The sequence below is a fragment of the Semicossyphus pulcher genome, unplaced genomic scaffold (genome assembly GCF_022749685.1).
Source record: "Semicossyphus pulcher isolate SPU_LCO1_2020_fin unplaced genomic scaffold, fSemPul1.0.p SCAF_16, whole genome shotgun sequence".
Taxonomy (NCBI): domain Eukaryota; kingdom Metazoa; phylum Chordata; class Actinopteri; order Labriformes; family Labridae; genus Semicossyphus; species Semicossyphus pulcher.
In genome coordinates this window covers 10,853,095-10,914,042 of record NW_027211670.1, presented here as the reverse complement: position 1 = coordinate 10,914,042, position 60,948 = coordinate 10,853,095, and the positions used below count along the sequence as shown (strand labels likewise).

At 42.1% G+C, this 60,948-nt stretch overlaps 2 protein-coding genes across 3 annotated transcripts; both read left to right on the top strand.

The window, feature by feature from the left end:
* Positions 1-2,946: 2,946 nt before the first annotated feature.
* Positions 2,947-5,539, top strand: LOC138593301 (peptide Y). The gene is made up of 4 exons (XM_069664245.1): positions 2,947-2,976; positions 3,202-3,389; positions 4,643-4,723; positions 5,291-5,539. The coding sequence occupies exons 2-4, from the start codon at positions 3,202-3,204 to the stop codon at positions 5,313-5,315; spliced, it is 294 nt and encodes a 97-aa protein (XP_069520346.1). The 5' UTR covers positions 2,947-2,976; the 3' UTR covers positions 5,316-5,539.
* Positions 5,540-5,818: 279 nt separating this feature from the next.
* mpp2b (MAGUK p55 scaffold protein 2b) lies at positions 5,819-57,740 on the top strand. Of its 2 annotated transcripts, XM_069664216.1 has the most exons (13): positions 5,819-6,098; positions 19,453-19,532; positions 39,602-39,702; positions 46,622-46,774; positions 47,028-47,183; positions 49,011-49,238; positions 52,753-52,884; positions 52,986-53,088; positions 54,084-54,152; positions 54,234-54,395; positions 54,491-54,693; positions 55,123-55,251; positions 56,280-57,740. In XM_069664216.1, exons 2-13 carry the CDS (start codon positions 19,502-19,504, stop codon positions 56,454-56,456), a joined length of 1,644 nt encoding a protein of 547 aa, XP_069520317.1. In that variant the 5' UTR covers positions 5,819-6,098; positions 19,453-19,501; the 3' UTR covers positions 56,457-57,740. The 2 variants fall into 2 exon arrangements, with proteins under 2 accessions (XP_069520317.1, XP_069520316.1); XM_069664215.1 differs by lacking the exons at positions 5,819-6,098; positions 19,453-19,532 and adding an exon at positions 22,664-22,754.
* Positions 57,741-60,948: the final 3,208 nt, after the last annotated feature.

The window sequence follows — 60,948 nt, the reverse complement described above, 5'->3', positions numbered from 1 at the left end:
TCACATCGGCGTATTTAACAGCAGAACAGCTTCTTGTGTTGGTCTGGAGCAGACGTTCACAGATATGGAAACTTCAATATCTGTAGTGATTGTTTTAGTTGCGTCTCCTCTCGCCGTTCCTCCTCCACTCTGCTAATCCAGATCGGCTGCAGGAGCCGTATTTGTCAACAGAGCTGTCAATCATCATTTTGACAGCGTCAAATAAATATTCAAACTCAAAACAGAAAAATGAACACTTGGACATAAATCAGCATGATAAGAACTAACTAGAATGACAGAAACCATGTTTGAAACATTTATTTGACGTGTATTTTGATTTTATAGTTTGACTCATGTCCCATCTGTTAACATGGAGGAGGCGGGCTTTCTGACCTATACTGCAGCCAGTCAGCAGGGGGCGATAACGAGGTTTAGGCTTCACTTTTAGGTAGCTGTGCATCTTTTTATACAGTCTGTGGTTTAAACAGTAATAAAATGCACCTAAAGCACATCTGATGCTCCCTAAGTACATCATTTTATCATGTTTGTTTAAAATGTACAAAAACAGAAGCACAGAAAATTCTTTTTTTATGGTTCTATAGGCCGGACTGTTTCTTGGCTCCTGGACTAAATGAAGATACTCCTCCAGCCAAGAAATAGTCTGGCACTTCTGTGATCTTTGGAGGTGCTTGTGCAGATTTTGTTTACTTTGGTTGGAGGCACTTTAGCTGTTTTTAATATTTTTGCTAAGCTATGCTAACCGGCTACGGGCTGTAGTCTGACATTTTGCAAACAGGCATGTAAGCGGTATCAATGTGCTCATTAAATTCTCTACTATAACACAAGCAACCTAGTTTCCAAAATGTTCAATTATTCCTTTTATTGGAAAATTGAAAAGCAGCTTCAGGACCACACAATATCAGCGCTGCCATTGGTAATGAGATACACGGCCTTTAACTGATGAATGAATGAATCCAGAATTTCAATAAGATGTGCGAAGAAAACAAAAATGTTTTTTTGTTTCACTTTTACATCTGTCATAAAAACAGCTCCATCTCCTCCATCCAACATACTGCACATACAGGGGCTAAAACCCCTCAGCATGTGCACCCACACACACACACAGACACACTAAAAGGAGATCAGTGCACCTGAACTGTTGGATAAGAGACGACTTCAAGCTTCATGAGCTGAACAGCAGACCGTGAAGATCCAAGATAAACAGCAGCCACTGCACCCGGTCATAAATGTGACCGATCACGTTAAACTCAGCTTCTGCACTTGAGAACGGAAAGCTGTTTACCTCTGTGCGTGTGTGTGTGTCATGTCAACCCATCGTCACACACACACACACACCCTCAGAGTCTCGGTGGTGATATGAATTTAGTAATAAAAGTGATATTTGGTGCTGCAACGCCTCCAGGAATCACTGAATTCAATGGTGGGAGAATTACTGCAGTGTGTGGGTCACAATGGCGTTATTGATCCGTGGATGCTGCAGCCGGTGACCTCCACCTCCAGATCATATTAATGGTTTTATCACCGTCTGAATAATACATGCAGGAGTGATGAGAGCATACAGGGCCAGAGGTGAAGGGGCTAATGGTCAGACAAGCTAGGCTGCATCATTCACGGGCATGATGGACTTTATATTAGTGAAATTACACTTTTATATGAGATAATTACTTTATTATTAGAGGAAACGTGTGTCTATATTTTGAAGGGTATAGCTGCACGAACTGATATCCACTCCATCATGATGTGTTCATTAAGCAACAGTGCACAGAGTAGACTGGAGTCAATACAATAATTGGATGATGCTGATTAAAACCTTCTCTGTGCACTAATTAAAACACAACCTAACAAGTTCATTTACTGGCTCTTTGCATTTTTATATTTGTGTTCAATTTGAAAATTTCTTATTTAAACTTTGGACTCATATGTGTGCGAAAGGGCTGCATGGCATCAAGTTATTCCCGGAAAGATCAAACTAATATTGTATTTCCAAAATATCCTCCTCAAAGTTGGACTTTTTAATAAAAAATTCCAAACTTCTTTCAATCTCTTCTGATGGTTAACATAGAAGGCAAGTTATTCTCAAAGTAGACATTGGGCCATGTTTAATATTCTCAACACGATGTGAAAGCCATGGAGGGATAGAGTACAGCTGCAGGCTGTGATATGCATGAGCAGATCATTCTGAGCAGGTCTCTATCTGTTATGAAGTGTTTCATGCGTGTTATTTTCTAATTGATGGCATGTTGTGGGTCCATTCTATAAGCTGAGTACAGGTTTGTTACAATACATTCTTCCCTACATACTGTGAGCTTTCCAGATCTCCTGCAGTCACTTCCTTTAAACACCCCAAAAAAGTCGGCTACATCAAATGAAAAGGTACCGACCACAACCAGGCATTAAAAGCATGATCCAGTAAAGCTTAAGATTTACAGGTGCAGACATGGTGCTTACAGCTTCTGCCGCCTTTAACCTGTGTGGGTTTGAACTCGTAAAACACAGCGGGGGACTATTTTATGGGCTGCTGCCGCTGTCCGTGGTGCTGAAAAGGCAGCCAAGACAACAGACTTCTGTTTAACATACAATAGTTTATTGAAGGTGTGCTGCAAAAAATGCACAATATAAGAGAGGGAAATGCATAATAAGTTACTTTTAGTTGTAAAGTAACATCATTTACAGCAGGAAAACATATTAACCACACTAGGTCCGTTAAATCCGCGTCTTTTCCGTGTGTATTTGCACGGAAATAAACTTCATAAATCAGCCGAAGTCAAATAGCGAAGCTAAAGTAGTTTCAATTGAGTTTTTATTTATTTTGCAGAGATAAGTTCCCCCTCCGCGCGCTCCTATTGGAGTAAGGGGTGTGGTTAACTGTTGCTCAGCGCGCATCAGGTATCCGTGCCACACTATATAACCGCGTGACACCAGAGGACCGCAGAGAGACAAGCCGGGGTGACTACATCACGAGACAACTGTCAGAAAGTAAGTCAACTTACTTTTCGGTTACTTGAATGCAGCCTGCTTTATTTAATACCGCATTCTGGAAAGATTTTTGCGCGTAATTTATCATCACATTCAAATCAATTCATGTGAAAGCATTTTTTCTGTGAAGGTATTTGTGTTCAAACTGTAATATTTAGGCTTCAACAAAAGTTTTTCCAGAGACTTCTAGGTTAGTCGTCCCCTGGTCTGTGTCTTTGTCCTCAGATGGCCAACATGCTGAGATCGTGGATGATGTTCGCAGCGCTCGTGCTCTGCCTGCTGGTGTGTCTGAGCAGCTTCGCGGACGCGTATCCTCCCAAACCGGAGAGTCCGGGCAACAACGCGTCTCCGGAGGACTGGGCCAAATACCACGCTGCTGTCAGGCACTACGTCAACCTCATCACCAGACAGAGGTGAGCCACGGGTACCAAACCTCACTCAAAAAAGCTCCTTGTAAGAGAGTTTGTAGAGTTTCCAAGTTTTGGACACTTCAGAAAAGTTTACTTTTTATTCAACATATAAGTAATCAATCTGAAAAAACTGAGAAATGGACAAATAAATAGTGAAACCTTGCAGTCTGGTTGGTCAGACAGGATGTCCTCCTCCCTTCATATGAGGGATTAAGTCTGTATCAAGGACAAGTCAGAAAGGAGAGCCACATGGGGGTCCAGCCCTCACCTTGTTGCATGATGTCACTCTCATAAGGCTAATTTCTATCTTATATCAAGACTTGAATGTTGTCGGTCAACAGTTTGGCCCCTTTGGACTCTTGCTTAATTTATTCCTACAATTCATTGTGGTAGAAGAAATAAAGGAGACCGGTTAGAAGCCTGAAATGTCTCTCTGCAACTCAGGACTTCCTCATTACTTCCTTTTGTTTCTTACCAAGTGGAAATTGAGACAGGATCATAAAATATTGTGTAACACTTAAATGGGATTAGGTTTACAACACCTTTGGGACTTAAGCATGCAGTTTAAATGATTTCTTGTGATGTTTTTATTGTCTTCTTATCGGTCAAACCTCAAATATAACAAATGGGTTATGTTTGAAACAGAAAAGTCCTTAATGTTACCACATACACAGTTTCTGCTGTGCGGCACCTGTCCTGCTAAAACCATCGATAGTAATTATTTATGGTTCTCCAGGTGGAGAAACTAATGCGTGTCCAGTTTTCTTAGAAGCAGGGCTTCATTGGCGCTCTTGTCTGGTAATTAAACAGTCTGGATCTCTGATTGCACTCAAACGCCTCGCAGTGTCACCCCTCAGACAAAGACACATTCACTCTTCAGTGGCCAGGCATCGATTTTTAGTAAGGACGCTTCAAAAGACAAAGCTGGAGGAGCTTGTTGAGTTTGCCTGGCCGGACCTCGGGGCTGCGAACTTGAAACTGCTCCTTTTCTCTCAGATAATTACTCTGCTGATCTGTGATGGGAGTGCACAGACTGATGAGAGGGGCAGCGCTGATAAGAACTCAACAGGGCGTGTGAAGCGATCTCACCTGTTTCATAGTTTGATGACCCTTGAAAAAGAACGATGTCGGATAGTTGAAATTCATTGCGAGGCTGATGCGGTCATGCCGCAGAGTGACGGCCTGTGGAAAGCAGAGAAGGTTTGACCATGAATAGAAATCTCAAACAAGTATTAAGTTGAAGTGTTTTTCTGCAGGTATGGGAAGAGGTCGACCCCCGAGCAGGCGATGGCGTGGCTGCTGTTTGGAGGTGATTCAAACCAGGACACTGAACCAAGGTAAGAACATGCATGTCTTGTTTAGACTTCTAAAGGTTGATACTTATGATGATGTGGGCCAAGAGTTTGAGACCATTTTACAGGTGGAAAGCCCCAGAAATAACTGAGCAACAAATACATTAAGTGTGCCAAAAATAGACAGATATTGCAGGATTTAAAAGCTGTGTTTATGTGTACAGCATGTCTCACTGGTGTCCATTATTATATAATATCCCCATTACCCAAGTCCGACCCCCCAAGTCATTTAAAATATCCACTACAGACTCCTGCCAATAATGGTTCCATATGTTGTAAAAGTGTCTTACTACTTTAAGCATGACTGCAGAGGGATTATATTGCTTTTTATGATGCTGTTCTCGATATCTTAATAGATATAATTTTCCTCTTCAAGCAAGTATTGATTAGCATTTTATGTTGCTGTGGATTCAAACAGGTTATTGATTATGTCATCATCACAATGTCACAACCCAATGGTCGATATGTGCTCTGTCACAGCTAGCACCAGCCACATATACATTATGTATGATGCAAGTTTGAATCAATCAGTTTTCTTCTGTCTTCCTACAGCTCAGACTATGGCGATCAGTGGTAAATGAGCCCAGTGTTATCCCTCACCCAAACGACTCCCTCCGAGATCCTAAGATTCGCCAACATTCAAAAAAAACACACTGAGATTCTGGAAATAACCTGCACTGGATCCTGTGACTCTCCATGTTTGATTATTAATGTGCATGCAAATCTCTCTCTGTCTGTTTGTCTTCCTCTCTCCGTAAATCTGTTTGTTCTTTGGCCAAAAATGTAAATAATTTATATCAAAATCAGTCACTTTACAATTAAGAATTTAAATGGAATAAAAGTATTAAATAGACAACCTTGCTTTGGTATTTGTTCATTTATTTAGGCATAAATTCAGCTGTAACTCCTCCTCTGGCCACTAGGTGTCACTATATCCCCGTTAAACGTGCATTTGTGAGTTAGTGTATCTTATTGCTGCTCTTGCTGGGGTTCATATCGACGGCAGCGGACACGCTTCAACTTCACACCGGGGTACCACGTCGAAAGGCGCATTTGTCATCACAAAAACCTCCCCGTAAATCCTCCGGGAGACGGGAGAAGAGCTTACAGAACCGCCAATTGGCTTTTAATCGATGGAGCTATTTGTAAGAGCACGCGAGCCGTTTAAGGTGAGGTCTCGTTAAAGATAGCAGTTTGTGTGGGTAGCCGCTGGCTTCGGTTTGTAGTGAAAGTGACTGCACAGATTAGACCAGAGCTGCCGTGCTTCAACTACAGCGAGTGGACCGGTGGAGATTTCTCAAACATCTTTCTGCATCTCAGCCCGAAGAGGTGGCGTATCCGGACAAAGGTGACCGCACAGGTGAGAGCGTCGACCTTTTTGCTGTTTTTCACCGCGTGAACGTGTTGTTCAGTGTAGTTTGTAGGATAAAATTAACGCTGTTTCCAAGCAAAGCCTTACCAGAGGTGTAGTCCACCTTCACCACTCGCCAGGTGGATGTTAGCACACAGAGTAACATGTTGTTCCTCGTGTCCTGTGAAAGTAACGGCTAACTAAAAGATTTAATCTTATAACATTTACAAAAGACGTTAAAAACCCCTCTTGTTAAACCTTATCTTCCTATGAAAAAGACCTTATGCAAATAAAGCACGAGGCGCATTACCTCAACCACGGGCTCGTGCTCCTTAACGTCTTATTCGCCTCAATCAGAAGCCACATGCAATTTTTATTAAGCTAGCCTAATTAACCTCAAGCTGTTTGCACCTGTACGACGTCCACACGTAAAAAAAAACTGTCTACGGTCTAACACATGAATAATGAACACAATAATGTATATTTAAGGTTGGATATGAATTAAAAAAATACCGTGTTGATAACAAGGACTGGACAGACGTCATGTACCTGTTCATTGCCTTTGCGCATGCCCACACGTGCATAGACGTTGAGCGGGTGTGCACCAATAGAAGTGCAGGTGCAGATGTGTGTCTGACGTGAAGGATGGAGGAACATAAATAAGGGTAAGCTATACCCTACTCATTCAACAATAAAGGATAGTGGTGGTAATTTGTTTGGAAAGCAATAGGACACTAATTAATCCTCTAAATAATAAAATAAAAGCCACAGAGGGAGGTTTGGTTTCAATTATTATAATCCAAAATGCTGATGATTCCTGCAATGGGTTTTCCACCTTAAAATGAACCTGTTATAATACTAACAGCTTTTTTTCTGTACAAGCATTTTTAATAATCCCAGGCTTAGTTACCTTCCTCCACGTATCTTTGAGCACAAAATAGGCAGCAGTGTATGGTGTCCCACTTCCCTCAATTTCTCATTAAATCTCCTGTTACGTTTACAATATAATAATTACATTTAACTAGAGGGGAAAATGTCAACATATTCCATCGCTGCATAAGCAAAAATGAGAAACACCTTTCATCCCTTTGAAGGTATTCACTTACATTTTATCTACGCATTACCCAGCTATTCAGGTACGATTCCCAACATCGTAGTATCTTAATTAATGGTTAAAGTGGTTTCTAGATTTCTACACAAACACTTACCTCTATTTCTTACCCACTCACAAAAGTTTGACAGAAATGATCACCTTGAAAATGTCTCAAGGTAAGACTTTGTTGGCTCTTGCTGAGATCAAAGCTGAAAGATCAGGTGAATGTTTTACCCTGATGAAGATTGTGAAGTTAATGATGTATTTGTCGTCCTGAACCATCCTGGAAGGGAACCATGGAGGGCCGTTAGAGTTAAATGACTTTAGTTTACATGCAAATTGATTGAATAATTTAAAGCATTGCTGTAGACCTCATTAAAAAGCTACTGCAAGGTTGGAAAGTCGAGGCCAATTTTGTGTAATTGGGAAGATATTTTTTCAGTTAAAGATCCCCTCCAGTGAAAATCAAGTGTTTAACCTTGTAAACATCTCCATGTGGTGTTCTTCATGTGCTACAAGACATATCAGGCACAACATCAGCAGTCATCTCCATGGCTGGGCCTGTCTGCTTTTAAACTGCAGTGTACCAAGGAAAGGCTGAACAACACGTTTTCAGATTGGCAGGTTTGAGACGTCACAAACCTAAGGAGCCAATCCCGTTAATGGACGGGGTAACGCTATGCATATCATTATGTGCAACCTATGGCAACCACTTTTGCAGACTCACTACTGACTACTAACGTTAACGTAGCTACTACTAATTACTACATTTCAAGCTAGTGAAGTTTCAACAAGTTGCCACTAAACGTTGGCAGAGACGTGTTTTGTTTTCGCAGGGGAGGGGGCGGTTGTACATTTGCATAGTGGGCGGGGCCTATGCAGATTCAGGAATTTTTAATGAGGGAGAAGGAGGAGATGCCTCAGGAGGATTTTTACAAGGTAATTAAACATATTTTGCAGAGAAAACATATCAGACAATTCATTATTTCAAGCAGAGCATTTTATGTGTCTTTAAACATGAGTGGAGCTGCTCTTTAAATTAGGACTTGATACATTTTGAGTGAGACTGTAGCAAGAATATTAAAAATATGTACTTTTTTATGAGTACAGACAGGGCAAAGCTCTTATCATGATCAGCATTTAGCACAGTGCTCCATTATTTATGGTGTTGTATACCAAAAAGAAATCCTGCTGCTGGATTAAATATCAAACCAGTGTGATTAGGTCTGATGTCGAGCGGGATCAAAGAAACTTTAACCTTCTTATCTGTTTGCTTTTGACAGTGAGAGTTTTACCATTAATGTCCCTGCTTTTGAAAGTTGTAGTGATTGTAAGATCAGCAGGTTAACGATCTAAGAGTTCACATTGAAGTCGGTCTCTGTAGATTTGAAAATGTGTCCTTCGCTCTAAATTCAATTTACAAAACACATTTTGTAAAAGATATTAAATCGGATCAAATCAGAAATGCCTGCAGTGTGACTGTGAAATGAGCTACAGAGTAATGTGTACTTGACATTGAATTAATACAAATCCTTTAACATTGGTCAAACATTCAGATAATACAGAGGAGCTCTCCCTGTGTGACCTTTGACCCTCGCCCAGATCTTATCATATGGAAGACCTCAGAGGGCACCCTGACTATTTGACATCACATACAGAATACTCTTAATAAGAGCACGTGAACATGACACCCTGCACTCTTACTGCTTTAAGTTATTAATTACTGCAGCAACAGGAAGTCTTATTAACTATGTGTTTGATTAATCTGCAGAAGTTCACGTCGCCTCAGCATCTTTTCTCCAACCTCTGTGGTGTCATTCATAAAAATGATCTGCTCATTTACTCTCACCTGCCACCTTATCCCCTCGGACACAGATCTCCATCTATAGAGGCCGTGGCATTTAAATGTGTCGACTTTATCCTCCCCTTTTTTATCATCGTGCTATATAGAATAGGCAAATATGATATATTCAGCCATGCTATCAGTGCGGCTTTAGGGATGGCAGCCGGACTGGTCTTTATCTATCAGATGGATTGCCATGAAATGAATAGACGTTCATGCTCCCAACAGGATGGATTGTCATCACTTTGTTTAAACGAGCGAGTGCCACCATCAGGCCAACGTATCAGTTTATTTAAACGCCTGAAAACAAAGTATCATCTATAGCTATATCGCTAATTTATTGCTAATTAGCATCATTAACAGATTAAGAAGCTAAACTTAGAGGTTGAATAAGGTAAACACTACCTGTTAAACAAATGCTAGCATCACTATTGTGAGCATGCTAGCATTAGCGTTAAGATTAAAAGCACTATTTAGAGATTCACAGAGTGTGGCTGTAGACTTTTTGAGGAGAACAAGAAAGGACCTTTCATTTATTTTGGTTGTTCCTTTGCAATATTTATTATACAGAGAATGCATAAGGGTCTGTGTCCACTAATGGTGTTTTTTGTGCTGGCAGCACCCACGACCGTTATTTCAGAGCGCTTGTCACCGGCACTTACTGTTGCTAGGTTACGAAAGTTCTTCTGCTTTCCTCGGTAGTGACAGTCTGTTTTAAATCGCTCTGCATGCTTAATAATTGCTTTTATTCAAGGAACTTTTACAAAGAACACGTAAAAATAACGTAAAGGACTCGTGTCCTGGCGTTAGCAGCAGCTCTACACCTGGAAATTGTAGCCTCGAAAAAATGAGTCTGGGTGCATGAGATAAATGTCAGTGACCACAAGGATTAGTTTCTCCTCCGCCATTGTTGTTGATAAAGTTGATATCGGAAGTCCCACCCCTTTTTAGTTATGATTGGTCGGTGAGGGAGAGGTGACATTGATGAGCGCTGCGGTGATCCAAAAGTTTGCGCTGAGGACGCTGAGCGCTGAGAACGTCGAACTTCATTGGTTTTGTATAGAAAACAGATGCTGCCAGCACACACACAAAAACGCTGTTAGTGGACACAGGCCCTTAAATAGTGACCTCGAAAAAGACTTTCATATGCACCATGGGGCATCTGCGCATGTTTTAGCTACTTTACCATTAACTAACAGTTGATTAACTTGTGTTTTGCCTCAAATGTGCAGGAAGGCCAGAGTCCCATATTTTGCACAAAATATTAGAATTTGGTCAAATGAAACATTTTCTCCATGAACAGCAGCGATCACAGAGAGCAGACTGGACTTACAACTGTCATAGGACTTGTTGTTATTTAGACTTGTACACTTGGCCTGCTGTCTCTTTCACAACAATCAAATAAGAGCTGATTTCAAGTAGTTGGAGATTTTCTTCTCTGATGTCTTATCATGTTCAGTTGTGATAAAGTTTACGCTGAACAGCACACTTCCACCTGTACAGGGAGAGGATACAGCTCTCCTCCTTCAGGCCTTTGTCTTTTCAAACTTCAAGATTATTTTAGGAAACTTTGCGATTGATTCCTTTTGTACTGTCATGGTTTTTATTTATATCAGGGTATATGGCTGTATGTGCTGAATTGAATTCCAGTGCACCTTGTTATGATGCAATTCAGGCATTATGCAAGTAATTTATTACATTCAAATGTTGATCTCATAAAGGCAACAATATAATGTAACATATTTGTTTACAGTAGTTTGAATCTGGAGTGGGGCAACATTTGCAGGGTGGCTGTGCCTACCTACTACTCCTACCTAGTTATGGCAGCTGTTCATGTCACTGTGCAGAAAAGAAAGATCTGTTTTACTGGTGTAACAGTGAGCTGTTTGGAGCAGCTGTCCGGAGAAACAATCTTCAAAATGCCATGGATTTGCTCTCTAAAGCCGCTTTCCCACTGGTCAAAAAACCTGCTAACACCCGAAAGGTTACAATTGGCATTCAGGCCCGGGTCAAACTTCTGCGTCTCCTCGTCATCTCAGCTGCAAATTCCGCCCGTCTCCGTCCGAGCAGCGCTCGAACATCATTCCAAATTTGTCTGCACCAAGTTTGATAAACAGACTAAATGAGTGATAGATACAATAAAGACCTAACCACCGTAACATCTTCATTGTTTACTAACCGTGTTTGTGGCACGTTTGTGACGTCAGACGGTGACACAGCAGAAAAGAGACCGACAGGAGTATACTTCACTGGCAATGAGAAAAGTGACAATCTACATTTATTAGGTCTTCCCGGGTCTGAAAAGCCCGCGTCAACATGCTAATTTCAGTGGGGAAGGGGTGTAAGATTCTCGGCGTAACCTCCAGAGTTTCTCTCAAGAGTGAGATCAGTGACCTTGAAACAGGGACGTTAGCTTTGCTGGTTCCTTCATGGACGCTTCTTCAGAAAAGTAGAGAAATCCCAGCAGGGGGGTGATTGTAAAAGACCCCCCGGGTGGCTCAGCACTCGCCCGAATGAAAGTCCTTTAGCCTCTCAGCGGTATGTACGTGACATTTAATTCTAATAAGACTAATTACAGACAGGATCAGCTGAGGGAGAAGAGCTTTAAGTTTCACTAGATGTCATCAAGTGGTTTCTGTGGCATATGGGAAGTCTTGTTTTTATCATGCTGTTTGAGAGGAATTGGTTATTAGTGCTTTTATAATAATAGTAATAGTCTAGTTAATCATTCATGATCAGATTTTCTCAAGGCACTCAGTTTGTGCACTGGAAAACGACAGCACGCGTCCTTTTCCACACTGTTTCCCTGCTGTAGTAGCAGCACATTTGTGTGTATTAAAATGCATGCTGGCAGTTTGACACACCTCTTATTTTGAGATCATTCAACCGTGCAGCTCACGGCTCCGAACTGCGCTCGAATTTATCGTCTCCTTCAGAAGACCTCCGCGCTTTGTTGTGATTAGTTCAGGCGTTCGTAGTGACTTTGGTGCTTATTTGAGCCCCGGAAGGAAAGACTGAGCGAGCTGCTTTTAACGTGCTGTGTTTAGGAAGAGTTCAGTTTGACTTTCATAAACACGCCGATGCTTTTAACAGGATACTCGAGGGCAGACGCTCGGAATGAGCTTTTATGGGACTTTCCATTCAGTGAAACTTCCCAGTATTTGTTTCAGAATAAAATAAACTCTGACAGGATTGTGTTCTGCATCCACACAGTCTTTAAATGTTATTTTTCAATGGTTTAAGCAGCTAAAATTGTATTAAAGTGGCAGCAAAGATTTCTAAATCAGCATATAAAGCTAAAAATATCTGTGTGATTACCTCCATCAGAGCTAAAGCGAGGAAATGTTGTCTCTGTGATATGTTTAAATTTAACTTAAGGGCTTTTACTTTGAAGGATCCCATCTATTTGCTCCTTTGATGTTTAAACAAACAGAGCAAATGAGTTAAATTTAGATGAATTGTGACCTCTCTCCCGATAAAGAGTGGCTCTGTATTGACGTGCAGCTCAGACCTTTTAATAGACCCAGTTTTAGCTCCAACTTATTATTATTTTACGCATTTTCCCTTGTTGCCATGGCGAAGCGCCGGGGAAAAAGGCGAAGAGCTGCTCACGGTTGTCTTGGATACGACAGTTTTCCCTTGTCAAGTAATGAGAGGAGCTGAACCTGTGGGAGCGCAGGGTTATTTTTAGGCCTGACGCCAGCCTGCGCGTGTGGATTAAGACTTGTTTGGTCGCTGGTGCATGCATGTGTGAGTGCATGTGTGTGTGTGTGTGCAGAGGTGTGTGTGTGCATGTTTACAGGCTTTAATGCAGCCTCACTGTGGGAGCAGCTCCGGGCGTTTCACACTCTGCACACAAACACCTGGGTCACTGCTCGTGTCATTGCTCCGGCCAAAATGTGCTGGATGATAAAAGTTAAAAATAAAATCACATCGTCAGTCACAGCTTTTATTTGCACTTGTTTTATGTGTATTTATGTGTATCTGTATTACTTTGAAAAAGGAAATAGATACATCCCTCAACTACTGCTGGGGATCCTTACGACAGTGACGCTAAAAGCGTGCAGATCTTGCAGAAAAGAATCATTTAAAAGCAAATTAAGTTGCATTACTAAACAAAAAGCAGACATATAGTAGAAGAAGATGCTCTAAACTCTTTCCAAACATAGTTTAAATTGGCTGCTGCATGTATTTTCTTGATTATAGGGACATATTATGAAGGCACCAGACAGACTTGACCTTTGCCCTTGTTAGCGGATGTGTTGCACTCGGCTGATGCAGGGATTTAAACTTAGTCTGCTGTTATGTTGTCAAAGGGTTATTTGGTAAAGAGCATTTAAAAGGTCAGGAAATGTATGATTATAGAAGTGTGTGCACGAGTGAAAACCACACACACACACACACACAGAGAGAGAGAGAGAGAGCACACACCCAGCTGGCCTCTTGTTTTAATAGATCAACATTGAAGAGATGATAGCGGGCCTGCAAATGTGATATCATGGCAGCTGTGCTGTTGAGCTGCTCTCTTCCTGCAACACGCAGATCGAGAGGTGTGTGTTTATATTTGTGTGTGTTCATGCGTGTGTGTGTGTGTGTGTTGACAAATAGAGAGAGGGATGGAGCATCACTCAGAGAGCAGAGGCAGTTTACACACACGGGATTTGACTGTAGCGACGCTGCAGGGTATTTTCCACCTGCAGCAAAAAGATGGTGTGAAAACACTTACATTTGACTCAATGAAACATCACCTATTAACACATTTTCAACTTCAGCATCCGTCCTTGTAGTATTATTAGGAATCTGATTTAGTCCTTGATTGCAGCGGTTGATTACTGGTTGCAGGAACTCGAGGCTGCTGCAAGAAAATGCCACCAATTACCTACAAATGCCACCAGTGGTGACGACCGCACCATCATTACATCTCGGCCAATTACTCCCCATCAGCTGCATTAAAAAAAAAAAGCAGGGAGAATGGCAGAGTGCACGACCCATCCCGCCCCCCTCCTCACCACCCCCAGTGTGTCAGCCCCGCTCGAGCACGGCTGAGCTCTGCAGCAATCGGCTTTGACTTCTTAGCGGCCGTGTGGTCACTGAACACTTTTAACAAGCTCTGTCATTTCGCTGTGGAAACACGGGATCGCACAGATAAGCCGAGGGGGGGGGGGAGCGGTATGTGGCATTAGGGACCTGATCCGCATAGATCTGAGGTTTACGACAGCGCGTGACCCCTCGGCATCGAGGAATATGTTTCAGTGTCACACCAGTCGAGGCAATTATAGCTCATAATCGCAAAAACCTGTTGTCACTTAGAGACCTTCAATACTCACTCATAGAAACCAGAAAAAGATGATTAAACATTTCACCTAAAAATTAAGTCATCAATAATCTTTAAAATAAAACGAAGTCACCCACACTCCACCATAATTAGTATAAATAAAGAAAGGCACTTAAAAAAGGTGACAGCTTTCATGTATGAGTCAGTAACAATGAGTTCAGGTGGTATTATTCCAAATATAACCTGACATGTCCGTGGGTTAGGAGAAATAGATCGATTACATAAGGCCAAGAGAGTGGGTTAAATATAGAAGAGCAAAAATCAAGGACAGGATCCAAACATACGGACGAATAAACCAGGTTGTAAGAAAGATTAATGGATGATTTATGGAAAAATATGTTTAATCTATTCTGTCGTTAGCGTAACAAAGCGTGGGAAATATATCTTCAAATGGACCACCACAGTACAATCCTTACATTTTATATTATCCTCCATCCCAGCCTTTTTGTGCACATCCAAAGGGGAAAAAAAAAACCTTCAAAGACCACACAGGGTCTGTTACCAGTGGCCTGCAGCTGCACTTTTGGGGACACCGTGTTCACTGCAGGAGACGGGAGATAAAGGAGAAACAACAGCAACATCTTCAAAATCCTCCTGCCTCCCTGAAGTCACCGGTGTGGCAACATTTTGTCCTCCCTGTGAGACTCCGTAGTCGAGCGGTAATGTTACAATGACTCTGTTTATGTACACAACATATTCCAGTTTTGGCCCTTACACTGAAAAAAGCAGTAAGCTGTTCATTAGGCTGCTCTCTGATATTCCCATTTACAAGCAGCTGTGCCAATTAACCCCAGCCTAGCTGTAAACAGGAAAGAGGCATTATGTCACAAACGGCTCTAAAAGATGCCTAATAGAGACACGTGTATATGTGCTCTATATGCATGCGAAGGATGTTCTTAAAACCTGAATAATGTTGGTGTTTCCCAAACGTCTTAATCAGAAGATGCTACATTTAAAGGGTCTAATAGACTGTTGACATGCTCTGCGTCACAGCTGTCCATGTCTCTGTCCTGCTCACTGCAACACATTGATGCAACATTTATAGTACCCTGGGCATTTTGGCATATAGTAATGTTTATACTAAGCTTAGAATATGTGTGTATTGATAATGTTGGCGTGTAATTAAATCTATGAACTGGCATTGACGTTGGTGTTTAGAAACCAAAAGTTACACAGCTGTTATCGGGCGAGAGGCGGGGTTACACCCTGGACTGATCGCCTGTCAATCACAGGGCGGACACACAGAGACAGACAGCCTTTCACGCTCACACTCACACCTACGGGCAATTTTAGTGAGCATGTCTTTGGACTGTGGGAGGAAGCTGGAGTACCCGGAGGGAACCCACGCATACACGGGGGAGAACATGCAAACTCCACACAGAAAGGCCCCCTGCATCCAAACCCGCGATTCCAACCAGGAACCTTCTAGCTGTGAGGCGACAGCGCGAACCACTGCACCACCAAGCACCACTCCATCGAATGGACTTTAATTTGGAAGGCAAATTGTTTCATGGATGTGGTGAATCATGTCAGCCCTAACAATTACGACGTGCCCTTCTCCGGGTTATAAGAGGAAACTGGTGACACTGGAGGCCGAGACATAATGTAACAATCCTCCAGTCAGCCATTTAAAATATTACTTTAATGTGACGTTCATTCAGTTTCTCCCACGGATAACATTAGGACATAAAGCATTTAGAAAGAAGCTGTTACTGATGGCGCCCCCTGTGGTCAGTCAGTGTAGTTCCTCAGCTGGAACAGTCTTATTAATCTGATCAATGAGGCTAAAAAAAAGGATTTTTACACACACAATAACACACACACTGACCCTGTGATGACATCACATCCACAGAGCTGCTTCCACTATGGATAGCTATCGCCATGGCAACCAGTAATTAGCATCCTTGGTACCAGTGTCTCTCCCTCATCAGCTGCTCTGTTTTCTTCCACACCATTGTTCCTGCTTGATCTCTCCCCTCCTCTCTCTCTCTCTCTCTCTCTCTCTCTCTCTCTCTCTCTCTCTCTCTCTCTCTCTCTCTCTCTCTCTCTCTCTCTCTCTCTCTCTGACCCCCCGCCTCGTGTTTCCTCACAGTCAGAGTCACCCTGCCTGACAGTTCTCTCCTCCCCCCTCTCCTGTCTCCTCCTTTGTGTTTCTCTGTTGATTGCTTCTCCCGGGCCCAGTTGTTCAAAAGTTATCTGATCGGAGGACGGCTATAGGATTTGTTGAAATCTTGAAAACGGGTTGTTGAAAGGACAAAATGGATTCTGAAATCTGATTAGATCAGTTCATCCAGTTTTGTTTTTTATTGCGATAAAACCTCCAGTTTGTGTTGTTCAAAAGTTTTGAGTAGGATTGGGATAACTCAAAAAGTCTTATTCTTGGATTATTCTTAGATCAGCTTGGATCTGAGTTTTTCTGATGCAGGCAGAGGGTTGGATTGGATTCAGGCTGGATTAAATTAAAAAGAAATGTAATAAAACTGGACAAACAAAAGAACATTTTTACATTTTTTTACTCCAACCCTGCTCCTGGAGAGCTTCTTCCCTGCATGTTTTCAGTTTCTCCGTACTCTAACACACATCATTCGAATGTTTTGCTCGTTATCAACCAACTGAGGTGTCTCAGGGGATTTATAACGAGCAGATAATTCGAATCAGGTGTGTTAGAGTGCGGAGAAACCGAAAACATGCAGGAAGGTAGCTCTCCAGGAGCATCTCTCACTCTCTTCTCCCATTATTTCCTGTCTCTTCAGCTGTCCTATAATTAAAGGCAAAAATGCCCCAAAAAATAATAAAAAAAGAATAGATCAGCATTTGGAAATCCCATTCTTTGCAGAGTAGCCAAACCATCTGACCTTTGTCCTGGATTTTCAAAGTAAAACTGGATTGGATCAACCTGATCCAGGTGCAGACCTTTCAAGATGACCAAATGTGGATTACCAGCGCTCTAATCTCTATTTACAGAGAGTCCCTGTAGGCAGGGACGTGGATATCCGGGATGGCAGGTGTTCTGGTTTCCGTTTAAACTACGCTTGTAGTCCGAGTAATATTGACCAATCACATATCAGCAGGCTGCGGCATGTGCAAGAAAAACAGTCCATGTGGAGAGCAAAAGCAGGCAGAACATAATCCGCCGTAATGACATCCCGGCTCCCCTCAGCGTCATCTGACGACGATTTAGCATCTTATTAATCTCTATAAACAGACATCTGCATGCTAACAGCTAACAATCTGTTCTAGATCTAAAATTTTACTTGAGATGAATTCCCTTGACGCTGTGTCACGAAAGCCGTTCAGCGTTCAGATTTCCAGACTTCCTCGAATGCATCAGATCAATTCAACCTCCGTTCAACAAACAAGCATTTTAAAAGTTTTCTTGTTCTCTTGAGGACAGACCTGACAAAGCTTACATTTTTACTTCTTACTAATCTGCATCATGAAGTTGAAATTTCTGCAAAGATAAGACCCGTTAATAACAAGTAAATCACAAGAAAACAGTTTCTCTTCCTGTAACGATGCAGCACACGGAAAAGGAAGTCTTGACAGGAAGTCGTTTATCGATTACCACCCGGCACGTTCACAGTTGTCCTCAGAGGCTGTATCCTCTCCACAGGGGTTCCTCAAGTTCCTCACAGTTGCTTTAAATTAAATATTTCATGTTTAATATCCTATTTTTTTTACAACCATAATGTCTGCTTAGTCACTGTAGTGATACAGCAATTCAAGTGCAAAATGTAAATAATATGTTTACAGTATAAAAATTTCACCAATTTAAAACTGAATAACATTTCCTTCATTGCCTGAATCCGACCCTCTGCTTTGGTCAGAATAATCCAGATTTTTTTCGATAAAAGTTATACCAATCCTACTCAGGAGTTTTGAACAGCACATACTCGAGGATTTAATCCGATCTGATAGCCATATCCCAATCCAATTACTTTTGAACAACTGGGCCCAGAAGCAACTTGGTTCGTTCCCTGACTGCTGCAGCCTACATGTCGAGGTGTCCTCGGGCAAGACGCTGAACCCAAAATTGCTATGCTATGCCGCCGGTGTATGAATGTAGTTAGCTCCTGATTGGATGTTGGCTTTGCATAGTAGCCTTTGCCATCTGTGTGTGAATGTGTGAATGAAAGGTTCAATGTATGTCAGAAGACTAGGAAAGCGTCATATATGTACAGTCCATTTAACATTTACCATAACGTATTTAAAGCAGCTGTGAGGAACTTTTATTTTGTGTGGATTTTGGCGCCCCCTGTGGACAAAGCATGTAGTACGTAGCCCCATTTAGAGCGCAGGTTATCCTGACAAGTCTGCATCTAGATCAGGTTAATTTAATCCAGTTTTACTTCCATCCAGAACAAAAGGGAGATGGATTATCTGATTATTCTGATCCAGATTAAATGTTTTGAACAACTGAGCCCTGCTTATCTTTACTCTGATCTCTGCTCACTGTTTGTATCTCTCTACATCACCTGAGCGGCCAGGTTTAAGTCTCAGAACGACAGATACGCTCCCGGCTGTGATGCTTGTTGCTGTTTTTAAACGGATCAATTAGAAGCTACAGAGATCCTCTCTAAGCTAATGTTAGCCGGCCTGCCCACTCACTCACCCCGCTCGCTCAATCTTTCCAACTGTTGCTAATAGTATTTCCCCTCGGATGTGGCGGCTGAAGCTGTTTGGCTGCTGCCGGAGCAACAGGCTGTTCTATTTATAGCAGAGTTAGAAAGCAGTGGTTGTGTGTGGGAGCCTGTTTGGACAAATTAGTCGCGCTCGGACGTAAATCCACTGACAGGAAAAATGATTTGTTTGTTTGTACGGCCGGATTTAGACTTCCACTGATGCCTGTGTGTTGAACTTAAAAGGCCTCAACCTGACAACACAGAGCAGAGCAATCTAATATACAAAAACAAGTCATGAAATATGCAGAACTCTCCTGAAATATTGCCTTTTAATAGAGCTGCTTTAAGAGCTCCTACTCTCTTGTTAACCTTAATCATGCCTCAGCGGTCTGAAGATATCTTGCTTTCATTTTCACAATCAATACTTCATTAGTGTTTTCAGCGCGTCTCTTGTTTCTCTTTCATTGCAGTTGACCTAACAAGTTTTCTGGAGGATTCTGGGAGGAACCGAATTTCAAAATGCCCGTGGCAACATCCAGCTCTGATTCGGGTAAGTGGTTCGGCCCTCTTTGACTCGGCCATTTTTCCTTGTGTGTATGTGTGTGTGTAAGCGAGAGAGATATGGAGACAGAGAGGAGGGAGGAGATAGTGAGCGGCCCGTGGTTATTCCAGCGCTCGGGCCATGTATCTCATCTCCAGAGTTCTAATGTGACTTAATGAGCTGGCTAATGGAGCGCTGAAACTCCAGCCTCAGATCAGTCATGCCTCCTAGGATTAGCTGTTGTGATATACGCGGAGCTCTGCTCATCGCGCATGCACGCCAGATCTGCACTAGTGGACGGTTTTACACATGCACGCACACATACGTTTCTATATGGAGGTATTACTGAGTGTCTTGTTATGGACTTATGACTGATGTGATTTACAGTCACCTTTTGTGCATTTTGCATGAGTTGTAGCTCGTTTTTGTTCTACAGTTCAACTTTTTTAACATATATGCCAGTTTATTTGAAGAAGACTGATTGTCCATCCATTATCTATACGGCTCACCGTCCCGGGTTACAGGTGGCTCAAGCCAATTCCAGCTGTTATTGAGCGATAAGCGGGGTCACAGTTTACGCTACACTTTGTGTTTGATGGCCTATTCGGCCGTTAATATTCCAGAATTCCGGCCATTTGGAAAATTACTGGACATACGATGTCCATGATTTACTACATTACACATCCTAAATGTGGGTCTTTGCATTCATTTATATGGGAGCCCTTAGCGAAGATGCATCCTTACATTTACTCTTTACTCGTTTGCATGCCTGTCCGCTAAGGGCTTCTGTACATTTACGGTGAATAAAATAACTCTTTAAAATAAGCTACATGAAGAAGCCAATAAAAAAAAAAGCTTATTAAATACTGCTTTTGCAAAGTTGAAGCCACCCAACTTGCTTGTTTTTATCCGGTTCTGGAGCGAGAATCCGCGCTCTGCAGCCACGCTCGACGACTTTGCCCAGTTGGAGTAGATTTCCCTGAAATCCTGAATGATAGTTTCACAGGCCGTGTGTTTTATTTATAAGTTTATATTTCAGTCCTCTTGGCAACCCTGCACAGAGTACACCCTGGACTGGTCCTTAGTCAGTAACAGGGCTGACACTTATACCCCTTTCCCACCTAAAGTTAACGTGTTGATGCAGGTTTTTCAGACCTGGGGAAGACCCGCTAATAAATGCTATTTGTGTCTTTTCCCATTGCCAGTAAAGTATACTCCTGTCAGTCTCTTTTCTGCTTCCTCACCGTCTGACATCACAAAAGCGCCCGAGACAGGGTTAGTAAACAGTGAAGATGTTACGGTGGTTAGGTCTCCATTGTATCTTTTACTCATTCAGTCTGTTTAAACTCAGCGCCAACAAATTTTGAAAGCTGTTCAAGCGCTGCTCAGACGGAGATGGGTGGAAGTTGTAGCTGAGATGACGAGGAGGCGCAGAAGTTACAGACGGAGCATAGCATCGCGCGGGAAAGAGGGCGGAGATTACCGGGTCGACCCTGGTTTTGTGTTCCCATCATTGCTGATCAGAGCCGAGGCGATAATTACCCGAATGCTGATTGTAGCCTTTCCCACTAAGCAAAAAAGCCTGGTGTTAGCGGGTGTTAGTGGGTTTTTTGACCAGTGGGAAAGCAGCTATAGAGATAGACGCGCACGCTTTCACACCTACGGCCAACCTAAAGTCACTAATGAACCTAACGAGCATGTCTTTGGACTGTGGGAGGAAGCCCAAATATAGATGGTTTTCTATTAAATGGATAAAAATTTGATTGCATATTTGAAGTATATGAAAGTTTGGTTCTTCTCCAAAGCTGCAAATATGAAACAAGAGAACTGCAGTGCAATAACTCAAAATATGGCAACAGCTCCAAACATCACGTCTGCAACTTGAGCCCGGGCCAAAACGATACTCCCAGAAGAAGAAAAGTATGCGACTATTTCCCCCTAAAATAACCAAAAATGTTTAGTACCCCTGTGCACAAGTTTCCACATTATTTCTGGACTCCAAGTCCACTGACTGTCTCTTTGCTGGCTTTGTCTCACACTGAGTCTTTAGATGTATAACTTGGCTCTCGTAGCAAAGTTGGAAATGTAGCTGTGTGACAGCCGTTGAATTATATTTCCTCGTTCAAGCGCCAAAAAAAAGGTGCCAGCATTAAACTCTAAACTGGCTCGCAGCCATGTTTCGGTGCATTTCCTCCTCCTCCTCCTCGCTGCTGAAGGCTCTAAATCCAGACGCATAAAAGATTGAGAAGCCACGGCCAGATGTCTGGGAAATTAAGAGCCTCGCTGTATTTGTTAATAGATGACCGGTGGTGGTATTTTATCGTCTTGTCTTGATTTCATCAGTCAGCTGCAGGATAGAGAGAGGAAGAGCAGATCCTGGGAGAGTTAAAATGTGTGTGGAGTTTCTCTTTGGTAATGGGCTGTCAGTCAGGCTGGATTTGTACACTAGCCGAGGGCACGAGTGTGGATGACTGGCAGTTTTAGTAACACACAGTAAATTGTTTCTCCAAACTCATTCATGTCCTGCTTTAAAATTTATAAAGCAGCATTTTCAGGGAGGTTATTTTTGCGCAGGCTTTGAGTCGGGTTAGAAAAGGGTCATGTTTGATTTTAAACATGAAATGTTTCTACTGCTTCTGGTGGAGCACAAATCTCCACTTCCATAGCAGGGTGTGTGTCCGTACCTACGTCTGTGATGTCACTAATGTAAGGTCACCGCTCATATATGTGTCAGCTCCTCCTCGACCCATCCTCCTTCCTACGAGCCAACCTTCTGCTGCTCCTTCCCCCAGTGAACCCCCGCAGGGAAAGCCTGGAGGGAGAATCATCCTGCCTCCTTTTCCTCCTCCCTCCAAGTGAGTGCATCATACTTCCCTCCCTCCCCACCCCCCCTCCCCCCTCCTCTTTCTTTTTCCTCAAGCACACAACCCTCTCTCTCGTCTCCATTCATTCATGCGCGAGGAGGAGCCGCTCAGCCGGGCAGAGCTTATACACATTCACGTCAAGAGCAGGTGAAGAGGGAGGAGAGAGCGAGGAGCTGTTTTGGCAGCAAGAGGAGGGAGAGAGAGCAGAAGAGAGGGAGATCTCTCAGGCTTCTGATACAGTAAAGGGTGTGTTACTGTAGTGAGGTGTTATTCACCATGGCTGGCACGGTGTTTGGAAGACTCTCCTTGGAGGAGGGCGACTCGGCCAACTCCCTGGAGGGCCTGGAAATCAAGCTGGGGGGAGAAGGTAAGAGCACAAGTCCCTACCTGCTGGGCGTGTGAGGGATGCAGCACGGTCAGTCAATCAGATGAGCTCTCTTTTTTTATCAGAAGTTAAGGTGGAATTGTTGTTGAAATGCAGTGTTCGGGCTATTTGGCGTTGTGAATTCGCATTGCACCTGCTCCTGACGCGCCGGTTCAAACCTCCAGAGTGTGATGAAGATGAGCGGAGACAGATTAGGACCCCGGGCGGCGAGACTCTGAAGCAGCAGACTGCAAAGTGAGGAGGAGACGGCGAGGTGTCGTGAAAACACGCCACGTTTATCCTACTTTATTTACATCAAGTAGCTTCATCTTAAAGTGAGAGGAAGACACTTTTAGATAAGCAACAAGATGAGCTAATATTACTTGTTTGAGTAGCGTGGACCGGGACGCACCATACATCCCATCCATAATTCATTGACTTCATTAATATCACATGTGCTCGCATATGAGTTTGAGTCTATTTACGTACGGCTGCTCCACACTCGCGTACGTCTATTTGATGTTGTCTTGTTTAATAAGCCGGCGTCAGAAGCATCATTACATCATTGAGAGTCGCCTGCATGTCACACAGGCGCAGCATGTTGCAAGATATCTGCTGCTGTGTAACGTAGCCCGACAAGACACGGGTGACAGCCGTGATGAATCACATTTTCTGTCAAAGCGCTCACACCCCGTCTATCAGCGCGCGCGTGTGTGTGTGTGTGTGAGGCAGACATAGAGAGAGAAAGAGAGAGGGAGAGCTCCTGTGCATTGTGCATTCATGAAGAGTAGGTAGGGGGTCATTCATATGCAACAGTGTTCAGATCAGAGACAGCACGCCTGGAAGTGTCAGACTCCCAACCTTCAAATAACTCTCTCACTCTCACCTCCCCGCTCTCTCTCCCCACACTACCTCCCTATCAGAGGAGTGTTCTGTGTGCCTGCTGGACTAATGAAGCAGTGTTCAAACACAGATGATGGATCATTGAGTGGAGCGTGTTGGTAGGATTAGGCTGTCAGAGATAATCGCCGGGTTTCCAGAGAATGGGACAATTTAATTCAGTTCTGGCTGAGGGTTTCGGATAATGTGGTGACACCGGCAATTATTTCATCCCTATCGCGCCCCGACGATGCGTGTTTGCTCTTTCATTAACGGCTGCAGGGGAAAATAAATGTACAGTCGAAGTCAAAATGTTTGGGCCCCCGAGACGACAACCGCAAGGCTTGTTAGTTTCCAAAAACTTCACTTGGATTTCTCCCTCGCCCGCTCTCTCTCTCGCGGCCACGTGAGGTGCAATGGGAGATGCTGTCCATTTGCAAAATGTCAACAAATATCACAAGTGTAGTCTCCAGTGGTGACCTTCAGCCTGCTAATAAGGCGATCCAGCACGCGCCCATATCATGCCAGATTGGACCGAGCATCATCATGTTGATGTGGCGGTTTAAATGGCAGCTTTAAAGTCTCAATGATTGGCGACCAAAGGGGAAGAGGTCACGGTTACAGTGGTTTCTATGGAAATGTTGCCTTTAATGACACCATCTCGGACTTTGTTGCAGCTGTAACACTTTGGCAAAGTAAAGCTGGATGTCATTGATTTTGTTTTGGTACAGTTCTTACAAAATCACAATCAATACTAACTAATTTTCTTACAGTTTTGTGGGCTATGCTGCCAATTTACAAGGAAAACTAATAACCGTGACCTATGTTTTGCTTTTGCTCAAAATATCCAGGAAAATTACCAACATGGTCCTTCTGTGTCTTGTATTATTGAAAACCTTAAAAAAAGGCCCATTAATGTGGACAATTAAGAATGGTAAGACTTTAAGAACATTACAGAATCAGGGTGTGCCAGCAAGGGATGGTTATCCAGAACCGGTATTTGTTGGTACTGATGATTGGTCAGTACCGAAAGTACCGATAAGCTCATGGACAAGCGGTGCTTCCATCTGTATTTAACTTTAACGTTTCATCTTATTTAATGTCGTTTTCATTCAATCGTTTCATCCTAACGTTCCTGGCAACCGTCCCCTAGTGATGACGATGCTGCCGGTGTCAGGCAGTGACGTTGCATTGTTGTGGTCTCATGCTGGAGAAAGTCTAGGTCTTTATGGTGGACAAATCAAAGCATTTGAGGTTTGGACTCAATTTACCAAATAAAACTCTGGTGCATCTTCCTGCAATTTATGTAAAAAGGCACTTGCGTCTTAAGGAAGTAACACCAGCAACCTCACGAAACACTTGCAAGTTTAACAGTCTATCTGAAGCAGTGCAGCACGTTTGACTGCTGTAGCAAAGCGGCTAATGCTAACGGCTTTGCTAGCGTTACTGCTAGTACCTCCTCACTGCAGCCTCCGAGTCCCGGTAGCTTCGATGGCAATACCGCAGAAGGGATTAGCCAAACTAAAAAGGCAGTTTAAGACGCATGGTTCTTATAAATAGGCTTGTAGTTATTCAGCCAGTGTTGTTAGCTAGCTTCAGTTATTAGCACTTCTAAGTTATCTTCCTCTTTAATCCATAGACAGCATCAGTCAAACAGCCCAGCTTCTTCTGCCGTGGGTGATGTTAGCAGAAATCAGACACCCAAGTTAAACCCGTTCTCTATCGCTCAACGAGGGACAGTGACGCAGGAGCAAACTGCAGAATGTCTCAGAGCTGTCGCCATGGTTACTGTAAAAGATTTACTTTACTACAGTGGAGTCCAGTCGGATTAGATACGCTAGTAACTTATAGCTAGCCTAAATGTGAATTTTGTGTTGCCATGACAGCCAGAAAACTATTTTTCTATTTCTTATGATTGTAGCTGTTTCTACATTTACTGTTAATGTTGTTACTGTAGGAAGATGACCACAGCCCTTAACCCCACTTACAACCCCCCTTTCAGAGGAACATTATCAGACACCCCAATAAAGACATGTCAACCCCAGTGCAGCCACATCTGCTATGGGGGTGATTTAAATTATTGTGGTTGGTCAGATGTCTCTGAGGGCTGTGTAGGCGTGTACACGCTGTAGTTGATTGGCTCCCACTCGCACACTCCTGTCAGCTTTATTGAATCTATTAGGCCGGGCTCAGACGACAGGAGTTTTAAAATCCTAACCCATTTAAAAATCGTGTTTCATCAGGCACATGAGGAATAACTAATCTCAAACATGCACACACTCCAAAATCTGAAAATAATTGCGCATCACTTTCTACAAAATACAATATCTTGTGTAGCAGAGTGAGCAATGTTCCACTTTACCTGATCTAATGTGATCTAACTTGATCTCATGGGGAAGGAGGTGTAAACAAAACAGAGACGGACTGCAACCTGCTGCAGGGATGCTTTCAAAAGAGAGACAACGACAGGAGGATGGGTAACAAGCCTGAATGAAAACATGGTTGGGAAGACACGGTCACCGCAGGTTGTCTCTTCTTCAGAGAGAACTGGAGGTGAGATTGCACCTGTTTTCTGTCAACAGTAGCATGCTAGCTAATGTTAGCCTCTGGGAGTGTTTACCATTGCTTGGAAACAGTATCAGCATCGTCTCCTTGAAGACTTCTCTCTCATTAGCTGTTGTGGTTACGCTCTGAGAGTACTGAAACCAGAGATTTTAAATCCTACATATCAAACATGTTTAATCTGTGAGCTGCTCAGGAGGTTTAAGACTGGACCCGTAAAGCCCTGTTATTACAAGAAAATCTGAGTCACTGTGGTACCAGCAAAGGTCCCAATCCAAATTCCTGCTCCATTTATCAGGAGGGCTGAATCAGGTACGAATCAGCCCGAAACTCCTGTAGTCTGAACCCGGCCTTTGGGACGAAAATTATTCTAATTATTCCTCTGTTAAGTACACAAAGTACTTCCTGTTGTAATTACTGTACTATCAATAAAGACATAAAGGCCCAAAAATGTATGTAGAAAAAAACACATCCTTCGAAGGACGCGGACTACAAAGGATGAGTCATTCTGGTGAGCCTGTGTAGAGCGCTAACGCCGAACTGAGATGAGACGGTCTCGTCTACAGAGGATTTCCTGTTTGCGTCACCAGCTGTTCCCGCCCTTAACCTTGCGTCGTCACACGCAGCTCCTGCCACCTAGCAACAGGTAGCTAGTGAGCTAACTAGCTATCATAACTAACTTATTTTAAAGAAAATTTGTTTCAAGGCCCCTTTTGGTTTTTTTAAGATTTGTATTCCTAGCTATTTGATTGAGTCGAGACCAAAAACGTTTACATTTTAAAGTATTTTCCTCTGCCGTTTAAGAGTCCACCGTCTCGTTTGAATTGAATCTGGAATTCTCGAAAAAGGCTGCATCTGAAGGAGCCTTCGAAATGGGACAGGCTCTGACGCACTGCGGTGACCCAAGGGCGGCTGTGGCTCAGTGGCAGAGTCGGTCGTCTCTCAATCAGAGGGTTGGTGGTTCGATTCCTGACTGCTACAGTCATATGTGGAAGTGTCCTTGGGCAAGACACTGAACCCCGAATTGCTCCCTCAAAAGCATGGCCATCGGTATGAATGTTTATAGATCCTGATTGGAGATTGGCACTTAGGCCTTCGCCATCAGTGTGTGAATGTGAGTGTGAAAGTGCTTTCAGTGGTCGGAAAACGAGAAAAGTGCTTTATAAGTACAGTCCGTTCAGCCATGGAAGGATACATCCCCTGAATTGGGGGATAAACAACTATAGTTTAATTGTACTTTTAAGGACAAAAAGTTTGCCGACCTCACGTCATTCCCCTCAAACTGAGCGGCAGACTAACGAGCCTCGAGTGAAAACACCTGTGGAGGTGTGCAGGACCCTTACATTTAATTAAAGTCCCCCCTCAGTAACTGTGTCGTCTGCACTTTAATTTGTCCTATAGATGATTCAAACAATGCAATTTCCTGCTGTCTGTAATTATGCTAACCAGATGAGGTGGGCTATTTGATTGAAGGCAAGCCTGCTCAAGTTACGCACACACACACACACACACACACACACACACACACACACACACACACACACACACTCACAGATTGACCACACAAGTGCATTGCAGAGTGGATGTGCCCACACAGGCTTCACACAGCGTTCACTTAACTCGTCAGGATGAGCTGCTTGTTATTTCAGTGACGTTTCTGCACACACACACACACACACACACACACACACACACACACAGGCTTCAGTATTTCTGTTATAGTTTTCTGTTTGTCGTATCACTGATTACACTCTGCGATGACGCCAAGATGGAAAGAATCAACTACACACCATAAAGAAAACTTAATCATAGACTTCAGTTCTAAATGATTTTTCAGGTCTAGCATACACAAGGGACTTTACTTCAATCCAATATAATTCTGCAGCTCTGTCTCAGACGTTCGTCTTCCTCTACCTGAGGGATTGATAGTAATTATATTTTGCTGGAGAGCGGGGAGCCGAATCAAATCTAACAGCAACCTTAAAGTATTTAATAAAGTCTGTCGAGGCCTGAGCGTATTTTATCACACAGAGGTGACTTTGGCTCTCTGAAATAGTTTCGTGACATCCACAACTTGCTCCTTCCTGTCATTTTAATAGAGTGACAGAGGAACAAGGCTGCGGTAACTTCCAGCAGCGTGTCCACCGAACAGTGAGAATACCAATGAGTGTTTGATGAGAGCGCTGCTCGGAAATCTGTTTTCACCGGTCAAAGCAGGTGTTAGAGCTGCAGAGTCACCGTGCACTCTGCAAAGCTTAACATTGACCTTAAACATTGAACGCACTCTGATTAATCACCTGCAGGTCTTTGTTGCAGCTGACTCTCAATGTCACCTGCAGTGTTTTTCTGGCTATGCAGGGAATTTAAAGTCCATTTTTCCAGACTGAAATATGTTTGTAGTAGAAACATAAAAACACAGATTAGGTTCTGATTGTATCACTGCTTGTGGTTTGTCGAGAAGATAGCTCTCTGTATAGATAACTCTGTGTATCTGCTCTGACGCAGGTTCATATAAGAGCTTGGCCTGTATAAAAGCACTCCCTACTGACCAATCAGTTCTCTTGATCACAAGCTCAGTGCACAGAATATGAAGGGGACAAAGGAGTGTTTAAAGGCATGCAAAACTGTTGTGCTTCTTCCCAATATCATCTGACAACACCTCTAACTGAACTCTAAAGCCTTGTACTTGTACTTATATGAAAGTAAGCCGACATACTGCTTTGTTTGAAACATTCATTTTTAATCCCAAGTGTGTTTGGACCTGTTTGGCGGTGGCTGAAACAATATGGCTGTCAAGCATGTGATAAGAGTACATCTAAACAACAAGATGTAGTAATGGAAGTAGCAAAGTTGCGTTCCCACAAATTCACGCTAATTCAACCAATTGCCGCAACTTATTCTTGACCGTGCAATTGTGGCAAATTGCTGCAACTTTTGTTTAAATTTGACCAATCATGTTACCCTGTCATTTACATCACCAAACTCACTTCTGTGGTATTCAAAATATAAATGTAGTCGATATAGTCATTGTACAGTGAGATAGTAATCCCCCTGTTTGTTTAATAGTGCTGCAGCAGCCAAAATAACAAGAAAAACAGCATAAATGAAATAAATAATGTGTAGATTCTCCTTGACTTCAGTGTCGTTCAGTTTTAACACATTTAATTTAAAGTCCTGAAACTCAAATCGACCAGCAGTGATGTTTTAAAACAAACAGCTCACTCAGTACATAGATGGCTTTATTGGTGTGTTTGTCCCAGTCGCTCACAGTGGATGTGTTAAACAGGAAAAAATGCCATGAAACATTTTAACTTTTATTGCAACTTCCAGCATGTTTGTCTGCAACAATCACCAGAATGTCTATGAAATCCTGGAGGGACAGAATAGTTAAGTTTTATTTTATTATAAGACTTTTATAACCGTTTTTATAACCGTCCGTCCTTCTTGCATTTGCAGCTGTGTTAGTTAGTCTAGGTTATTTAACTTCATCGTATATGTCTAATATTATAGTTTGCTCTTTGTAAGACATTCCTCTCTGCTGTCAGTAGACTTGTTGTAGTTGCCTATATGCTGTAACGCAGTCCGTGGTTAGATTTGATTAAACCTGGGTTCACTAACCATGTTGATAACCAGCGCCATTCGACCTTTTAGAGCGATCGTAGTTATTTGCTTGAAGGAGTGGTTCAGGTTTTTTGAAGTGGGGTTGTATGAGGTACTTATCAATGGTAAGTGTAGATAACAGTCAGCACGGCCCCTGAACTATCCCTTTTAATAAAGCAAGTTGACCTTAAAATATTTCTCAAAAATAAAGTATTTCTCAAAATGCAGCTTTTTCTCAGAGTTTTGGCCTTTCGTCCGCACAAATGCCGTTTTAGGTCAAAACGGATCTTTTGAAAAACTCCGGCCATGGTGAATACTTTTAGAAACTCCGTTTCAGCGGAGACGTGTAGATGGGGTTGTCAGTACCCGATCCGCCCCGGCTGCCTGATCTGTTCTGCGCATGTGCATACTTATGCCTGCCTGATTTATACCAGACGTGAACATTTGACGGCAGCAAGTCTTTTTTTTTAATAACTTTATTAACAACACAATATTAGACAAATACACTACACTGCAATACAAGTAACAGTACGTGGCCGTTATTAGCCAACATAAAAGCACAGAAAGGTTAGATAACTGCTTGTTTTATTAACATTTATTGTGAAAAGATGTTTTACTAAATTCACGTGGTGATCAATACAGACACGCATGCGTGGAACAAATCGGGCAGTGTCGTAACACAGGTTCAATTCTGCGAACAAAAGAGGCAAAAACTTGCTTTCAATAATACCCGTACGTGTAGACATGGCCTAAGTTAACCGTGCTTTGTGGAGTCAAAATACAGAAAATAAGAGATGGGCTTCTTTGTCTGATTTAACTGATTAAATGTCTTCGCTGTCTTGTTCTTTTGCATATTTACATCTCGTCTCTTTCATTAAAGATGTGTGAGTATTTTTCTGCTCTTTCAGTAAATCAGGCTTTCAGGATTGGTAGACGTATGTGTACACAAACACACTTACTGGCTAATGAGAGATAACTCTCGTCATAAAGAAATGCATTCTCACAGTAACAGTACACATCCACAAACAAGGTGTTAGATGTAAAAATAGCATTAATCAAAGTGTCCACACTGTGTCTGCATGTTATTGTCTAATGTGTCAGATCTTTATTAAAGCACGGGACAAGCTGAGCTCGATGTGCCAAAGGGGGATAAGAAGAAGCAGAAGATTTTATTATAAGCCGAATTGAATATTAGATTTTAGTCTTAACAAGCGCACGAAAGACGAGCTGCAAACAAAGTGACAGTGTGAGAGACGGAGCTCGTAGTGATGAACCTGCAGAGAATGATCACCTGAATCTGCTGCTCCTCTCTCCTCTTCCAGCTTTACAGTGAGATTCAGCTTATTTTTAGCCGCCTGGCACACAACTTCACTGTTTTGGTTCAGTTTCGCTGCATTCAATGTGTCATTTTTAGTCACAGTGGGCTGCCGCTTTCTGTGAAAGACTTAGCACTTAATGGCAGACAGACACAGTTAGCAGCAGCCGGGCTATTTCCCGAAAACAAACAACAAATACTGCGACTGTCTGGTACCTGTTGATATGTATTTCCTTCACTTACTATGATTCTTCAGGGTAAAGCGTTTACTGTAATATAAATCATTTGTTCATCTCGAGAAATTGACTCGACTGTTTTTGTAGGCAAAACAGGATGTAGAAAGACTCGGCTGCACATGTCCTCCCCTGTGTTACAGACCCAGTGAGCGTACTCCCTCATCTCTTCCTCCGTGCTCCACCCTCCCTCGGCTCCCGTCTCTGTGTCCCTAATCGCCCCTTCGTAGCAACACAACGACCAGCCGGCTAAGAGGTTCACGTCCCCCCTGCTGCGATCTGACCACAGACAATAGCAGCCCAGATTGCTTGTCTGCCTCTGTGACATTGAGTTTAATTGTGACTCTCCTTGGAGGGGAAGTCGCCCTCATATGACAAAAGCACCTTTTAATTTGAGCTCTATGTGATTACATGTCCTTGTTCACCACGGAGAAGAAGCTGTTGCCCTTTGGTGAGAGGTGATGCGGGAGGCCAAAATAGTGTTTAATTATTGTTCATTTGTATAAGCTAAATGACACAATGCTGATAAAGTAGCATTTACCTGAAGGTTTGGTATCCTTAAAGACCGGGTAAAGCAAAAATAGATTACTGTTTTTTAGTTTGTCAGGCCGACAGCTGGCGTTTATGGAAATCCCTGCTCTTTCTAACAGTGCTCCACGTAGATGGCAACCAAACGAATCATCGAAATTGGTGGAGAAATATAAACATTATAGTGCTTTCCTTCCACACGCGCTGTTTATTGGTAAGAGTTACTTGTGACGGTCACTTGGTTGCTACAGCAACCGGTCGAGTCTATCATTTCAGCATCTATGTACACTACCAGTCAAAAGTTTGGACACACTTTCCCATTCACTTGTATGAGAAAATGTGTCCAAACTTTTGACTGGTAGTGTTTGTTAGTAGGTTTTTTCTACCCGCTGCACTTTGTGACATCACAAAATGCAGCCTCAGTTGGCTTCAGAAAGCTGGCCAATCAGAAGAAAGTGGGCTTTAAGGGGTCGGGTTTCTTAAAGGGACAGAGCTGACTGAGTCTGTATGACGGCCTGCACAGAGCACCAGTGTGAGACACATGAGGAGTTTTTTTAACTGTAAATAATGAGAGTGAAACATGAAGCTTTAAATTAGCATAATACCCCCCATTTAAGGAGAGCCTTGTTTCCAATAAGAAGACAGCATAATGTCTAACTCCACAATTCAGTAATAAATAGTTTTTAAATGTGTTTGACAACTATTTTGTAACATATTTAATATATTAAACAAATCTCTAAGAAGCGAAGTCTTTAAATGTCAGTTGTCTTCTGTAAGTGTTAACTCTTGTACACATCTTCTCACGTCTCCTGGGAACTTTTGAGTTTGTTTTAGTTATTCATCTCCTCCACTGGGATCTCTCGCTTTTCATTCTTAAATCCACCCAGCAGTGAAAAGAGCTTCAAAATTACAACATTTCCCTGGAACAGTAGGTCGCATAGATCACATGCCGAACATGTAGCTGCTTCAGTCTTTCTGCGTCCCTTTTTGTGCTCTTAAGCCCTCATCTGCTAAATGGAGTCCTCTAATGGTATCAAGTTACGGCGTGTAGCAAAGGGGATTCAGAGTCAGTGAGGCGGAAAATGACTTTCGCCTGAGTCCTCACCTGTAAAGGCTTAGAGGAGGAAAAAAAAGGCTGTATTATTACGCAAATCGTTTCATGCAACTTTGAATCTGATATGAGACACGAGCAGAAATACAATCAGTGCTGTTATTGATAAGAAAAATGTAGTTTGGTCACAGTTTTATTTTAAGTTTATCTTGGTGTAAGCAAGGGAGGAGGATGTCTTCTGCCTGACAGAGAAAGATTTTTTTAAAATAAAGCTACAGAAATAAATTCAGTATGTTAGTCTGACCTTTAGGCCTTGTCCTGTGTGACCTTTTGCCCTTTGATTCCTACAAGTGAAAACACAGGAAGCAACCCTATTTATCTGTAAATGTTGAGAGAAAAAGGGCAGTGAGACCCGTGAAGGAGGACGGGTTGGATTTTTAATAATCCCTATGAATAATAGAAGAACCCCAGGCACACAGCGCTGGAAAAAATGGCTCTTATACACCGGCTCCTTTCACACCTCCGTGATCCCTCTGTGACTTCCAGGCAACGACGACATCAGTAAATATCTGAACGTGAGTCAAGGCCTGGGCTTCAAGAGGAGTTTATCAAAGGGGGGAACTGACATGTGATATTTAGTATATAAGTATATTGATACAGCTTAGGCAGAGACTCCTCGTCCCTTATGTGTGTGTTTATTTTACCTTTGCTGCATTGGGTTTGTTTATCTTTCAGTTCACATCCAAGATTCAGATCCACAGTTAGTTTCACTTTCATTCATTCAGTTGCAGGTTTAAACATTAGATTTGTTCTTTGTCCATACTCATGTTTGTGTCGTCCCTTGTTCAGACCCACCATGCAGACCCCTGTACTACGAAGGTTATCTGGCTTCAGTTACCCTAATGAAGGAGATCACGCAGCTAAAGTGGTCACTTGACGCTGGTTATCAACTCAGGGTTTCTTTGAGCGTGTTGTCTGCCGTCAGCTGATTGGCATATTTTGCAAACTCAGAGCAAACTATGGTATTAGAAAGATATGAAGAAGTTACACTAAACAAGACTAAAATCCACTCAGCTGCTGAATGGAGGAAGGGCAATCGTAGACTGTGTGAATGCAGATTAACTCATCATATCGCTGCTCCAGGGCTGCACGGTGGTGCTGTGGTTAGCGCTGCAAAAAGGTTCCTGGTTCGAGTCTGCATGTGGAGTTTGCATGTTCTCCCCGTGCATTCGTGGGTTCCCTCCGGGTTCCCCGGCTACCTCCCACAGTCCAAACACATGCTCGTTAGGTTCATTGGTGCCCGTAGGTGTGAGGGTGAAAGGTTGTCTGTCTCTGTGTGTCCGCCCTGTGATTGACTGGCGACCAGTCCAGGGTGTAACCCCGCCTCTCGTCCATTGACAGCTGGGATAGGCTCCAGCCCCCCGCGACCCTGGGCAGGATAAGCGGTAAAGATGATGGATAGATGGATATCACTGCTCCATTAGTGCACGATATAATGACTGTAATAACACCTGTGTAATACATTAAACTCATACGTTGTGCAGATGTATTTTTGTGGCGTTGATAACGTTTTTAGACATCGTCTTTCGGCCACAGACGTATCACACAGACTTCTGTAAATTGTATTATTTGTAATTGCTCCATAAGTCTTATTTCTGTGTCTTATAACTGCAACAAGTAGACCTCTGTTGTAGATGAATATCAGTAAAGCACAATACATATCTTTCATGAATATATTTCAAATCAAAATTGATATGATAAAGTGGAAGTGTTTTACCGATCTCTCTCTCCCTCCTCCCTCTCACCATCTGCTCACAGAGCTCCCGAATCAAGAGACCTGATTGGCAGTGTTACCTACAGGGGGATCTCTTATCCTGAACATAACCTGCTCCAGTGCAGGTTATGTTCAGGATAAGTTACCACTGGGATCTACCCCAGTACAAAATGACCCACGTTCATGGCACTGAAAAGTTAGATGATGTCATTGCTGGCATCACTGGGTCAAACCAAGGTTAGGTTAGGTTAGGATAGCCATGGATGTTATTGGCTGCAGCAGGTTAGGTGTTAACTAAACGTCCTATAGGAGCAGTCGGGGGTTTTCTCTGAGCCAGACTATACCACACCCATAAAACACAACAGAGTGAAGTAATGAACCAAGGACACAAAAAGAAATTTAAGCACATGTCCGGGCAAAGCAGAGAGAGGATAACTTTGGGAAAAGTGCCGATGTGGCAACAACACCGGTGTACAGTTGCAGTGATTAAAGAGAATTATGCAGGACCTGTAAGCCGAGCCTGCTGCTCTGATATTCTCTGCCAGGCGCAAATCTGGCAACTCTCCTGCTGGAGCCGAGCTGCTGTTCAAGGGAAAATAGAAGACAAACAAGACTTCACTGCGGAGGATTTGTGTAATTATTTATTTTATTAACTTATCAAATCATTCAGAGGGCGGGCGGGTGGTTCGTGTAATCATCAAGGTCGTCTTCCCCCGGCCTTCTTCATTGTATGGCTTTTAATCTTTTCTCCTGATTGAAAGTAAAGAGGTTTGATTCTTGTCTCCATGATATACAAATAATTCCATAACACGACAGAAGAGGCCCCAAAATAGTTTTCAGCTCAGTCTGAAAATATCTATTACCTCATTACTCCTCTTTAAGCACCGCAACAGACAAAACTCCCACTGCGCTCTGCCGAGGGAGAGACACATAAATCATCTGCCAGCGTCCTGACAGACCTGAAACACACCTTGTGTCGCGTGTTAGCGACTTCTGCTGAAACACACAGTTATTATGCAGCATCAATGGAGACTCTTTTTATCAGCATCCTTACCTGTGTTTTTACTTCTATCTAAAGGATATCAACGCGAAGCAGTGAGTTAGGTGATAAAAGGGATAATGGTGAGGGGAGAGAAAACATTGTCTGTTGGAGCCGATAGTGTTCTGTCAGTTCAATCATGGTCCTCTGAGGATGAATCCTATTGCCTTGGCGATTGCCATGGCAACTGTTGGATTGATTGCCTCAATTTTGGATTAGACATTCATGCTGAGGATGAATTGTAATTACATTGGTGACCTTTTGTTTTCCCCAACAGCTTCATTTAAGTACTTACAAATATGAAAACTCTCCCATCCCACTCAACATAAGCATGTTAGCATTGTAATTAGGGATGGAACTAAATAATGATACGTGCGATGTGCAGTATATCGTCGTCCTGACTCGTGCAATACAATTATCAATAGGCTGGCGCCAAATATCAATACGCTGAAGAAGAAGTTGACAGCAGGATGAGAGAAGAAGAAAGCGGGACAGTGTCGGACAGCGGTGAAAAGAAGTTAAGAGAAGCGGCAGCCACTTTCAAATCCAGTGTCCTAAATTGTTTTAATTTACGGACTGAAAACACGTACATTGTTTCATCTCAGTTTGTGTCGAAGTTGCAGTGAATAAATACATGAATCCTGCACTTTAGCAGGGGCATTTTGTTTTCTTCAGTTAATCAGATATCAAGATGTATCATCGGATTATCTTGCAATATATCACAGAATCGCTGTATCGGGATATTATCGTTAACGAGGGCCACATATCGCGTATCGCATCCTAACGTGACTTATGCGATTCTCACCCTCATTGTGGTCATATTGCCATGCTAATGTTAGCATTTAGCTCAAGCAATGCTGTGCTTAAGAATAGCCTCACAGAGCCACTGACATCGATTTAGAATCTTCTTATGTATTGCCGTTTGTGCCATTGTTCACTGTAATGCATGGCTATCTGTATCACTATGCTTGGACCAACCTCCTGCACATGGGGCTAATTTTTTTTAACATGCTAGCTTACTACGCTCCTACAGCAAAGCTCAGCTGAATAGGAAGAACACAGAGAGGCATTTCATAATGAAACATTTCATAACTGTGTTAGTGAAATGTTGCTTCATGTGGGGTAGTCGTTGTAGTGTATGTATGTCTCAGGTGGAAGAAGCCATTACAGTTTTGTGGTGGATTGCATGTGACACTATTATCTATTTAAATACACGGCATCATAAGTGTAATTCATCCTATCGTTCTCCTCCTGATGTTTAAAGCATGGTTAGAATTATTCCATCAGAAGTAACTGGCACCCAGTCTTCCTTCACAAAACTAATTATCAGCCCTCTAATTGGACCAATCACCTCCTAATGCTCTGTTATGCCCTTATTAGGAAATGAGACCTGTGACGTGTGCTGTGCAGGACGGATCCTTGATGGACCACCAGTCTGCCAGTAGAAATTAAAAGCCAGTGTGGTATTTTTAGCTCGAGCAACAAAGGCCTGTTGAGTGAATTACAGCAGACAAATGTTCTCTGTGAATAAATATGCCCACTCTTCTGACAGGCACGTCTGCTGCTGTGATTTATCCCTGCCGGTCGGTGATGTCAGTGTGTTTGGTACTTTAATGCGTCATAATTAACGTCAGAGGAGATGCTTTGAAGGTAAACTGAACCTTTCCCGACCTTCGTCGTATTTTTTATGTCACCATGTGTCTGCTGATTGATTTGTTGTCCTATTGAGAGGGGCTTGGGATTTAGCATTTGGATGTTACCTGATTGAGATAAGGTGCATGCATGTATTTCCTTGGGTACCTCATGAACTAGAGATGTTCTGACACCATTTTTGCTTCCTACAGATTCTGATACCTAGATTTATTAGCCGATACTGAGTACCCCTTCAATATAAGTGGGATTAAATATAAACATATTATAATAATTATATTTATATATCACATCAAGTAATATATATCACATACAATGACAATTGTTGTGGGCTTCCCTCAGTAAACTGACTAACCTAAAAAACAAATTAAGCTAACATTAGCAGCAGCTCCCTGAGTCCTCAGTCCACCAAAGAGAGTTTGAAATAGCTTTTTTTGTGTTTCGCCGTGTTTAATTATCTTACCTTTAAGTTAAAAAATACAGCCTTACAATGTACTTTGGGAAAACAGGAATTTCTGACTTGCTAGCTAACATTTAGTTTGACTTACGTAACACCTTCGGCTAGAAGCGCTATGTTTTTGTTTGCTATGGTCACGTTACAATTTATAGTTTATAGTTCTTTTTTGACGCTCTAAAACAGTAGTTACTTATGGCAGCCTTTATACAGTATATATTATATCACTTCAGACAGACGGACAGTCAGATACTTTATTGATCCAGAGGGAAATTTAAATATAATTTCATATTTCTGACGTACATATATGACAATTGTTGTAGGCCCTCCCTCAGTAAACTGAAAGATTACTAATCTAAAAAACAAGCTGCCATTAGCAGCAGCTCCCTGAGTCCTGTGTCCGCCAAAGAGCATTTAGAGAAAATAGCTTTTCGCGGTCTTAAAATAAAAATAAAAATAAAAATGAATGTGCAGTATGGAGAGCTTTGTGTCAGTCTCAGTAGTTTTGGCCCGTGCATGGCTCGAGCAGGAATCTCCCTGAGGCGAAGCAGGTGTGTGTGGAGGCAGCGGTGAGCTTGTCCACGTCTTCCTGCACTTCTCAGCAGATCGGTAACAAAGCGAAAGCAGTTTCATGATTTAAGGAGACGAGGGAAACGAAAGCTTTGCAGTCTGTCCCTCAAACAACGTTTTTTCACTGCAAACACACTGCTTTGTCCTTATTAGTAGAAGTGTGCTGTGTGTCCCTGTGTGACTCGTGCTGTGAACTCTCCGATGTATGTCCATAATGCGCCCTCTAAATAGCAAAGACAGACTGCGCCATAGACTTTAGACCAGGTTTTTGTTGGTCTATGGTGCAGTCGCTTTCTGCATCCTCAAGATAGCAAAGTGCGACCCGTTTGCCTGACCACAAAAAATATGACCTTTAACTAAAAAAATACAGCCTTACGAAGTACGTTGGGAAGACACTAATTCCTGACTTGCTAGCTAACATTTAGTTTCACTAACGTTACACCTTCAGCTAGTACCGCTATGTTTTTGTTTGCTATGGTCACATTAAGTTCTCCCTCTAAAAAAGAAGTTGCTTGTAGCAGCCTAATTTAGATTATGTCTCAGTGGAATACTGTTTTGGAGAAAGAGAAACAAGTTAATCTTTTAGGGGCTAACAATTTACGCTGTCAGATGTAGCATTAACTAGCGTACTAGCAGATACCCAGATAAATATCTAGATAAACCAGACAAAACAGTTTAAAAATGCACCATTGACCTTTCAGTATGTAAATGTATCTTATCCATACAGTATGTAAATGTAGTGGTATCCAACCTTTAGAACTATCGACTGTATTTTAATGCAGGCAAAGAAACTGGTAAACATGTATGTAGGCCAACTGTTGTTTTAAAGCTGCTGTGTGTTTCTGTGGGTGAATGAACATGTGCGTAGGAGGGAGAGGGAGGAAGTTGGGAGTTGTGGGAGAAAGATACTGTCGCTCCTGACGGACTTCAGAGGGGGGGTGACTGACAGAGGTGGAATTGCCGGGGAAGGAGATGCGAGCCAGCTCCCTCCCCCTCACTTTTCCTCCAGCCTCCTCTCATTCAGCCATGTGGTGCCAAATAGCCTACTGTAAATGTGCTCTTTCCCTCCACCTCGCTCTCTCGCTCTCTCTTTCTTTGAGGTGATCTATTCAGTCTGTTTCCCCTGGGTAACTGGAGCATATGGATGGGAGTGGAGTGATATATACTCTCTTCTTTCTGTGTGTGTGTTTTGTAGCCATGCATCAGGCCCTGGACACACTGAGTGACAGCACAAGCTCCACAACTGCCAATGACCTGGACCTCATCTTCCTCAAAGGCATCATGGAGAGCCCAGTGGTGAGAACGACCTTTTTCTATACCCTATTATATGTATAAGGAAGGATGTGTGTGTGTGGCATCCAATAAACACATATATTATCTTTAGTGCATCAAGGTTATTTATGCATTCAAATTTACACTTGTGTCTTTACATTCAGAGCAGCATCTCAGACATTTGCGTTAACTTAAAAATGTGATGTTAATGTCATCATTTGCATGTGCCATTTCCTGCCGTAACAATGATATGTAATGCATAACAAATGATTCAGAGATTTGCATGCATTATGATACAACATATTAAAATGATGTGGCAAATTGAAACTTAACATTCACAGATAGTATTACATTTGAAAGTTAAATTTAAGCTTGCGATAATTATCCTCATAGATTCATAGAGCGCAATCACATTACCATGTTAGTGCTGTTGTTATGTTGTTTTCTGTAAGTTGATCAAGTTGAAGAGATCTCTCTGTGTGTTGTATATGTGCAGACGTAAACCCTCTCTGTGCTGCTGATCACTGCCATGATATCAGCCTTGCAGTGCTGATTTCAAAAGCTTTTATTTTGAAGTTCAAACTTACAGCGACCTCGACATTAGATAAGTATGTACATATTTTTAATGAGAGGCACAGCAGAGAGAGCTACTCATGTTGTTAGTGATGCAAACTTTGAAACTTAATGCTCCTCTTGTCCAAATAACAGCTTGTTGACCATGAAAGCACGGGCTGGATTAATGGCATATTAAGTATGCTCTTGTCTCGCGCTAATGTCATGAAAACATAGGACAGGGTTTTCACTTTGATACAGATATACCAGGAAATGTGTTTTCCCCATGCATTTGGCATTTATAACTTCTTCAGCTGAACTTTGCAGGAAAGACATGTTTCTTATTGAGGGTATGTAAACGTTTCACAGCTGTCACTCACTTTAACAAGGCAACACAACATTTCTATTGCCAATCAGAAAAAGATTGAAAGTGCTGTTAGCGAGCAGCACAGCGCCCTTGACATTTTTTGACAAGTTGACAAGTGCAGGTGTAGCAGCAGCAGCATGCCTGATCAATGGAGAATCCAGGAATAAATGACAGCCATTAGTTTTACATTCATTCACACCTGTTTGAATGTTCAAGTGGGGAGTTGATATAAATGTAACAGTTTTCATCCCTATTATATCATCCTGTGGAGACCATATAGAACAAGCTTATACTGCCTAGACGTACTTGACATACATGCATTGTCCTTGTAGTCGACAGTCTGTTTATCTGAAAGACTGAACTAGATACGTTCTCAGAACCATGTACAGATTTCTGTTGGGCAGTTGCCCAGACTTTGGATTAAAGCTTCTCCTGGATGGAAGAAAATCAGTGAAGTTATTTCAAGGCTTCTTTTCCTTTTATCCAAGAAAGCTCAGACATGGCTGGTTAATGTTTGGTAACTGTTATTTTAGGGGGAAAGTTTAATGGAACCAGTCGAACAAACACGTAAACATCAGACTTAGAGTAGATTTAAGAATATATTCAACACTGTTACCACTAGTGTGACCACTGCTGAGTCATTCCTGGGCAAAAAATCGCACCTTTAGCTGCAATTTCCTTCAATCTATTTGATTTATAACATTTATTTTACTTTCTTTTTTTTTATAGATTCAGTTTGTCAAAGCTGGAAATATCCATTCAGACCATTTTTACCATAACAAGGCGTTCCACAAGGCTTAGTTCTGGGTCCTGTCTCATTTACAATTTATATCAATAAAACCATCTCTTCAATAACTATCTATCTATGACTATAGATATGATATCTATCTTTATGCGGACGGTACTCTTCAGTACCACTATATTTAATTATTTTGGATGCCTAAAATAATGAGGCCCAAACATGCTCCTTTTTTGGCTAACGGCGGGATCAGCCCAACACATGGGTCTGTATGTGAGTGAGTGAGTGACGGTTTCAGAGCCGTAGAGAGAGATGCATCATTGCAATGGCGGATCATGGACCATATTGGACCTCCACTGATGTGACTCTCTGTCTACATGGCTCTGGATACTTTGTTCGGGGAGTAGGCGGGGCTGCTCCTCTGCTGCTGCTTTTAAACACGTTGTCATCGGCCTCATAAGGATGGTCCTTGTAACACGTTGCCCACAAAAGCGCCACCTACTAGGTTTATCACCAAGTCTTGTTTTTCTTGATGAAACTAGCTGATTCCCAGAAATGTCACAAAAGTACACTTCCTGCATTAGAAGCAGGTTTGTACATCAAATTCTTTAGTTCTTCTTGTGCGAAGTCGATCGTATGAAGCAAATCCCACTAGTTATCCATGCTCACATGGAGGATACTGATTTTTTCCGGTATGGAGTGAAGCTTTTTGAAGTGAAGGAAGACGAGTGAAAGAGCTCAGGAGTGACAGCCAGTCTTTTCAGAGTTTCATCCCTCGTGTTCCTTTTTCTGTTGCCGAAGTCTTCCACTTCTACTTCTTCTTGCCAAGAGCAATATTTCAGAAACCTTTTAAAAGTATGCAAGGGAAGGAAAAAGTATTCTGCTGCGAACTGCAAAAAATATGCAAGGACTACAGTGTAGACTCATATACAGAGATTCATTCATTTCCTTTTTGCTGTCAACAGTCATTAGCACGGATTACCACCTTTTTCTCCAACATTCGCTCTGAGCTGAGTTACACCACGGTGTGTGATGTTGCTTGTCCAGGGAGATGCATTAGTCTGCAGGCAGCTTCTCGGACTCAGGCGGAGCCGGAGGTAAAAAGCTGTGCAGACTTGTTCAGTAATTCAGAGGCTGTTCTGTTCAGGAAATCTGGAGATGGACTATCCACAGGGAGCGGGAGGGAGTGCTGCATCAAAAGCCTCCAATATTTCTGAACTAGAAGCCTCTTTTGCTGCCTTCTAGCCCCATTTCTCACTCTGTGCTTGGTTTCTTTTCGCTAAAGACAGATTGATTTCCCACGTAGTTATTTGTATGCATGTCTGAGAGAGCTCGTGGTGGTTCCAGTGTATCGATGAGTGTTCTCATAACGGACCTGCTGATGTAAGCATAGAGTAAAGACGGCTCCCTGAAGGACGTGCAGGATGATAGCCTCTCTTGACCCCATGATGGATCTATAAGCACTGAAGAAGCTACGAGTGGAAAGATCACTCTAACAGAGAGACAGAGCAAGGGTCCACATGTGTGCGAACATGGCGTGTTGACCTCAGTGAATCACTATGTAATGATCAGCAAAATCTGATTGAGGCCAGAATGGAGCAGATATTGACAACATGAGCGATCATCATGCAAAAGAGCATCCGCAGCACTCCATTATTATCAGCTATGACTGCAGCACTGACTCAATGTTTGGCTCTTTGTCTAACAGAGCTATCGAGGCATTTAGGAGTGCTAAATGAGCCGATATGTTCTTCGCTTTCCAACCTTCTAAGCCCTCACCTTTCCTCTTTTTAAACTGTAAATTAGACTCTTCAGGTCTTTGTGAAATAGACCTTTTACAAGGCCTGCAGAACAATGAATGAATGCATTCTGGCGTGGTACAAAACAGCTCCTGCACAACAATTTAGTTATTATGTGATAATCAGTCAAATCCTGACAGTAATCATAATTTCCTACCAGCTATTGACATTTAGCTGAAAGTGTGGAAGCAGAAACCCAGAATGAAAGCTTGTCTTCACATGCTATAGTAGAGCTCATCTAATGTAGTATTTATAACAGAATCCTCTTGTAATAATTAATATATGTACTGTATGTTGTTTTATATCAGAGCTGTCGCACTGGATTAAGCTACACTGAAAGCAAACTAAAGAAAAGTCACTAAATAAAAGATCTTAGTGAAAGCCAATGTGAGAAACTGAGTTTTACTTTTACATAAAGATGCATTACAGGAAGTCTTTGTAACTCCAGTTACAGCATACTGTAGTATAACAGCAGGCCAAGAACAGAAGAGGGAAACGGTGACCTGACTCGATGATGTCAGTTACAGTGTTTATCTATAGTTTGCTTACATTAGTCATCATAACCTTCTGATCATACCAGACAAGTTACTGTTTATATAGATGCCTCAACGAAGCGTCTCCACCTCCTCTCATTGTACAAAAGTGAAGCCAACATTCCCCCGCAACAGGCGCTGCCATCTTGCCCATTTGGAGCCAGTGTCTGTTCTGTAGAGATCATAATGACATCCTGCCCCTTTCCCGAAACAAAACACACATTTTACTTACCGAAAAGACGAGCAGAGATCCCTCATGTCAGCTTCTTTGTGTTGGTCTGAGACAGACGTTCACAGGAACTTCAATGACTGTTGTGATTGTTTTGGTTGCGTGTCCTCTCTCCTCTACTCTGCTAATCCGAGAACAGATCGGCTGTAGGAGCCGTTTTGTCAACAGAGCTGTCAATCATCTTTTTTTACAGCCTCTTATAACTAATTAAAACTAAACTTGTGAAAAATGAATGCTTGGACATAAATCAGCATGATAAGAACTAACTATAATGACAGAAACAATGTTTGAGAAACATTTATCTGACGTGTATTTTGATTTTATAGTTTGACTCATGTCCAATCTGTTAACATGGAGGAGGCGGGATTTATGACCTATACTGCAGCCAGTAAGCAGGGGGCGATAGAGAGGGTTTGGCTTCACTTTTAGGGAGCTTACATGTCGTCTACAAGTGGCAACCTCTGTGTTGAAATGAAACCAATGCAGAAGTGCTAAACACTGCAGTTCCTAGAGTGGCCACTTGGTTCCAATAGCCAAGAAATAACATTACGAAGCTGGTACAAAAATAACTTTTTAAAAATATGTTTATATCATTATATTATATTATATATTTATTATAACTCACCCATTTTAATTATGTTCAGCCTTAAATCATAGGGGTCGGGTCACTTGAGTGACAGGTGGATCCTGCTGGCTGTCTGCTAGACGTCAACACAGACACACAGACACTGAACTTAACTTTGCCGTGTTGGTGTTGCTACTTCTTTAATCTGATAAATGAAAGCTGCAGTCAGTCACCACCACAACGACACCTAGCTCATTCACGAGCTAATGGATCAGCCACAGACACACACTGTTTACACAGACAGCTTTGATAACTTGGTGTTTGTCAACCCCTTGCTCCTCTCCAGCACCGCCCTCTCCTCCAAATATGGTCTGTTCTGGCTCCAGAAAACCAACATGGCGGCGGACATATCCCAAACTCGAGGCTTCATTTAAGCAGTCGAGAAACCAACGGGTGACGTCACAGTGGCTACATCCATTATTTATTACAGTCTATTACATTTATAAAGCACTATGGATGGCCAGTAAGAGAAACATAATTGACCCAATTGTTGTACAAGCCGCTGAGCTGAAGTTCACTTTGCTTTACTTGAGTCGTGAGGACAGCAGTGCTTGAACTATCAATGGAGCAGACATTCTGACAGCCACACATTTTAGTACTTGACAAAGTCAGCGTTGAATTCATCAATGATTTAGTGTATAGCAACAGTTTTTATAAGGGATTGAGACATTTTTATCTGGTTTGATAACCTGGTCATATTGTATGAAACTCTTATCTCTTAGGGAACTGTCTGTTCACGCTCAGCATGTAAATACAAGCATGTTATTCATGAGGGTATGTATGTAAGATGTATGTTTTATGTGTGCATTGTGACGTGGTTGCATGATGCATGATCCCTGTGGAACAATGGAGTGTATCTTAACCTATCCTAAAAGCACACACACTGTGAAATGCACACTATAATAGGACGGTGCAAAAACCTGCGTACCTCAGTCATTATGTGTTCTTTCGATATAAGCTACAAATCAGGGTGTCAAAACCAAAATATACCTCTGAAATTGTGTTAGTCAGCTCTATTGCTCTGTAAACAGTCTAATCATATAGCACAGTGTCCATGCTGCATGTTGTCTGAGTGCCAGACTCTGACAGCTCGCTCCATCAGGTTACAGCGAATCTGCCAAAACAGCAAATAAGCAAAGTCCTGCTGCCTTATCACTGAGCAGGAGCGAAGAGCTCCCTGCTTGTGTTTTACTCTCACTGTGCGAGTATGTGTTCTTGCACTACGTGTGTGCTTAAGTACACGTGATGGTCGGTGTGCGAGACGTCGTACATGCACCGTTTGTTAGTATCTGTTTGTGTGTCTGTGTGCACCGTATCCTGTCCCTCAGCGGGGACGCTTCCTCTCGTCCTCTGCAAACAAACAACGTGGCAGCCGGAGAGAGTCCCAGCAGAGGAATCCTCTGTGGGATCGCCTGACAATGGGAAATAAAGAACTGCTCCGTGTGCATGTTGCAAGTAGTGCGACTGTAAATGATTAAATATGCATGTTATTGTAATTAAGGTCTCTCCATTTAAATGCATGCATTTGTACTGTGTTTACTTTGTGCTTTTTAGGTAATTGTGGTTTATTTGCAACTAAATGTGTTTATCAACACTAGTTTTGCACCAGAAGGAAAATAACAAATTCATGTTTTAATATCTGTAACCCTGGACCAGTGCTGTGAAAGTCATGTCCGATAACCAGCAAACCCCAGCAGCGGAGGAGGAGAGAGTGAAAAATAAATGTGTCCTGATGAAATATTGATGTTTTGCAGCAACGCACCTAAAAGAAAAACCTAGAGGGCACAAGATTTAACTCAAGTTTGTTCTTACTTTTCTCGTTTTTTAATCTTTGGGGAAAGATTTATGAGTGCAGGCTGTGTGTTTGTCTCAGCAGGGGGTGCTTTCAGGTTGCTGTTTGTTATCCTGCCCTTTTCTTCACTCCTGAATAACAACAAACAGAAACCAGGAGACGTTTAATATAACTCAGCGAGGTGCATTATCTGCTCACCGAGTGGGAGCACTAATGGAACTAAACGGTATCAATTCCCTTTCACAGCCAGAACTTTGTGAAATGATTATATCCTAAAAGAGCATCTTTTATTTTCATTATATCCCAGGCCCATGAGCAGTTCGAGGAGCCCAAGCTGGAGGCGGTGAGGGAGAACAACGTGGAGCTGGTCCAGGACATCCTGAAGGAGCTCAGCCCGCTCGCACAGAGGAGCCAGGCCGCCGACGAGCTGGTGCGCATCCTGAAGGAGCCGCACTTCCAGGTTCGGAGGAGGGGTCTTACATCTCACAGCAGGCTGTATCTTTTGATGAACAGGCACTCAGGCTAAAAAGCTTTGATTACTTCTCAAAGTGATGTTCATGCTTAATGATGCATGTTGTGCTAGCATGGATTAGATCGATTCGGAGCTGCGGAAGATTATGTTTCAGTCGATGCACTCTCTAACAGGAACACCTGTTTTTTTTTCCGGCGTTACAAAAAAGCATATTTATCATCCTCCTGCTGTTTTCTCACAGTCCCTCCTGGAGACCCACGATTCCGTGGCGTCCAAAAACTACGAGACTCCCCCGCCCAGCCCCTGTTCCTTCATGGACGCAGCTCTCAACAACCAGCCTGTTCCCCCAGACGCAGTCAGGATGGTGGGCATCAGGAAGGTGTCTGGTGAGCACCTGGTGAGTCTGCTCAGTTAAAGAAGGGAGCCATTGTAATCACTGAGGCGGGATAGAGCCCTCCTGTAAAAAGCAAAGAGATAAAACTCAACAATAAAAGGTATGATTTGTGTTTTTGGAGCAGCAAGTGCTCTCAGTATAATGAAATCTTTTTGTAGCATTGTTAAAAAGAGACACAAGTCAGATGTTTGCTGACATGTAGCACAAAATCACAGTGATTTATCTGCGTTACGTTGACATGTTGTTAAATACAGAGGACTCGGTGATATCTTTGCCAGGAGCTCTATTGTCTTACTTTCATCTCAGAAACTCTGTGCCAACTGTCTGTTAAGTTATTCATAGCCCTCTGAAGGGCCTCCTGACACTTCACTTTGGGTCTGCTGCTGACGTGTAGGAAGGTACTGGTGAAACAATATCCAAATTTATCACAAGTGAGGAAGAATAAGTGCAGCTTACACACCCTGATATCATGGACTGTATATAGGAAGTGGACCTAGCCTGTTGATTAAGTTACGTTTCTTTAACCTTCTTTCTAATGGCCAATAGGGGGCGCCCGACTAGTTGCAAGAAGAGGTCAGATTATAAGAAACATCATCTCTATTTACGCGACTGGATGTTAATACGGGAAGTGTTCTGGTTTCCGTTTGTGGTACATTTGTAGTCCGAGTAATATTGACCAATCAGGCTGCGACGTCTGCATGAATAACAGTCCCTGTGGAGAGCAAAAGCAGGCGGAACGTAATCCGCTGTAATGACATCCCGGCTCCCATCAGCGGCTATCTGACGATCATTTAGCTTCTTATTAATCTCTATAAACAGACATCTGCATGCTAACAGCTAGCAATCTGTTCTAGATCAAAACATTCAACTTGAGATAAATTCCCTTGACGCTGTCTCACTAAAGCAGTTGATTGTTAGATTTCCCTACTTCCTCGAATGCACCAGAAATGATCGATCCGACCTCCGTTCAACAAACGAGCATTTTAAAAGTAGTTTTCTTCTCCTCCTGAGGACAGACCTGACAAAGCTTCACTTTGACTTTTTACAAATGTGCCTCATGATGTTGAAATTTCAGCAAACTTAAGACCCATTGATTAAAGTAAATCACAAGAAAATATGTTTCTTTTTCGGGTTCATATCGGGCTCAAGTAAGCCAGAGTACAGCCTCAGTGTAACTAACTATTTACAGTGAAACTGAGACTAACCAGAAACAGATGAACGGGCGCTCCTCCAGGGGATTTAATGAACCAAGAAATGACAGCGTTTATTTTGCTGACATATCTGGAGGGGCAAAATTCACTTCACTTTTGACCTTAACACACGGTTGATAACTGGCCCTTAAACAACGCAGCGCATGGAAAAGGAAGTCTTGGCTGGAAGTACTTATCGCTAACCGCTGGCTAAACTGGACACGTATGACATGTTCACTGTTTCTCCCAGAGGCTATATCGACGTCAGACTACAGCCGATGGGTTGCAACCACTGCGACCTGTCCTGTCTGAATATGTTCACAGTCAAATCAAACCAAGGGGTGACTCACAATGGCTACAATAACGTTCTATTTATTTTCTATGACTGTAATATATCTTTATTTAAGCCTGAATATCTTCTTCACAAAACAGTGATATTTTTCTGCCACCAGCATTTTTGGCAATTACAATAGTTTCAGATCTAATATTTCTGCATCAGCTTCACCTCTCAGCTTGTTGACAGCACTCAACATCACCCCCACTCTCTTATCTGTTTGAACTGTCGTGCAGTGGAGGACTGTAGCATCTCCTCTTTTTGTTCATTCATTAATAAAAATGCATCCTGAAACTGTGTTTTTAGGGAGTGACGTTCAGAGTGGAGAGCGGGGAGCTGGTTATCGCCCGGATCCTCCACGGCGGCATGATCGACCAGCAGGGTCTGCTCCATGTGGGCGACATCATCAAGGAGGTGAACGGGAAGGAGGTGGGCAACGACCCCAAAGTGCTCCAGGAGATGCTGAAGGAGGCGAGCGGGAGCGTGGTGCTGAAGATCCTGCCCAGCTACCAGGAGCCACACACACCAAGACAGGTCAGCAAGAGAGCTGACGACTCTCACACGCTTTCAAAATAAAATACAGTTCCTAACCCCCAAGCTTAAATAAATATTGTACAAAACTTTATGATTACTTTGAAAGGATTCTTCATCAGTTAAAGTAAGCACTCCCTGTTCTCGCTGGCATCCTCCCTGCTGTCTATAACCTTGCAGCTGTGCCAACAGTCATATGTCTGATTTTGACGGGGACTTTGTAGATGACATTGACTGCTTGGCTATAGTGCCCACATTACAGTTTTGTCACTTGTCCAAATGCAGAGTATTTTTCTGCTCATACATAATGGATCAATAATTGAAGTCTTCACGAACAGGAGATACAAATAGTGAAAGCGCATGACACTGCAGTCCTTGTCAGTTTTTTTCCCACTTGAGGTCTTTTTGATTTAGTCCTTTCCTGTCATGATGATAAAGTAGACACCAGAAAGCTTATACGTTTGTTGGAGATCAATATTTGTAGAAAAAAAATCAGAATAGTGTTTCATCACAGCGATTAAATTCTTGGTGTAGTCGTGGCTCTCTCTGGGTTATTCTGGCTAATGAACACCAGCTTTCTAAGAGCCACAGGGGGCCAGTCACACTGAAGACATGACCCAGTTTACAGCGAGGGTTATCTTGCCTGGTGATGTATTGCCAATATGAAGTGAGAAGGATAGAGCAGACCAGTACATGCAGCATGTACAGTCAGAGCTGTGTGAGGTACAAGGCTCTGTGACTGATCGCTCTCAGCAGTAGAGAAGAGGAACACTTGAGCTTGAAGAAGCCGTGCCAAATGAATTCCTTACACCAGACCGAAATATACTGGAACACAATCTACAAGAAAATGATGCAGAGAGGGCTTATGTGCTTGGATTATTAGCATAGAAAAACATGTATTTGAAGCATATTGTTGGTGTTTGCTGAATAAATTGCATTTCCACATGTCACAAGTGTAGAATGGATAGTCATGAAGGTCTTTAGTGCAAAGAGGATATCTCCTAAGGACTTTTCCTTTAGCATTAGCTAGGTTTGTGGTAATTCACAGACTGACTTGTAGCATTAGCATTTAGCTCAGAGCACTGCTGTGTGGACGGCTATAGAATCGTGTTACATCATAAGTTTGGCTTTAGCATAAGGTAGGTTTGTGGTACTTCACAGGCTGAGTTGCAATACCTTTAGCTAACGTGTTTGCTAGCTTTAACTTTTCTCTAGTAACCTTAAGTTAGTATGTTAACTTTTCTATTACTTACATTTATGACCCACTTCTCTAGTTAGCCCCAGATGTGTCTCATTATTTGCTAATTAGAAAATGTTAACATGCTTAAGTTACTTGCTAACCTGTTATAGTTAGCATGATTAACGCTACATCTGCTATCAACATGTTTTGATTGATTTTGAGCATGTTGCCAGACTAGCATTAGCATTTAGCTCAAAGCACTGCTGTGTGGATGGCTATAGACTCTTGTAACATCATAAGTTTGGCTTTAGCATTTGCTAGGTTTGTGGTAATTCACTGCGGAGTTGCTAGCTTTAACTTTTCTCTGGCAACCTTAGGTAAATATATTAACTTTTCTATTTATAACTACTCCCATTAGCCCCCAATGTGTCTCATTATTAGCTAATTAGAAAATGTTGACATACCCACTTGTTAACCTGTTATAGTTAGCTTGATTACCGTTACATCTGCTATAAATCGACATGTAAACATTGTAATTTTGAATATGTTGCCAGACTAGTATTAGCATTTAGCTCAAAAAACACTGCAGTGGGGATGGCTTTAGACTCGTTACATTTTTGGCTTTTTTAGCTACACCATTAGCTAACTTTTTAGCTAACTTGAACTTTTCTATGGCAACCTTAGGTAAATATATTCACTTTTCTATTACTTGAGTTTATAACCAACTACTCCCATTAGCCTCAAATGTGTCTCATTATTAGCTAATTAGAAAATGTTAATATGCTTACTTGCTAACCTGTTAGCATGATTAGCACTAATCTGCTACACATCAATATGTTAACATTGTAATTTTTAGCTAGCTTTAGCTTTTCTCTAGAACCATTATCAGGTAAAAATATAAACTTGTATATTACTTAAAGTTATGACCAACTACCCCCAATAGCATCAGATTGCTTCTCATTGGTATGCTAATTAGAAAACAGTAGCATGATTAGTTAGGTTAGGTTACTTTGTTTATACCTTTTAAACAAGATAAAAATATACCACCAGTCAGTTAAACCAAAGACACTACAAACAAGATAAACACGAAAAGTGATTTACGCCTGCTAAACATCAACATGTTAGCATTGTCATTTTCTGCATGTTGCTATACTAGCATTAGCATTTAGCTGAAGGCACTGCTGTGTGGAAGGCTAAAGCCTGTTGTTACATCATCATTTTGGCTTTAAATTGGCACAAGAGATCAGAGGAAAACATGCAAATTACCCAAACTGGAATTGGCAGGTTTACATAAGACAGAAGCTACAGTATACATAGGGAGAAAAGAAAATCATATTTCCGGCAGTTCTTCCACTGTTCTGGTAAAACCTCTGAAGTGCAGCGGCCAATCTGGCAGACATCCTCTGAAATTGCTTTCATGTAAGAAAACTTATCATATCCTTCCATTTCTTAGGGTTATTCACTGAAGAGTGTTTTCTGAGTCACGGCTCTTTGGAACATTTCTAAAGGCGACGGCTTTTCTGTGAGAAGACATTTCTACAGTAAATTGTCTGAAGACCTTCCGCTTCATGAACCAGAGAGTGCAAGCGTGTGGTTTCCATTTTCTGTGGCATCAAAGTGCCTACTTCACTTAGCAGCAACTGTCTGTCAGAGATATTAAAGAGTGATTTGTCCGTGTTTGCACTGTAGAGACGTTTAACTGCGTGAGGAGTTTTGGTAATTAGAGTTGTTCCCAAAAGTTCCCTCCAAGTGTGATCCAGCTGTCTCTGTTTCACGCCTCGAGCCTGGTCATCGCTCGATGACTAAACTCGACTGACAGCTCCCTTTGGCCATTTGAGAGTGTGAGTGTGTGTGTATGAGTGTGTGTGTCCAGTATGTCCTCAGAGGAGAATCACACACACGTAGTACAGTAAGGGCTGGCAGGCTTTTTTTATGCCCGTGCTTCAGTTCAGTACGAGAAAAAAGCGTCAAGTGCAGCAGGGGGGAGGGGATAGTTGCCATGGCTACAGATTTTGTCTCTCTTTCTCTTTCTGTCTATCTCTCTCTCTTTCGCTCCGTCTGTCTGTCTCTCAGCCTCCTTGTCCTGTCAGTGGGGGTTGGGATGCAGGGTTCGGTTTAAGAGCTGAATCCTGTGGCCTTGAGATGTCGGGGAAGTGAGCTGAGATGGAGTCGGCGAGGCTGTTTTATACTTTCGGACATTTACTCGCCCAATCCATCAGTAATCATGTACAGTTCATACACTACAGCAGAGGCAACGTTGGAATACATTACAAGCCTGTTTAGTGTCAATTTGTCGACAGTTTTACTGACACGTTCCCTCTTTTTGACACCTTTCAGGCCTTTGTAAAGTGTCACTTTGACTACGATCCATCCCATGATAACCTGATTCCCTGTAAGGAAGCAGGACTCAGCTTCAACAGTGGCGACATCCTGCAGATTTTCAACCAGGAGGACCTCAACTGGTGGCAGGTTAACACACCCTCCAGCTTATTCCAACCTCACACAAATATATTCAATATTTCTCTGCATCAGTGGCTTGTTAGCATGTTTCGTTGTCTCCCTTCTCTCAGGCCTGTCACATAGAGGGAGGCAGCGCAGGTCTGATACCCAGCCAGCTGCTCGAGGAGAAGAGGAAAGCGTTTGTGAAGAGAGATCTGGAGCTCGCTACCACAGGTACACGCTCTCAGCAGCTCGCAGCAGAAGCGGCGAAGCACCTCTCATTATGCAGATTCGACACAGGCTCCTCGCCGCACAAACACACCGGCAACAAAGACAACATCTGCTCCTCTCCATATCATACAAGCATTTCATCCCCCCCCTCTCTCACCTCTCCAGTCTGTCAGCGAGCACAGGAGAGCTGGTAATGAGCATCGGCGTGACTCAGGCGCCCAGATCCAATCAGCGCCTTATTAAGCTGCAGGGTCTGACATTCACAAACTGCCTGAACCTGAGAAGGATTGAGGAGTGGTGATAAGACCCCCCTAATCAATAATCATCTCTGCTCTTATGAGATTTGGGGTGGAAAAGAGGCTGTGTTCGGTTACGTTTGTCTGCCTCAGGAGCAGCAGAACAGGTGGTGAGTCACAGCCGCGTGCCCTTCACTTTAGGAGGAAGATGACAGCCCGAATGTTGTGCCCTTGGAGCCTGTGGAGGACACATCTGTTTGCTAGACTGCTTTACACTTATTACACCAAAAAGGAGCATGGTTTGAATAAACAATTTGAACAGCTTACTTTGAATTGTGAGCCCTAAAATTGTTCTGTTCATAAAATAAGAGAAATACTCCCTGAAAAGCACTCTGGCTGCAAGGTGCAAGCACAGTATTTTGTCGCAGCTTGATATTAAATAAATAAAGAGCTCATCTTTGCTTCCATGTACGCAGACGTTCTCCCCCCCCCCGTGGCTCAAAAATCTGCCATATTGAGCAGCAGATCGTCTAGTCACAGGTGTTCTCTGACAGCAGGCTGGTTGCGTGCACTCATCAGCGTTGGTGCACAGTGCCCCCTAGTGGTGCTGCCTCCCTATAACACTCAAACACTCTGGATTAATGAGCAAGCAGTGCAAAGACACTTCACCTTGATAGTACATCTTTTGAACCGGGGCTTTGTCGAAGTGGCAGGGACATGAGCCAAGCCGGGAGTTCTAATCTTACTCTGTGTTTGTCTTAGGTCCTTTATGTGCCGGGATGGGGGGCAAGAAGAAGAAAAAGATGATGTATTTAACAACCAAGAATGCAGGTACTTCAAACTCACCACGTGTTTCTCTCTTTTGGACAAAGTGTTTGTCCTGTGTCGCCTTAATCATTCATTTCTGTCCAGAATTCGATCGGCATGAGCTGCGAATATATGAAGAGGTTGCCAAAGTCCCGCCCTTCAGAAGGAAGACGCTGGTCCTGATTGGTGCGCAGGGGGTCGGCCGCCGCAGTCTGAAAAACAAGCTGCTGGTGTCAGATCCCCAGCGGTATGGCACCACCATCCCCTGTGAGTACATCACACTAAACCACACACTCCACCCTTCTCTTTGTGATTCTATTTGCCCCTTCAAATGATCCATTTCTGCGTCTTTTATCCCTCAGTCACCTCCAGGAAACCAAAGGTGGACGAGCGCGACGGCCAGATGTACTCCTTCATGACCCGCAGTGAAATGGAATGCGACATCAAAAATGCTCGTTTCTTGGAGCACGGCGAGTATGACGGCAACCTGTACGGCACCAAGATCAACTCGATACACGAGGTGATAGACACAGGAAAGATCTGCATCCTGGACGTCAACCCACAGGTAGAGGAAGCTCAAAGACAAACGTCAACCTTCTTTCACTTCCCCGTCACGTCTTGCATCTGTTCCTCCCCAATCTAAACCTGTTTCCATTATTTGTCACGTTTTCTTATGTAAATGTCTTCAGCATAAAATTCTTAATTCAGACCAATTATGCTCAGCGTGCTGTCACTGAAGTATTTCCAGGCTCAGCACATCATCAATATTTATCAGAAGGGATCTCTTAATGATCTGCATTACACGCTGGAAACACTCAGCTAATCTTATTTACACACATTAGCGTGATAAATTTGTTAGATGGAGACACTGCAGCTGCATTTTAATCACATTCTCAGCTTTATAATTACATGCTGCTTTCAGCTTTTCCTCCTGCTTTCTGCGCAGTGATGCGGTGATTGTAAAATGTCTCACACGTTCTGTGTTTCGCTGCAGGCTCTCAAAGTCCTGCGGACGTCGGAGTTCCTGCCCTACGTCGTGTTCATTGAAGCTCCAGATTTCGAGGTTCTCAAAGCTATGAATCGGTCGGCCATCGAGTCAGGAGTGGTTACAAAACAGTTAACGGTGAGTGTGTGTTCATGTGAAAACCTTCCCCTTCTTTATCTTCCACTTTGGGCAAATCTCAACCTTCACATTAACGCAGTCTCGCAGACTTTGAAGCGTGTTCCCAGCAAGTGTGCGTGTGCTTAGTGCTGTCCCACTGTCATCACAGTGTAAGTGTGTGAGGGCTCTAAACGGGACTTTTCAATGCCAAATTACTGACTTTCCTGTGGGACTTACCCAGAATTCATAGCCAACTTGGTGACATATACAAACCTGTATTCAATAAAGGTTAAACAAAAAGTATTATAATGTAAACAAAGCGAGCATGGACGGTGACAGGAACCGCTTACATATACGTTTATCTGTAAATGACAACAATTTGTTCATAACTTTTGTGGTTATTTATAGCCACATATGTTGCAAATACCGTAAAATTCGGTGTATAAGACGCATTTTTAATTAAAAAAAATGTTTCATCTAAAAAGTGCCTATAATCCTATATACCGGTGTGACCAATACAACGCTACCGCTAGCTACAGCAGCGGTAGCTGGCAGGATTGCAAACTCGACATGGTAAAAACAGATGGTAGGCTGTAATCTGTGTGTTTTGAATGAAAATATGTTGAAATAGTGTTGAAACAACTTGTATCCACATTTTTATAATAAATAGCAATAGAAAACCTTTTTCCCTCTGGGATACCACCAACAACAGACTGTGACTTATATTGCAGATTTTACAGTATTTCATTTAACAGAAAAACCAAGTTTTTAAGGGTCCTTTAAAGTCAGTGGTTCTTCCTTTAGAATCCGACAAAGGTTTCATGCTGTAGCCTGAAATAGTTAAACAGATACACATCAAGAAGGCTCATTGTGTTAGTAATTGGAAAACCTAATGTGTTTGATTTACTCGGCTTGGAGGGCGCTAACAAGAAAGTTTCATTTCTACAGTTTAAATTATGCAAACTAATTTGACTTCAGTGTTTACTGTGTTCTTCTCTCCATGTAATTTCCCGCCTTAATCATCTCTCTGTCCTTCTCTCTCTCTGCAGGACTCTGAACTAAAGCGGACAGTGGATGAGAGCGAGCGCATTAAGCGGGCCTATGGACATTACTTTGACCTCTGCATCGTAAACGACGGTCTCGAAGCGGCGTTTCGAAGTCTACGGTGCGCTCTGGAGAAACTGTCGACGGAGCAGCAGTGGGTGCCTGTCAGCTGGGTCTTCTGAGAGTCACCAACGGGGTCACCGGCAAGATGCCAGGGCCTCAGGTCAAAGGTCGGAGGACGATTTAACACTGGTAGCTCCGGAGGGGCTTTCTCCATGCAGTCGTTGTCAGTGGAGGTCTGTAGTGAAGGTCAAAGCGTCATGATTCAGTGCGAATGACCAGCCTCATGTAGAGCGTTTTTGTACAAACTTAGTGTTCCTCTGTTGAGCCTAACGTCAAGGTTGTATTTTATTTTGAAATTCTTTTATTGATGTTTGTTGAGAAGGATTTAGAGTCGAGTATGAGGTTTAGTGCAATAGTGTGAGTGAGCGTGTGTAAGTTATGATTAACGTGGAACTAGACTTAGCAAAGAAAAGAGTGCTCTATCGAAGGTTTTCTTCAACGGATATTTAACTTTTTAGCCTTTCCTACTTTATGTAGTGTAATGTTTACATTGGATTGGTAGAACAGATTGGTTAAGGAGAGATACCAAATGTCACATTTGTATTAAATTCTCTATATTTTACCATTTAATCATACAGTTTGATTGTATGTGTTCAGAAATGTGCTTTATCTTGTACGTCTCCACTTATTTTAAAAATGAACAGCAATAGATGATTAAAAAAAAACATACATGCAATACATGAACACACATTTAAATTAGACATATATGTAAACACAGTGACTGCAGTACAAAATGTCTTGTGTTGAAACATTTTGCATTCACGTCGAAATCTCAAATTTGTTTTCTTTTTTACATTATGTGAAGCGTCTTGTTTGTTAGAGGATCAATCGAATGGATCAAAGTGTCCGACGGCTGCCCGCTCGATTCTGTTGGAGTTGTATTTGTAGCACTGAGAACATTAAAACTCTCAAAGATAAACAATAAAGACAAAACCTGAAGAAGAAGTAGCCTACAGTATGCACTGATTGTATAATGAAGGCAAACATGTTACTGATTATTAAAGGGTGGACAGCTGATTGAAGTTGTTTTTGTTATTTTTTAACTGAAGTAAAATATTTATCAGTGGCTTCAAATTCATTCTTACTTTTGCCTTAACATGGTTTAAAAGCCAAGGAAGCACTCTATCACTGTTCCTTCTTAGAAATAGAAAAATAACACTGACAACTTCTTTAATATTTATTCTATTTTCCCTCAACTTGTAAGTACTGTATTGTAATAAAGAGTCTATAGAAGAACATAGAGAAACACATGGTGCTTTGATGATTCTGCTGGTGTGTAGATGCAGTTGGACGACTACGCTGTAGTTTTGATGTTCATATAAAAATGTATTAAAATTGAAAATGTTGAGAATGTTGCTTGTCTACAGTTTAATATTAATGCAAATTATTTTTAAGTTAAAACCACAACATTGCATAAAATAAATTACAATACTGTTTTTTTAAAACACACAGGAGAAAGTGCGTCTTCAGTTAAAATGTAGTAGAGCCGGTGGGTCCCCGTTGGTTCCTCTGTGGCTGTGGGTGGTTGTGGTTGCTGGGTGACGGGGAAGAAGGGGTTGACCAGTGATGAGGTGCCAGAGGCAGCGTTATCGGATACATCTCGTAGGCGGGTGGCGGGCCTCCTGGCCAAACGCCTGTCAGCTTGGGGTCAAACTGCATGAAGTAAAAAAAATTAGCATGCAGTAACAGTTCCTCTTAAAAAAAGTTAGTGTTCTATCCTTGATATTTCAAATAATACAGAGAGGTATAAGCCTGAAGCTTTAAATAATAACCTTAGAAAAAACTAACCACTTTTAGTTTTAAGAAAAAAGTTTGCCATTTCAAGAAACGCACTTAACTAATGCTGTTGCTGCTAGCAACCAATTAGCCTAGCTAAGCACAACAGTGGGAAACAGCTAGCAAGGGTCACCTGAAGACTCAAGGAAACCAAGAACTAGCCCAGCAAACAAACATCAATATGATGTATTTACATCTTTTCAAACTCTGTTTTATTGTACATAAAAAATCAAATATGTTAATTAGGGAGTTTTAGCGATGCTAGTTAGCTTATTTTGATATCTGTGTACAGAGCCCTGTAGATCCAGTAGGCTATTCATTCTAAGCTAAAACCTCAACACCCAGTATCAACAACGTTTCACACTCTTGTTTTTTTTAGATTAAATAAAATAATATAATGTATTAATTTGGGAGCTCTAGCAATGCTATTAAGCTTATTTTGTTATCTGTGGACAGAGCCAGTGTAGCTGTTTCCCTGATGGTCCAGTATTCATGCTAAGCTAAAACCTCAACACCCAGTAAGAACAAGTTATCCCACTTTGGCTTTTGTACATACAAACATGTTGATTTCTGAGCTTTAGCCATGCTCGTTAGCTAACTTTGTTATCTGTAAACAGAGTGAAAACGTGTTAATACTGCATGTTCAAGTTTTAGCCTAGCCAGTGCAGCTGTTTTCCTGTTGGTCTTGGATTGATGCTAAGCTAACCTATAAGGCTGCTAGCTCAAGCTTCATATTTAGTAGACAAATGTGTGGTATATGGCTTTTTGTTAAACTCAAGACAAGATATTTTTAGAATGAATTTCCAAAAGATGTCAATCTATTACTTCAACAAATTAGAATTTTTGGAGTTTAAAAATGTTAATAAGAGAATAGAGGAAGAACCAGGATTTGGCTCTGTAAAAACTGATTTTGAGACTCTTAGAGTAAAGATATCACCGATAATTGTTAAAAGAAGGACCATTACTAATACAAATAATTTCAATATGTGTCATCGATTGCGGGGAAAGTGTCTGACTGTAGTGAGGGCTCACGCACCAGTGAGTATGGAGGTGGGTGATCCACAGTGCTGTACCGAGGGGGGAATCTGTCGTAAACTCTGTCCTCTTCTGCCCAATCTTCAGGCAAAGCAATTGTTTGGACTCCTGAAGATGTGTTGTCATCTTGTCTTGTTGGCATCGTGATGTCATATGCTGCTCTCTTCTTCTTCGTGTGCAGATAGAAACAGAGGAGAACCACCGCTATGGACACCATCAACACTGGTAATCTGGGAACACATTATTATATGTAATTATTATAGTGTCTCTCAAAGCCTCAATTCTCTTACTAATTGATCATTTATTTCTTGACTGTTTGACTACTTACAAATATTGAAAGATATTCCCTGCCACACTCATGGCTGGAAATATGTCAACCTGCTGACATAACTGTGAGAAGAAAAAAAGAGGCATACAGAACATTCAGTGCAGAATTCAACAACATGGACATTGATAATGTGTTTATGGGAGCATATTGGAACACTTATATGATACTCTGAGTGCTTACTGTACTCTCACAGGGTTGTTACCTAAGCTGACCCTGCAGTAGTTTACTAACAATCATATTAAAAACCTGCTGTGTACATCTGGAAAGCCCAAACAACATGTTAGAACCATAAGAAGTAGCATGAAAACAACTGCACAATTGTTTGACTATACACTGAGTTTAACAACTGTCTTTGGACCTTCATCCTATAAATCTGTTGCGCAAAACAACTGTAAGTTAAAAAGAACTGATTTCACATAAGCTGTACAAGTGTTATGAAACAGAATTATAAGATAACTGGATTTGTCATCATTACCGTACATTGGGATGAGCTCTCACCGTTGTTTAAGAATCCAAAGCCTTCAGAAACAGATCTGACCCGTGTAGTTGCTATAAAAGGATAATGTGTCACTCAGGGAAGTACACAACTTGAAGAGCTTTTACAGCATTATTGTCTTTGTTAAAGACACAGGACTTAGAGGTGTGCCCTGTGTCTTCTCTTTTTGTGCCAGATGAATGACATCATTCAGAAATCTGTTGAAATCACTATTAACTGTAAAAAAAAAACACCAATCAACAACGGCGTTCCTCAGGGGTCCATTATAAGACCACTGTTGTTGTGTTTCAACTCAATATATAAACCTCGTAGTAGCAATCAGAAACAATATACAATTTTTTTTCCTTCACAACAGTGATGGCTGAATTCATGGCAATATAATTTTACTGTTTATTTATTTTATAAATTTACAACTTAAAGTCATATTATTCACGAGTATAATTTACTTTATTTTGTAGATTATTTACGTTCAAAAGTTCATCACAATTTCATTTAAAAAAAAAGAATGCTTAAACTGGGATATTGTATCTCTTAAACTGTCAATACATACATACTGTACGTTACTGTTTCATGGGTTTCAACTGGGTTGAAACTTCAGTAGCTGTATGAGTCAAATAAAGATTCTTATATACATAGTGGTTTGTTTACAGGAAAATTAATCTATACACAAATAAAACATGTAACTACAAGGATTTAGAGCTTGTATAGTAATAAACTTGATTCAAAACTCTTCACAAGCACTTCAAGAATTGGTCTGTTGAGAAATATCAACTGTGAAGTTACAAAGAGGCTTTTGGAAAGTGTGGGTACAGATTCAAAGCAGACGGTACATTTACAAAACGATTTAAATTGCAAATTTTGGCCCAGATTTGTAAAAGTGTGGCTGAGATGAGAACAGTTTCACAGTTCTCTGCTC

What these genes read in the sequence shown, in the direction of transcription:
- LOC138593301 (XM_069664245.1), top strand. Translation starts at nt 3,202, where the DNA reads ATGGCCAACATGCTGAGATCGTGGATGATGTTCGCAGCGCTCGTGCTC. An exon ending in AACCTCATCACCAGACAGAG is followed by an intron (nt 3,390 to 4,642) that starts GTGAGCCACGGG and finishes GTTTTTCTGCAG; the next exon opens with GTATGGGAAGAGGTCGACCC. An exon ending in AACCAGGACACTGAACCAAG is followed by an intron (nt 4,724 to 5,290) that starts GTAAGAACATGC and finishes GTCTTCCTACAG; the next exon opens with CTCAGACTATGGCGATCAGT.
- mpp2b (XM_069664215.1), top strand. Translation starts at nt 22,664, where the DNA reads ATGGCTGGCACGGTGTTTGGAAGACTCTCCTTGGAGGAGGGCGACTCG. An exon ending in TTTAACAACCAAGAATGCAG is followed by an intron (nt 54,153 to 54,233) that starts GTACTTCAAACT and finishes ATTTCTGTCCAG; the next exon opens with AATTCGATCGGCATGAGCTG. An exon ending in TGGTTACAAAACAGTTAACG is followed by an intron (nt 55,252 to 56,279) that starts GTGAGTGTGTGT and finishes CTCTCTCTGCAG; the next exon opens with GACTCTGAACTAAAGCGGAC.